This window comes from Protopterus annectens, chromosome 1.part0, assembly GCF_019279795.1.
Source record: "Protopterus annectens isolate FY-2018-M chromosome 1.part0, PAN1.0, whole genome shotgun sequence".
In the NCBI taxonomy this organism is placed as follows: Eukaryota; Metazoa; Chordata; order Ceratodontiformes; family Protopteridae; genus Protopterus; species Protopterus annectens.
This window is the reverse complement of record NC_056725.1, coordinates 387,794,350-387,866,438: the sequence shown is the minus strand read 5'-3', so window position 1 is coordinate 387,866,438 and position 72,089 is coordinate 387,794,350.

Here is a 72,089-nt window from a genome sequence, read left to right as displayed (position 1 = left end):
TAGGAGCATTTCTAACTACAGCTCTAGTCTGTCCTGCTGCAGTGCTGACACCTATGACACTTAATGAAAATAGAGACACACACAGCATGCAGAGTATAGGAATGGGATGTGCTTGGCACTGATAAGCTGTATTCACATAGTGGCCCATATGCTGTATGTACAGAAATATGCATACCACTCAGGGAAGCTGTTAAAGACCACCACATCTACAACTAGAAGAGGGGGCTGGGGCCAAAACAAGGAAATCCCCTGATGGCTGCATGGATGATTGCCTGTTGCAGTCAGGTCTTGTCCCACAGAAGAATGAGTGGGCTGATTGTGGTAGGACTGATGGTTGCCAGGCATCAAAGGATAAATCATACCTTGAGAAAAGTTATATTATTTATTCTTAGACTTAGGGCAGGATTCACGATGACTTGCACGGAGTCTAAGAGTAGTGTAAGACTCCATGCAGCCATCATGTCCGACGAGCAATCCATGAACAGCCTGTAGGGGCGTGTAAGATAGCTCCTAAACGGCTCTTACATGGACAGGGCTTGGATATGCAAATTACCTCACTTGCAGCCAAAAGGCATGCAAATGACGTAATTTTGTGATCCAGGAAGCACAAACCTGTACATGTAAGAGCCGTGTTATCTGCAGAAATGTACTCAGTTGACAACTGAGTACCGTTCTGCAAATAGCACAAGGGAGCCTTGTCAGCTGCAAATAAAGGTGGCATATGTTCCAGGAAGCATGCCAATGGCCAAATATGTGGCCACTGGCAATGTACCACCATGCAAAATTAAAATAATTTTTTTTTTCGGCGATCGGCGATGTTTAAACGTAGTGCAGCGTTGCACAAATGGGCTGCGCTGTGAAAAACAGTAAAATAAAATTTAAAACCCACAAACGTAGGTTTTATGCAAACCATGAATTTACAATGCAAGGGAATAGCAGGCTGAAAACAACATGGCCACCGACTAGAGGTTGCTAAGTGGGGAAGCTCAGTGTAAGACATGTAACTAAGCATTAGTAGGCAATCCTATGTCAATGAGTGTTAGGATAGTGAATCGCACTTTTACATAGCAAATGAGCACAATCCCTGGAGTGTAGGAGTAGGATAAGGGGGAGTAACAGAGTAAGAGATAGGTGACATCACAGGGGGGTATGTATGAAAGAATTGCAGCTCAGTGGAGCAGAGTGGCATGTGAAAGCTGTCAGTCACACATCATGGAAAGAGGTGTGTCAAGAAGTAGACATGGGAAAACCAAGAAATGGAAGGTGTACACTGTGGATAACACCAAAGTTTCTTGCTGGATGTGCATGCATGCGTGTGCGCGCTCGGAGGCCCGAGTAAGATAGGGTGCACGTGTGTAAGTGCGAGTGCACGCATTTAAGCTGGAGTAAGCATGAAGAAGCTTGTTTAAAGACCTGTATGCTCGTTTGTGCTGGTGTACGTGCGTTTTAACCCGAATAAGCAAGTTTTAGTCCGTCTAAGCATGTGTGCGCGCGTGTTAGCTGCTGTGAGCATGTTTGCGCTTGTTTGCTCGTCGCCCCCCCCCCCCCCGAGGAAACAGAAAGGAAAAAGGAAGCAGAAGAAATTGTAGGAAGCTACCAGGGAATACTAGCAGAGGTAACAGGTGAAAACAATCAGAAGCAGGCAATTACACAGGCAGAACAGTAGCCCAGCCCAACACTTAAAACTCTGCAAATAACAGTGCAGTATGTTTCTCTCAAGAGACACTGCAACACTGGAGTAAGCTGTTAGAAGTGAAAACTGAAAAAGCTTCACTCAGACAAAAAATGCTAGGGGCTGCCATAGCTGTTATAAGGCGACATATGCAACATGTTGAGGGTGGCGACAATGCAAATGCTGCCAGACAACCGTAGGTGAGGAGATGGAGAAGAGTGTACAGGCCCAGGGTCACCTACCAGGGTTTACATGAGCTGGAGATAGTGGAGCGCTATAGAGTGGACAGAGACCTCCTACAGCAAATTGTTGAGCTGTGCAGGCCATGCCTCACACACAGAACCAACAGAGGGGAGCCCATCCCAGTGGAAACCAAGGTATGTGTTGGCCTAAGAATACTAGCAACAGGTACCTTCCGGAGACCAACTGGTGATATAATGGGGATATCACAGGCATCAGCATCCAGGGTACTGCACCAGTTCCTGGATGCCATGTCAACACATGTCGGTGATCATGTATATTTCCCCAATTCCCATGAGGTATTGGCCAGCAATATGCGTCTCTTCCAGCAAATAGCAGAATACCCTGAGGTAGTGGGTGCAATAGACTTCACGCATATACGCATCAAAGCACCAGCCAGTGAGCGGGGTAGGGCCTACATTACCCGCAAGGGCTTCCCCTCCATCAACTGCCAGGTCGTGTGTGATGCCCAGGGCATAATAATGAATGTGTGTGCTGGCTGCCCTGGAAGCTACCATGATTCCCATATCTGGCATCTGACGCAGCTGTACCAGACATTTGCCAATGGGGACATCCCACATGGTCACCTACTGGGGGATGCTGGCTATGCACTGGAGCCATGGCTGATGACACCCATCAGAAACGTACACACACCTGAACAGAAATGCCATAATGAGGCACATGCACAAACACGCAATGTAATAGAGCGTGTGTTTGGGCTGCTCATGTCATGGTTCCGGTGCCTGGACACATCTAGTGGAGCCTTGCAGTTCTCACCAACTAAATGTACCTAAATTGTCATGGTATGTGCTATGCTACATAATATGATTCTGCGAAAACAGCTGCAGCAGGTCCAGCATAGGCCAGGCCCAAACAGCCCTCACCATTTCCAAGGCCATCACAGGCAGAGTGTGACTCGGAGGAGGAACAACCTGAGCCTGCCCCAGTAGGCAGAAGGAGGCATGCCCAGTATGCCTTGGCCTTGGCAAAGAGGCAATGCATAGCACATACACTGGCTCAGTAAGAATCCTGGAAATGATACCTCTCTCTGGCTTACACATATAGTAAAAGGGATGCCTAAGTTGACACAACCTGCTTTCAAACATGTACAGGGAGTGTAGTATGTGCATCCAACATAGGCAGCCCTGCAGCACCACCTGAGACATGATTGCCATGTGTTAAGCAATGTAACACCATGTAGTATATGCAAACTTGATGACCCTGACTAACATCCTACCCTCACCAAGCATGATGCCACAATATGAAGACAAGATGATCAATTACAACAATTGGCTTAAGTATTGCTGTTAGTCAAAGGGGATCCAATGCCTGTCAGCCTGGGATGACATGCTGAGCAAGACACGATGCTCCACCCACAAGGGATGGCTTGCACCTATCACCCCTGGCCTTTTGAATACTGGCAAAGGCTGTTGTCACCCCCATAGTGCCTTGAATAGGTAAGGCTCAAAACACAAACCCACCTCCATAGGTATCACAAGGGATAAGAAACTAGAAGTAATGCTACCCAATGCCAGAAGTCTAAACTGCAAGATGCATGCAGTCTAAACTCTCCTCAGCATGGAGAATGTTGATATCTGTGCAGTAACAGAAACCTGGTTCAAGGCTCACAAGAGCACCCTAACACTACCAGGTTACACCTCATACCATGCTTTACAGCCCCAAAACATGGAACAATCTACAAAAGGAGGGTGACTATCAATAATTGTCAAGGATAACCACACCCCCAGGTTGGTGCTACAGCAAGAAGCAGCACAGACTATCAACGGGCAAATAACAGTGGCTAAAACTGCCTCCAGTTTGTAGCCTGCTACAGATCACTCTCCTAAATCCAGGAACCGCACTTGGCCTACTTGAGAACACATGAAAATATGAAGGTCTCTCCAAACAACATTATATTGGGTGACTGCAACTACCCAAACATAGACTGGGAGCATTATTCTAGCTCCAACACCCTAGGCCAAAGGTTCCTAGAATTCATAAACCAAAATGCTATGGAACAACTTACCACTCCCACAAGAGGGGTAAGCATACTGGGTGTGATAATCACCAACATGGGGACTCTGTGCCCAAGATGAGGAGTGTATCCCTCACTGGTAAGATCAGACCATAGAGTAATCTCACTGGATATTCACATCCTGACCCTAGTCCCTGGCCAGAAAACCACAGTGAAAAACATGTGTAAGGCAAATTTTGCACTCCTCCAAACTGAGGTGGAATCCATTAAAGCCCTTGTGCCTGTGGAAAATATGGCCCAGACCTCAGAACCCTTTATAAATGCATTCTATGAACACCTTCAGGAATGCATGGATTATGCAATCCAAAATAAAACCAAGACCCAATCCTCCAAATGCAGGCATCCAGCCTGGTGGACCCTAGCCATTACCAAACCATGCAAGAGAAGGAGGAAGCTACTACATGACAGAGCAAAACCCAAAAAGGGAAGTCATCTCTGATCAGTATTATGACAAAAAACTATGGCCACACATAAAATCCTCTATGGCCAGCTACAAGATAAAAATTGCACAGGACACTAAGGATAATCACAAGGCTTTCTTAATTGATGGTAGGAACCTGGGTGGGAATTCACAGATATGCTCAAAATTAGTCCAAGATGACAAACAATACACCAAAGCCACACACATTGCCAACATCTGACCTGACAGGTTCAGTGCAAAATTCTCCCTCCCCCCCCACCACCAAAAGGCCAAATGTCTATCCCAGCAGAGTGCTGGCCCCCTGACATCACAGATGCTCAGGTAACAGCCAGCGTCTCCAAAGCAAAACACACAGCATCAATGGGACCAGATGGTGTCCTGGGCTGTGTCCAACATGAACTCCAAGAAGAATTGAACACCAAATAAAACTACTTTTCAGTCTCAGCCTTACCACAGGATATGTGCCCAAAGAGCAGTGTACAGCAACAGTGGTCCCTCTCCACAAAGGTGGTGACTGAATGGATACTGCAAGCTATCACCCCAGAATCCTGACTAGCTTGGTCTGCAAAGCTATGGAAAGGATCATCATGGACCTCAGAAATAAAGATATTGGGGACCTACAGACACTGGACCCTACCCAGTGTGGCTTTCTTAAGGGCAGATCCTGCCCCTTAAACCTGGTTGAGTCATTTGAAACAGTCACCAAGTTGATGAGGGGAAGGTGGTCCACACAGCCTATCTGGACCTTGCAAAAGCCTTCCATACAATACCCCACTTGTTCATTATAGATAAGCTCACCAGCCTAAATATAAACCCCTATGTCAGTAGATGGGTTGCAAACCAGCTCAAGGACAGAACTGACATGGTCAGAAATGCTGCAGCCATGTCAGACTCCAAACCAGCTACAACTGACATCCCACAAGGCTCGGTCCTGGGACCTCCCTTGTTTGGTATATATTTCTCAGAGGTACAGGCCAACATGGAAGGACTGTGTCTGAACAAGTTTGCAGATGACTACAAACTGGGCGCCATATCTGACCCTCCATCTGACACAAGTATCCTACAAAAGGGCCTCATAGAAACAGACAACTGGTGCCAGAGCCATGTCATCAAGCTAAATGCAGAAAAGTGTATAGTCATCCCCTTTGAAAAAACAGTAAGTGCCCACCAATTACCACATAGGTGTTAACCCATTAAGTACTTTAGGAGTAATAAGAGACCTGGGGACACAAGTTGATAGAAATCTTGCATTTGACAACCATGTGGCCGTAGTGGTAATCATGAAGGGATTCACATCTAGATCAGGGGAGGTCATCGTGCCTCTTCAGTCATCCTTCATCAGGCTCACAATTGAGTACAATGGCCCTTGTGGGATGTACCTTAGCAGACACCTCCAGCAACTGGAAAGACCCCAAAAGTACCTCACCATGAGGATCAAAGGGCTCTAACAGATGCCATGTGTTGCCTGATTAAACAAACTGCAGCTCCACACAGTGGCATACTGCCTGCCCAGAGGCAATCTGTGCCTGATGTATAAAGCCATGTCCAAGCTGGAATCAATGCACATGCTGCACCTTGTAAAATCTGAATGTCATTGAGCTATGCACATGAGAGACCTGAACCTCATCACTGACATAAATAGGACATGCTGTAGTGATTGATCCATAACCCAGAACCTCCCTCTACTCTTGAGTAAACTCCCAGTCCAGGTTAGCCAGAGAGTCCCTCATTGACTCTCTTCAAGAAGAATCTTGATGAGTGGATGGGAGATTGTAGGTTTACCCTGGGTATCACTTTTATGTCATGGTTAGACAGAGGCACAGTATACTAACCTTGAAAAATGTCATGGCAAACTCCAGTTAAAATGTGTGTTAAAGGACAAACACACTCGCTGACTAGGATTAGAAATGGCCTAGGGCATATAGCCTAGTGTTTGTCAATGTCCACCCATGTTGCGGAATACACTACTAATGTTGGACAAGCCTGGTTTAAGTAGGCCATAGCTGAACAAAATGCAACATGGTCATATTTGCACAACTGGCCCTTAACCAGTCTGGTGTGCTCAGTATGAATATTTAAAGCAGTGATAGGACTGAAACCCAGGAAACTGTCCACCACAGTGAAAGGACTGAGCCAGTACACTATACAATATTATAGTGTTTGGTCAGTATGAAAGAATGTTGACAAGTATATGCAAACTATCCCATGGAAACCCTGCAGGCACAGCATAATCCCTGTTGGGTTCAGACACAAAGCAGTTGGGCAGTAAGAACACATCATGACTTCCAACACACAACTATAAATGTCAAATATTGTTCAAGTTCACACACAACCACAAATGTGGTGGACCACAGATCTCAACATATGGAAAGGTCACACTGGGCATGCTCACACACTTTGATAAATGAGACATATGTCAGGCAACAAACCATGGAAAGCCTGAACTGGGCATGCTCACACACTTAGGCCATGTCTCGGTATAGCAGTTGGCCACACATATCTGGCATTTGTATGCGTTAAGCCAGGAACCTCCCACAATACAGCAATCTGCCCAGTGCACACAGTTAAATGACAACAGAGACATAAGTAATATAGTGGAACCCTCTCATATTCAAACTTCTTCCACAGATACACAAGTTGTTCATTGCAACAGGGAAAGCTATGGCAATAAAGACCTGCAAACAGTTTATCAGCAACAAATATTGTGCATCTGAAACATAAACATATGGGTGTAGAGGTCAATACTAGGCTGTTTCCCCTAGGGAATACATAAGCCTAGCCAGAGTGTATTTGGCATCTGCCTCCCCAGTACAGTAGCCTACTGTGCCTCTGTAATGTAGGTCACAGAAGGCACCATTTAAGGCTAGTGTGTTGTGCCTCCATCAAGCAGGGACACAGTGGAGATCCCAGGGGTTGAATTTGCAATGTCACATCCATGTGGCTGGAGTTTGCTGGAAGAGGGTCGGCGAGGGGCTATGTCTAGCATTAATTCGGATTCAATTCCAGACTGAGGGGAGCCTTATCTGCAGTGTCTGGACAATTTCACTGTCAAAACTTGGAAGTGATGATTTTGAGGGATTGAAGTGTCTTGCCAATACTGTTCAGAGATGTCCTCCCTCTGTGGGCTATTGCTCTGTAATGTATTAGGTCCCTCCTGCTGTTGTACAGCTTATATATGGCTGGTGTAAACCAGACAGGTCTCCTGTTGTGGAGGAGTCTTGGTTTTATTTGGGATAGCATGATCAATGCAAACCTTCTGGATGCTCATAGAATGCATTTGCAAAGGTTTCTGCAGATTGGGCTGTATAATCCTCCAGCATGGGGCCTTTGAAGTATTCCACCCCAGTCTTCACAAGTGCAATGTCTGCTTTTGAGAAATACTTTGTTTGCAGTGATTTCCTTGCCTGGGGGTGGGGATGGGATATGGACATCCAGGGAAAGTTGGTTATGGTCAGATATTAACAATGGTGGTCTACTTCTGGTCTGGAACATAGAGTCCACATGTTGCTGATGGTCATGTCCAATATGTATTCCCCCTTGTGGCTGTGGTGACTGGTTCTGCCATACCACATGGATTCACAAATTGTAGTGGCTGCAGGGTGATGTTGTTGAGGCCTGAGTAGTTCCCCCACTCAATATTCCTGTACCTGAAGTTAACCACTGTAATGGTGTATGTGAACACCTTCATATCCTACACTGTTACCAGGGCAGCCAAGTGTGGTTCCTGGAAATGGGAGGGGTGGTCCGAACTACACACCAAACCAAAAGTCAGTTTTGCACAATGCTAGTTGTATATGTATGGCCTGTCATGCTTAGTGCAGTGGTAACAACCACGAGGTGTGTGTATCTGTGATTTATATGGATACACCCCCTGGTTGTCTTGTGTGTTACAAGTCCTGTGGTCACGAAGCATGGTATAAAACATAACCTGGTAGTGCTGATGTGCATATGTGACCCTGAAGTAGGCGTCTGTTAATGCATATATATTCTATCCCCCATACTGAGGGATAGTAATAGATGTACATACCTCTTTCTAAATAATGATGTCAGCACCCTATAAATACTGCAGGAGAAAAAAAAGCCATCCAGTAATTTGAATAGCGTGCTCTGCTAATGCATCTCTCTTAAGTGTCATAACATAGTTAGGTAGGGGTTTGAATCCTGCAAATGCTCAGTGTGTTTGGGGGTGGCAGGGTGTATGCAAGTCTCTTTGAAAGAAATGGCCCTTTTGGCAACTGGAATAACACACTAAATGATGTACATTCCTCTTTGTAAAGACTGATGATGTCAGCACCCTATAAGTATAGCAGGAGAAGGGAAACCGCACAGTAACGCAAATAGCGTGCTCCACTAATGCGTCTCTCTCAAGTGTCATAACATAGTTAGGTAGTGGTTTGAATCCTACAAATGCCATGTGTGTTTTTGTCACACAGTTTGTCAATGTGTGGTGGGTGTTGCTTTTATTATTGTATGACATATAATTATAACAGTAATTTCAATGCACACATCAGGTATGTGTGTGCCACATAGAGATATGTACCTGTGATCTTAAATAGTTCCTATGTATGAAGCCTGCCTCATGTGAATGCAGTTGTTACCTGTGCCAGCATGTCCTGCAGATTCCCAGACTGTACGCCATACATGTATGTTGTTGACAATGCAGGCTACTGCAGTGATCTGTGTCCTAGGCCAACTGGATGACACACACTCATGAAAGCTGTGATATATTAATGTGGGTGAGGGTTCATGTCTGGAGTATATGTCACACATGTTATAACACAGCAAAGTCTGTGAGTAATGGACATCCAGTGTAGGTGTATGGCAACTGTTGCTGATATGCATAAAGACACCTTCTTGCTTAGGCGATACAACAAGGGACTGCACAATACCTTTGGAAATGTGAATATCACAGGATAGACAAGAAAACACTTGTCCATATATACACACCATTACCCGTTCTACATGATGGGTGCTGCCACCTACATGGTACTACTGGAATACTATGTTAAGTACATGCTAATGACAAAGTTACAGTTGCGTTACAGTAAGAGAGCATGGCTTGGACAACAGGTATCCATCTGTATGATACCCATGTGGTGGTCATGTGTGTGTCATGTGCAGAATGCATTGTAGGCCACTGTATACATTTCCAGTCATGGATTAACATATTGCTAGTGTGTTGGCATGTACGTGAGACTGCTATATGCCAAACAGCATTCTTCACAGGGATGTGTGTGGCTCAGTAAGAATGGCTACTGGTATAGTGTAGTACTGCAGGGATATCACTGACACTGGGTTTCCTACATCTGTGTGTCAGTTGAGGATACATCATGTAATAGATTCATAGGTTTATACTAGGCTGTCAGCCCTAGGGCAGTTATAAGCCTAGCCGGACTGTGTTTGTCTTTTGCCACCCATGTTAAATGAATTTTGATATGAACTTTTTCCAGGTTAGTATACTCAGCCTCTGTGTAACAGTGACACAGAAGTGATACCCGGGGTAAACCTACAATCTCCCATCCACTCAGCAACATTCCTCTTGCAGAGAGTCATTAAGGGACTCTGCCTAACCTGGACTGTGATTTTATTCCAGAGTGAAGGGAGGCTCTGGGTTATGAATCTGTCCCTCCAGCATGTCCTATTTATGTAAGTGCTGAGGTGCAATTGTCACGAGCACATAGCTCCATGGGATTTGGATTTTCTGAGGTGCAGCATGTCCATTAATTCCAGGTTGGACATGGTTCTATATGTCAGGCATCTGTTTGAGCCCTTTGATCTCCTTGGTGAGGTACTTTTGTGGACTTTCCAGTTGCTGCAAGTCAGGTGTCTGGTAAGGTACACCACAAAAGGGGCATTGTACTCAATTATGGGCCTGATGAGGGATGACTAAAGAGGCACAATGACACCTCCTGTGATCTAGCTGTGAATCCCTTCATGATTAGGTGGCCTATATAAACTGTCTGTGTAACCACTACAACCATGTGGTTGTCAAATGACAGTTTGCTATCAACTCGGTCCCCAGGTCCCTAATCATGTCTACAGTACCTAATGGCTTACCACCTATGTGTTAATTTGTGGGCACTTAGTTTTTGCCAAAGAGGATGACTATACAGGTTTTGGCGTTTAGCTTGAGGCCATGGCTCTGGCACCAGCTGTCTGTTTCTATGAGGCCCTTTTGTGGGATGCTTCTATTGGCTGGTGAGTTAATTATGGCGCACAGTTTGGAGTCATCTGCGAACCTGCTCAGCCACAGTCCTTCTGTGTTGGCCTGTACCTCTGAGAAATATATACCAAACAAGAGAGGTCCCAGGACTGAACTCTGTGGGATGCCACTTGTAACCGGTATGGAGTGTGACATGGCTCCAGCAATTCTGACCATGTGTGTTCTGTCCATGAGCCAGTTTGCAATCCATCTAGTGACATAGGGGTTTATAGTTATGCTGGTGAGCGTCTCTAAAATGCCTGAGTGGGGTATTGTATCGAAGACTTTTGCGAGGTCCAGGTAGGCTGTGTTGAACACCTTCCCTTCGTCACTGGCCTTGGTGACTGTTTCAAAGACATCAACCAGGTTTAAGAGGCAGGATGTGCCCTCAACAAAGCCTAACCGGGTAGGGTCCAGTGTCTGTAGGTCCCCAATAACTTTATTTATGAGGTCTATAATGATCCTTACCATAGCTTTGCAGACCAAGCTAGTCAGGTGTACAGGGCAATAGTTTCCAGGATCTGTTGAGGCACCACCTTTGTGGAGAGGGATCACTTTTGCTGTACACCACTCCTTGGCTACATATCCTGTAGTAAGGCTGGGATTGAACAGTAGTTTTATGTTTGTGTTTAGTTCTTCTTGGAGTTCATGTAGGATGCAGCCTGGGACACTGTCTGCTCCCATTGATGCTGTGTTTCTGCTTTGGAGAGGGTGACTGAGCATCTCAAGATGTCAGGGCGGCATCACTCTGCTGGGATATATATTTGCTCTTGTGGTGGGGAGGGGGGTGAGATGTTTGTGCTGAACCTGTCATCAATTATGTTGGCAATGTATGTGGCTTAGGTGTATTCTTTGTCATTTAGGACAACTTCTGAGCATATCGGGTGGGAATTCCCACCCAGATTCCTAACATAAGTAAAGAAAGCCTTGTGATTATCCTTAGTGTCTTATGCAACATTTCTTTTGAATCTGGCCTTAGACGATTTTATGAGTGCCCATAATGTTTGTCCAAATACTGATCAGAGATGCCTTCCCTTTGTGGGATATTGGTCGATCATGTAGTAGCTTCTCCTTCCATTGTTTTCTGTTATGTGGCTGGGGTCCACCAGAAAGGATGCCTGTCTTTGAAGGATTGGGTCTTGGTTATATTTGGAATTGAATGATCTGTGCATTCCTGGAGGTGTTCATAGAATGCGTTTATAAAGGATTCAGCAGTGTGGGCCATATTTTCCACAGGCCCAGGGGCTTTGAAGGATTCCACCTCTGTCTCAGTTTTGAGCTGTGTGGAATTTGCTTTACACAACTTTTTCACTGTGGTTTTCTGTGCAGGGGCTGTGGTTGGTATGTGAATATACAGTGAGATTACTCTATGGTGTCATCTTACCAGTGAGGGATACACTTCTGGTCTGGAGCATAGAGTCCCCATGTTGGTGATGATCAGGTGCAGTATGTTTTCCCCTCCACTGGGAGTGGTAACAAGTTGTTCCATAGCATTTGAGTTTATGAATTCTAGGAACCTTTGGCCTAGGGTGTTGGAGCTACAGTAATGCTCCCAGTCTATGAGTGGGTAGATGAAGTTGCCCAATATAATGTTTTTTGGAGACACCTTCATATATTCATATGTTCTTAAGTAGGCGAAGTGGGTTTCCTGGGTTTAGGAGGGTGGTCTGTAGCAGGCTATGAACTGGAAGGCAGTTTTATCCACTGTTAGTTGCACGTGGATAGTCTGTGATGCTTCATGCTGTGGCACCAACCTGGGGGTGTGGGTATCCTTGACATTTATTGATACTCACCCTCGTTTCATAGTTAGGTCCATGTTTTGGGGCTGTAAAGCATGGTATGAGGTGTAACCTGGTAGTGCTAGGGTGCTCTTGGGAGCCTTGAACCAGGTTTCTGTCACTGCACAGATATCAGCATTCTCCATGCTGAGTAGAGTTTGGACTGCATGCATCTTGCGGTTTACATGTCTGGCATTGAGTATCATTACTTCCATTTTCGTATCCTCTGTTCTACCTATGTAGGTGGGTTTGTGTTTTCAGCCTTACCACCAGAATGCAAAGATGTGCAGACATTACACTTTTGGAATTAACATTGGTGTATAAAAACTACAATGACAATCATACTGTTAATGCATCAGGCATGCTGGGATATACCCACAATGATATAATTACACTGTACTGTTAACAACATGATAATATTACTACAGTTCTATGTAGTCACCCTGTGCATCAGCACCATGCTATCCTGTTCCTGCATCAATGTTATAGATTGCAGGAGGTGGCACAGTTTCATCATATGCACAGGGTGTGTACTTGGTATGCCAGAGTCTGCCATTGACACATCCAATTGACATGTATGTGTGTGTGTGTGTGTTAGTGAGGGACAACAGTACAACATGGGGCAATGTTGATGTGTTTTGTGTGTGTGTATGTGTTAGCCCTAGGTTTTAGCATTATGCATGTGTGTATGCATGCACACAGTTCCACCTCATGGCTGCCATATATGGGTGCTTGTGGACAGCCACAGACTGTACCTGCCAGGTCATACAGATCACTGTCTCTGGCCACGGACACGGTACCTGTGCCTGGCAGGGGTGCTACGGACAGTATCAGGTACTAAGCCAGACTGGGTACTGTCATCAGAAGCAGTTGGTTGATGACTGGACACATGTCCCTGCTGGGACTGTCCAGAGCCACGTGCATGTGGTCTTCTAGGGTGGTCTGATGACAGCACAGACCCAGCATTGCTGGGGCTGGTACTGGCACTATGGGAGCGGCTTCGGGTTTGTTGTCGTCCGCGACGACTGCCAGCTGCTGATGTTGCTGGCATACATCCACGTCGACGCCTCAACCATCCTGCATTACCCTGGCTCATGGACATGTAGTTGTGAAACAGATCTAATGTGTCCCCCCAACGTCTGTCAATGACCTCGCTGACAGTACGGATGGCAGCTGCAACGTCACGCATAGTGTCATTCATAGCAGTGCAATGTGCTCTAAGCTCCCTCAGACCCTGTCTGGTGTACCATTCCATACATGCCTGTGCCTGCATTACAGCCTGGAACATAGCTGAGGTTGAAAGACCTCTGTGGGCATGTCTGCCAGGGGCAGTACGACCACGGATGCTCCCACGAGAACCCCTGAACATCTGCCTGTGTGGTACAATGTCAGGACTCTGGCCATGTCTGCTGTGAGGGGATGCATGTGCCACTGATACCACATTACCCTGGTCAATGCCCACTGTATGCTGTCCCTCAGCTAAGGACACTGGTGACAATGGATGTATCGGCAGGATGACTGTGCGCATTGATGGGGTTGACTGCTGTGTACTGTCGATTGGCTGACCAACAACAGACCCTGTCACACCTCCCTGTGCCATTACACATGTATCATCATTATCACTATCCCCAGCAGTGGCTTCAGGTTCCCTGCTGCACGCCAACAGAGCAACATCAGAACCTGTGAGAGGAAGAAAGGAAACACAGTTTACGATGTGTACACAATGTTACCACAGATGCACACGGGCACATGCACACATGCTCACGGGCACATGCACACATGCACACATGCACACATGCACACACATGCACATGGGCACATGCACACATGCACACATGCTCACGGGCACATGCACACATGCACACACATGCACACATGCACGCATGCACGCATGCACACACATGCACACATGCACACATGCACATGGGCACATGCTCACATGCACACATGCACATATGCACACATGCACACATGTGCACACATGCACATGGGCACATGCACACATGCACATGGGCACATGCACACGGGCACATGCACACATGCACACATGCACATGGGCAGATGCACACATGCACACATGCACACTCCTCAGTACATGAGATACAAACATACACACACCTGCCATCCAACACATACACAATACTGTTTGAGGGTATTATTACTATTATTATCATTAGTATTAATAGTATTGTTATTACACACTCACTAGCATGGATTGGCTGCCTTGCTGTTACTCCAGAGGGACCTGCACAAATAAGACAGTTATTGTCAGTGGGCACAACTGTGCCATTGATACTGTGAATATGATACAGTACAGTAGTACAACAGTTGGCTTTCACAGGTGTACTGATGATATTCAGAATATCAATCTTTCACAAGAATTTCTAGGATAACAGCTACACACACAGTACACATCTCACACATGCATAAACTACCAGTGCAGACAACACTCAACTACAGATATGACATGTTACTTGCACACTCCATGCCCACATGCTGGGTGGCTCTAGCCTCCATCATGACATTTCTGTGGATGTTGTTGTTGTTGGCCTGGAGCCACAACACTTAGGACGAGCTCCTCCAGTCTGGTGAGGGGGGTGGATAGGTACCCCAGCACCTGTGGCAAGCTGTTGTCTGTGGATATCAGATGCATGCTGACGGTCATTTCTAATTAAATCACTGCAGTGATGGCGTACCTGCTCATATGTCCAGTTATGCATGCCTATGTCATTTACCCAACGGACAAGGTCTTGCCACAGTGCAGCCCTCTCCTGCTGGTTCTGGCTGGTCCGGGAAAACAGTGTGGAAAAATCCAGCACCAGGCTCTGGTGTATCTCCTCATCCTCTGCAGCTGAATAACAGGGGTTGCGCTGATGCATCATCACCCTGGAAGGAAAAGAAAAATATGTGAGCAAGTAATATGGCACACATAATACTCTACTGTACTGATATCACTGAACTGCCATATATAGCATCTGTCTGTCTATCAGGGGATACACATGTAAATTAACACATATCAGTGCTCAGCCAACAACTGTGTGACAGTGCCTGCCACACTCCATACAACAAACTAGTATACACCAGCACTCTGCACACTGTTTGAGGTCCAATGCACAACCTCACACTGGGAGTATGTATCAAGCTAATGGATGGGGAATATTGTCATCCCATGCAATGCATGCAATGCACAGTTACAGTATCAATGGTAATCCACCCTAGTCTTTGCTGCCATACCCCTACCTACACCGCAGTCATATACAGGGAACCACAGCACAACATATGGCAATGTAGTATGTTTGTATCCCAATAACTGACACATCTTTCTCTGGCCTCACACCGAGGACACACACTGCCATGACAGACACAAAGTCATGCTGAGCAATCACACCATTACAGACCTTGCACACAGACAGTGGCACACTCATTCCACCTCACATAGTTGGTATTGCAATGACTACATGTGTGTGTGCATTGTGTCATAGGTAGGTACTATGCTATTGGCCCTGGGCCTACGGCAGCATACCTGCCCCTTGGGACACATGTAATGTTATTGTACTTGCTCCTGTCAAACAGTTACACAGAGGTGACTCATACGGCATATTACCTATCCGCATAACATTCATCACGGGTATATCTGACATCTACTAATAAGGAGCCTTGCTTGTTAATGCTGGGTGGTTTAGTCCAGGTTATGGCTTATTTGTGGATAGGAACCTGTACCTCCAGCATGTGCTCTTTACTGCGGTGACAAGGATGAGGGCCATAGGTCATTTAGGCTGGACAGATTGTGAGGTGTTACCATGGCGGTTGGACAGCTGGTATGGGTGAGACATAACTCTGTATATCCAGCAGTGGTAACCTCTGTGTAGGTAGTATGAAAGGCACTCTATCTGTGGTTTTGTCAGTCACTCTGCATAGGGAATGTGTTTGAAGGCATTATCACTTTTTGTTAGGTATGTCTGTGTCCTTTTCCCTTGCTGTAGTTGTCATGGGAGGTACATACCGTGTAGGACATTGTGAGGTGTAGACAGGTACAGTGACCTAAATTTCCCTAGCTGACACACCATTTGTGATGACACGTACCATGTACAGGGATTACAAGACTAGTGTGCCTCTGTGAATATCAAAGGGGAGGCTATTGTACACTTGTTTCCCATGTTCCCTTCTGACACATCCAGTAGTAGGCAGGCAACCACCTATGTGGTGGTTAGTTGTTAAAGTGTTTTGGAATGGGGTATGGTACTCCAGTATATATATATATATATATATATATATATATATATATATATATATATATATATATATATATATAGAGAGAGAGAGAGAGAGAGATATTCATATACATACATATCTATAGACATTCATATCTGTCTGTATATGTGTATGTATCTATATATATCTATATATGTATGTGTCTATTACATATATATGTATATACATATTCTATCTATCTATCTATATATGTCTATCTATTTATACATACCTCTCTATCTATGTATATATATATATATATATATATATATATATATATATATATATATATATATATATATATATATATATATATACACATATATATATATATATATATATATATATATATATATATATATATATATATATATATATATATATACACACATACACACACTAACATACTTCTAAACATCCATTGCTGTACAACCTACATTGTACATTGTACGTTGTACTACAACCTACATTGATATGTGCACATAGCAACCTTCAACTACATATGTATGTCCAGCCTTCACTAACAGTTGCAGTATGTCCCTTGCCCTATGCACATCTTCATATACATATAGATACAAACTGCTAACACATATGGAGGGTTCACAGTATGTCGATTATTAGATTATGTAGTTTACATTACCTTTGTTTCTGACAGCTTTTTTGGATGGCTTGCTGCTGGGTGGCTTGCTGCTGGCTGGCTGGCTTGGTGCTGGCTGGCTGGCTTGGTGCTGGCTGGCTTGGTGCTGGCTGGCTGCTGGCTGGCCGGATTGCTGCTGGCTGGCTGGCTTGCTGCTGGCTGGCTGGCTTGCTGCTGGCTGGCTGCTGGCTGGCTTGCTGCTGGATGGCTGCTGGCTGGCTTGCTGCTGGATGGCTTGCTGCTGGATGGCTGCTGGCTGGCTTGCTGCTGGCTGGCTGGCTTGCTGCTGGCTGGCTTGCTGCTGTCTTGATGGCTTTTTTTTTGTCTCTCTCTCTCTCTCTCTCTCTCTCTCTCTCTCTCTCTCTCTCCCTCCAGTTGCTGCAATGATATTATTGCATGTGTGGACTGGGAGTACAGGCTGCTTTTGTAGGTATCTGCACATGTGCATGTGATGTCCTCTGCACCAGTTGTTGGCCAGCATTTACTAATTGCATGCAGCCTGCTGTGTGGTAATTGCAGTTCTCACTGTGATTTCAGGACACTGCTATAAAATGTTAGGTTAGGTAGGTGTAGGCCTTTCAGTTTTTCAAGGTGGGGACCATTCTGGTTTGCTATGGATACTGTTGTGTGAGTCAAAAGGTTGGTATGTCTCTCATATCTAAGGCTGTGTTGTAGCCACTGAAATGCATGTTGCACTGAAACCTGACTGTTGCTTCTTCTAGTTCATTCTTCTCAGTGTGTATGTTAACTCACACCTAATAATGCTAATACTGTTTACATGGGATGTATGTACTTTCCTGTGGGACTTGTGGATTACCTGGTATACAACAGTAGCTCTTGCAATTTATTGCTATGGCTTCACTATTTAGCCTTTACATTCACTCCTTGAAGGCCTGCTATTTGTCTTTACTGGATTGTGTTGCTATGGCTTTCCTATTTTCCATTTACATTCACTCCTTGTAATGCATGATATATTTCTTTCAGCAGCAATTTCTTATATGTTTGGTGTGGATTGGTGGCACTGCATGCAGTCTGGTGAGGCCAAGGTGTGGGGTTTGACACTTACAAGGGTATCTTATTTTTCTGCTGAGCAGTAGTGGGACCTTGTACTTTGTACTAACAGTTATGAATATCAGGCACATGCAGTGCTTGTAAACTGCTATACTGTCCTTAGTTTATTAGATGGCTACATCCTTTGATATTTCTGGGTTGTACTCCTACATGAGGGTGTGCTTGTGGAAGCAATTCTACAGCTATTCGCAGAGTGTGTAACAGCAGACAGGCGATATGCCTGTGTGTTTCTGACACTTGCAGGACTCATATACTCTCATGTATATATTTGAGCAGCCTCAGGGAATGGTACATATCAGTGGGATACACCAGTGATATATTTCAGATATTCTGCAGTTGTGACTGTGGGGTATTTTTTGCATATGTATTACTACACCATTGCTGACATGCAAGTAGTGTCTACTTTAACTTATTGACAATTACCATTATGTGGGATTCCCCACCTTTCTGCCTACTGTTAGTACATTTCACAGGGAGTCAGTGGGGCACAGTTAACATTTGTTTGCAAATCAGGGACATCCCTGTAAATCAGTCACAGTTGGGAGGTCTGGCCTCTTACCTATTCAAATATGGCGGTGTTTATCCTGCTCTGACACTGTGTGGGGTTTGCAAGTGCTACTGTAACATTATTACCTACTAGCATGGCTGTTTCTCTTATCACACTAATGTAATGCAATTCCACAAGAATTGCCAGTAAAGATACAAGAAACAAGCTTTGTGTAATAGCCTTCCTATATTCCCTTTACATTCAGTCCTTCTATTTCATGATATATTGCTTTCAGCACAAAGTTCTTGTATATCAGTCATGGCTTAGTGGTAAGTCATGCAAACTAGTGTTTCCAAGGTCCTGGGTTTAAGACTGACAGCGGAATTTTATTTTGCTGCTGAGCAGACTACAGGCCTTGTTATTCTGTGTGACTAAGGCACTTTTAAGCAGTTGTAAGCGGGTTTGCACAGGTTTGCGTGGTGCTCACGCATGCGCAGTGCCGCTTAGCTTCACGCACACACGCTTAGCTAAGCACACACAAGCGCACACCCGCTGACTACTGCTTAAAAGTGCTTACTCTCGCACGCACCCGCGCTAATTTCTTTTAAAGAAAAGAAAATGGGGAGATAGGAAAGTGGTGAAAAAGGGGGCACAAAGAGGGTAGGACAGTAGGAAAACAAGCTCAGGATTTGCAGGAAGGATGTAGGAAAGACCCATAGCTGCCCATTTCTTTATCAGCAACAGCTGTGCATATGTGTGTAATTTGGTGTGAAATTTGAAACCTTCCACCCCTGAGAGAGGGGTGAGTACAACAAAATATGTTGTACAGCCAATTGCAATTACCAGTTGACATGTCCAGCAGACATGTCTGCAAAATGGGCAGCTATGTATGGGGCATAATTTTTTTGTGGGAACAGAGTGCCCTTTTTTTATTTTTTTTTCAGGTGAGAGTGGAATGTGAGGTACAGGAAGTAGGTATATTTGGGGAGGTAGGTTGGGGAGGTTCACATACAAGACAAACAAGACACATACAGGGGCGGAGTATGACACATGTGGGGGGTAAACACAATTGGCGGGGACTGATGTTTGGATATCGCGAGCCCATGAGCCCACAGATGGCAATAGTGGAACTGAGATCCCCACCCATGGGCAGTTACTACTGCACCTTTATGGCCCAGGACGGGGCTGTGCTGGGGGCTGTATAGGACGGGCAGGCACACCCGTGAGTTGCGCCACCCTTGCCTCGAGCTGACATAGGGGATCAAGCACAGAGCGCCTGATCTCGCTACGCACCACAGACCGGACACTTTGGAGGGTGAGTGGACGTTCTTCTCCGGCCACGCTTGCAGAGGGGGGACGAGCCCCATCCCCTGCAGAGCTTCCACCCGAAGGTGGCACAGGGCCACCAGAGGAGGTTCTGGCCTGGGCACTAATGCCAGGTGCACTCGCCAGCTGAGGTGGGAGAGGTGGGTCTGCTGGAACCCGCCTTCCCTGTTGTCCTATGTTTAGCAGTATTTTATGACATTTTGGGTTAGTAACAAACACCATTCAAAATTAGTTGTAACAGCATGCATCAGTATTCCCATTAACCAAACACCCATGAATTCCAAACATTGAACAGCAAGCATAACACATGCATATTTAGAACAACAGTACACAATCCAACAGCATGCAGGGTTGATTGATGGCAACAGGCCATCAGGTTTGGATATGTGAACAGGGCACATGCATCAACGTACATGCAGATATGTATGAACCAACAGGACAAATGTCCATGGAATTAATTGTGAATACACATACCCAGTTTGGTGTGGAATGGCATTATTTGTGAAATAGGGTAGGGTGAAGAAATATTACATTAACAACTTAAACTACCTATACATATGCTGTACATTTCTAGTAGCTGCAGATATATATATACCCTACATGTCTTAGTACAGTTTCCTATATGTAACCTTAGGAATGTTGGTGATGGGAATGTTACTGCTACATTAATATACATTCCATTTTTATTCATACATGTTCATATCTGGCTGTGTTCAGGTACAGCATCCTGCTACATTTGATTTATATGGCTCTAGACAACTGTGGATGTTCAGTATTTCATACAACCATACTATCTCCATATTGCAAGGGTACATCAACATATCCAAATTGTGGGACAGACACATTCCAGGTTCAGTACTTTATTAAACCCATTTCACTCTTTGGTTGTGGCTGTCTCATTCATTTCATAATGTACTGACTGCAGTATAACTTTATTCCAGACTTTTTACAGCTTTCTTGGTCGATTCATACCTCTTTCTCACACTCTCGCTTGTTTTATTTTTACAATTCATGATGGCACTGAATTCTAGGCATTATTAACATTTCTTACTTGTTGCAACAATCCTTTCCAACAGACTCACTTATTTCATATGGCAGATTTTAAAAGGGGATGTATTTGACACATGTCTATCCTCTGTAGATTGTTTACCAGTCATTTTCAGGCTGAAGCAGTTATCTGATATTACAATACAGGTGGAAAATCTCTCTATTTCACACTTGTTTAATGTTTATTTCTGGATTACAGGCTGCATCACTTATCTAATCATACAGTACTAGCAGAATCTTTCTTCTAGGCTTATTTGAACTTTATTAATATGTAACAACACTGAACTCTTTTACAAGCTGTCTCACTTATATTCTATAAGAATTCCAGCAAAATAATTACTAACCTGCCTGGTGTCGCAACTGCACCAGCCTATCAGCATAGGCTTGCCGATTCATAGAACGGACACCTGCAGTTGTAATATAAATGAAGTAATATTGGAACATACATCTCCATAATATAGGCTAAGTTAATTTCTTACATACTTAATTACATGGATACTTACTCAGTAGTGGGGCATTGGGCATTTGCCGGGCCTCCTGGATCCAACGGTTCAGTTGGTCCTGCTTACGTCTCTTCAGGCCCGCATGGTAGTGACGGACCTGTTCACCAGTCCTTGGTATGCCTGTGGCACTGGTGAGATCATGTGCCAACCGGTTCCACGCCTCTGCCTTGTATGCGCCCCAGTGAACCTGGCCCTGCATGAGTTGAGCCTCATGATCATGGACTAGGAGCCAAACCATATATCTGGACTCCTCAACACCCCACCTCTGTGCTCGGAAGTGACTGCCCTCTCCTACACCTGCCATCCTGACTGCAAATGGGTTCCACAATCAGTTATGCTGTGTATTCCCGCCTATGGGGCTTATATATGCCGGTTTTCCCGCACTTATCTGTGATTGGCCATTTTGGAAATGTATCAGCTTAAAAAACCTGCTTTGTCATGCTTCTATTTCCATTCATTCCTATATATATGCTAATACTGCATTGCTCAGTACACCTGTCATGGCTTAGTGGTTTAGTGCTTTGACTATGGTGCACAGTATCCTGGGTTCAAGCCTGGCCATTGCTTTTTTTTATTTTACTACTGTCTAGACAGGCTAGGAAGTGTGTCTGTGTAAAGGCGGTTTTGATACAGCTTGCTTAACGTTGCCCGTCGGTAATCCGGTTGGCGCGCTGTGCAGCTCCGCGCAAACAGCTTACACTGGGTAACGCGTTATTTGGCTATGAGCACACATATTACGCTGTGTGAAGTTTTGCTCAGCTATGGGCATCCATTTTAAGCGTGCTAAAGTGCTGCTCAACTCCGGGCACTCATATTACACCTGTTAAACTGCTGCTCACCTGCGGGCAGTCATACTCAGCTTGTTAGAGAGCTGCTCAGCTATGGGCACTTATAAAATTTTTTTTTATTTTATTGTGTCGGATTTCTTCAAAAATACATGGCCCATTTCATTACATTTTACTTAAAATATAGTTTTATATATATATATATATATATATATATATATATATATATATATATATATATATATACACATATATGTCAGGGGATTGTTTCATGCTTATTTAACTAAAAATAGAAAATGATTTTGTGGGGGCTCGAACCATGACTACCTCCTCTTTGGCCAACGTCTCTACCGCTACGCTATTGTTGCTACTTGGCTTAATTTGCATATTTAGATCTTACATGCTTTTCAATGGCTGCTAACTGTGGCTGAGCAGAGAGCATACCCGCGCAAACGAGCGCAACTACGGGCAAACATTTTTGAAATGATAAAAAAAAAAATTAAACTGTTATTTTTACGTTTTACATTACAGTTGGGTTTATAGTCTGTGGGGGCATGTGTGGTGTTGTGTTTCTTGACATATCCGCGGACTCGCTCGTGGGAGTTTACTTTCAGGACTCTGACTCTTCTGGGGGCGTGTCCCTTTGCAGAACTCGCCATTCGGACATGCCCCCTACTTTCCTACATGGACCGTGTTAGCCTAGGGTGTGATTCAGCATGCCCTCATGAATATGCATGGCAAGCTGACATCATACCATTTAACTGCAGCCTCCATGTAAGACATGTTAACTCTTACACAGAGGTTTCATGAATCCTGCCCTTAGTCTTAACCAACTGACCACTAACACTGCCACACTCTGTAGTTTTGTCACCACCTATGATAAGTTGCCATCATCCAACAATTTACATGGTAATCACAAAGAGACTTAAAGTTCTCATGTCTGTTTGATAGCAGGTCCTTCATTCAAAACTGAGTAATTCTTTATGCCTGAATTATTACTTAGCTGCCACTCCCCTGTCAGGAACCAAGTGAATGCTATAGAAAACTTAAACACCCTTCAGCCACTCCCAAGAAAATACTTTTCATCATACTCCAGACACGTCAAAGCAGAACTATTTCTCTGACTTATTCAGAAGTTAAAATGTGTATGAAACCTTATGAAATGCTGAGAAAATGTCTGTTCCTTATATAAATGTACATAAAAATATTCTGAGTTTACTAACATTGTCAAATTCTGGAATGAATAACAACATAAAGATAAGCAAAGCTAACCCCACTTCTCAGGAACTCAGAACAGTTTTGGAAGCTTACAAGCATTTATTTGACAAAGGAAGCAAAACAGGAGAGAAATTGTACTATTTCAGGAACTTAATCAGTGCCAATATCCTGACTGATGCATTTTTTAGCACTTTGAATTTCAGAATCATCACTGCCCATGACTGTCCCCTGATCCAGCCAGTGTAATGCTTTCTTTAGGCTAGTACCTGAAGTCATCTTCCTCATAATCAGCTTCCACTGGACTGTTGCCTGTCCAGAGTAGAATATTACCATACCGGTAAGGCCAGGTTCCAAATAGAGTGATTAGTCTGGTATGAAATATTAGCACCCGCACTGAAATCTTCTTCAAGAATTGCCATTTACTTTCCCCTCAATCAACCGTGACTCATAAAAACGGAGCAGTTAGTGAGTGGGGACAGAAGAAAAGGAAACTAAACCAAAAAAAAAATAACTTAAATAAGTAACTGCAACAGCAATTACAATGACTTGCTTTTTTCTTTTTTGCCTCACTAGTTGGGGGTCTTAGAAAGGCATGGTTAACAAGCAGGGAAAATACTAACTTAAGTAACTGCAATAGCAGTAACAAGGATGTAACACGTCTGTGTGTGTGTGTGTGTGTGTGTGGGGGGGGGGGGGTTGGATAGTTTTAATGCTTTGCACTGTATGTAGCTGACAACAGTGACCTGAAATAAAGTACTATTGTGATTCTTTGTGTATTTTTTATTTGATCAGAATAAGAATAAGACATCTGAGCTGTGGAGAGTTAATAAAATGCACGATACATTTACTATGCTTGTGCACATATGCACGTGTATTTGTGTGTATGACAGATATTTTTCAGCTGTTGAGTATTTGGTGGAAAATACTGATTTTTCTCGGTCAAATAACAGGTGGCCATGAAGCACCAAGTGGCACTTTTAAATTACAATTTTACAACATTTGTATGTGATAGCTACTGCTTCAAGGCAATTTTTTTTGTTCTTTGACTTGCAGCTAACTGGCAGATTATGCTGCAACAAACAATATGTTAGCATGGGATAGAGCAGCAGGTAGCTATGAGAAACAGGAGCACTGTAGAAAGAAAGTGCACAATGACAGGGCTAGATTCCAAAAGAAAGTTGCTTACAGCACAGTGCAACAAAGGAAGACTTCGGTGATGTAATGGCTGCCATGATTCCAAAAAGTACTAAATGTGAAGTGCAAACATTAATTTATTCAGTGCTTGATAATTTCAGACATGGCATATATATACATGCTGGATTGCAAAACACAATGGTTGTTCCCAATGACAATAATATGTGACAGTGTAATGTGTCAACACTTTTATGAAAGCACTCAGTAGAGACTATAGTTGCAATCATAATTAATGACCAGTTTCTGATGAAATATAGCACATCCATGCAGATTCCACAGAAAATGCATAAAAATAGTGCAAGCTGCAGTAAATGCACTTCAGCAGTATTGGGTTTTACATGCTGCATTGTAGGATGATCTGCAAATGCATCCTAGAAGAAAGCCAGCACAGCATTAAACCAGGCTCCAGTTAAGGCAGGTCTCAGACCAAGAAATAATTGATAGATATAGGATGGATAGAGAGCTGGTACAGACTGTATGCTGCATGTTTGCACCCTACATGTTCTCATACAGTCTGTGGGGTAACATAGTCCTGGCTGGTGTGACTGGGTTTGTGTATACTGGCCTCTTGGACATTCCAGTGGCATATGGTTGATGCCATGGGGATGTCCCAGACACCTGCAACTGGGGCAGTTCTTGGCAGTTATATGCCACAAAGTGGATACATTCATCCACATCCCAGAAGCATCAATTGTGCATCAGACTGTCAAAAAATGGTTCCATGCCATTGGGAACCTTCTCCTTAGTGCAATAACCTGCATTCAAATACCAATAATAACCCCATTATGAATTTGATGGCAGCACAACCCAGTAGTGTGCATGATGTGAATTATCTGAGGTCTACTTTTCAAGAGGGTGATATTCATGAGGAGGTCCTCCTTGGTAAGTATGTGTACATGGCTGTAATGTAGTCTGAAACAAGACATGCTAAAAAAAGCAATGTGAATAATTGCATGTATGCATTTTTGAACAGGTGACTGCAGTTATCCACTGAAACCCTGGCTTATGACACCATTCAGTGTCCTATCTAAATCTGCAGAGGATGCATTTAACATGAATACCAAGACACAAAACACCATTGAGCAAGTGTCTGGTGGGCTGAAATTGTGTTTCTGATGTCTGGACACATCCAAGGGTGCACTGCAACATACACCAGAGATGGCTTCATTGATGGTCACTGTGTTGCCCAATATGATAACATCTAAACATGTTGCCCTATACATGGTGGTCTGCCTGTCCTTATTGTGAGAGACCTACCTAAGAAGCCCAGATGTCTGACATGGAGTTATCAGAGTATTTGCAGGATAATTTGGAGGACACAAGGATGAGAACATCTAGGTATTGCTGGTAGAGGCTGTGGCCATATTTGGGAGCTCAGGCAACATGGCAGCATCTGACACAGAACTTTGAGACATGACAAGCCATCCATACACACATAGACACACATACAGAGATAAACAAATAATGTTTACTCAGTTGTCTCCTATGACAGCATCACATTCGACAGCAACAGTGTCATGGTAGCTTTCCATAAGGAACATCAGACATATTATAAGAAGATGCGATATGAAACTGATTATTATGTGATCACAAAAGAAATGAACAGATGTGGATGGATATAAATTGCAGGCAAGGTACGCCGCCAATGATGATCATGCCTATATGTGTATGTGTATGTGTATGGCATGCATGTTTTGCATTCCACAAAAAGTGTCAATGGCCAGGCGTGCCATCTGCATAGCTGTAATGAGAATGCATAATGTAGCACCATAATTTGTGTATGAGTATGCCTGTCTGAGTATGCATCAATGTAGCATAAGTGATGGAAGTATACATGGGTGGATGATAACATCAATATGCATTACAAACATATCTCAGAAATTTGTTATGGTGTTGGACAGGAGGCTAAAAAGCATACAGCAGTGTTGATATTAACACTAAGGTAAAGTGTGCCAACAAAACTACATGTCTAACAAGAGACATGCAAGTCTTACAGACCAGGGCTGTCCAGACCTGTAACAGTGTATTATGCAACAGTTTAATGCATACATTGTTGCAACAGCATAAATTACGCAGGTACAGATGTACTGCAATACAATAATACACTGATGACAAGTATGAAGCACCAGCCATGGGGCACTAAGTATATCAGTAAGTTCTCAATATATATGGAAGTGTTTGTGTAAGCAGGTATGCATGTAAAGGTATAAATAGTTTTATAATAAATAACACATAATGAAGGTGCAGATGGAAACTGCAAGTACAGGGTTTCTCAAAACAGATGCAGTGGCACTGCTACAATAATTTGCCAGAAATTAACACCAGTAGACCACCTAAAGTATAGCAAGGCATGCAATAAAAGCAGATAAAACTAGAATATTCTAAGAAGAAAATATATGATGTAGCCAGTAGTACATACAGTGAGCTTATGAACACATGGGTGGTGTATATCAAATAAGAATGGCTAAATGAAATAGAGCCAACTGTAAAAAAAAGGTGCATCCATTAAAATGTCAACATAGAACAATACAGTGAACCTGTAGGCAGATGTACACCATGACACAAGTTAGTCTGTCATGTCAATCATACAACAGGAGACAGCCTGTGGCATCAGACATGTCGGATTCACTTCAGAAGCTCGAAATACTGAAATCTTGAACTTCAGTATCTCGAGCCCCAAGAAGTCGAATCCACAGAACAGCGAACATACCGAAGAGAGAAATTCAAAACCTTGAATACTGGAGGTTTTTAATTTCGCGCTTCTGAACGTTCATTGTGGTTATGTATTCAGGTAAGTGTGTGTGTGTGTGTGTGTGTGTGTGTGTGTGTGTGTGTGTGTGTGTGTGTGTGTGTGTATGTGTGTGTGTGTGTGTGTGTGTGTTAAGGGTTTTGGGTAGGGGCTGTGGTGTGTTTCAGTGTGTTTTGTTGCTGTGATGTGTCTGTGCGAGGAGAATGTAGCTTGTGCAGTGGTGTTTTGCATGTGTTTGAATGTAGTGCGACTTTGGAGTGAGAATATTTAAGTAGGGGGGTGTGGGGGTCACAGCCCCCCACATTGGGGGTGCAGGGGTTCATGTAGTAGAGAGATTGTGTGTGTTTTGGAGGAAATTGTGTGTGTGTATGTGTGTGTGTGTGTGTGTGTGTGTGTGTGTGTGTGTGTGTGTGTGTGTGTGTGTGTGTGTCTGTGTGTTTGTGTGTGTGTGTGTGTGTGTGTGTGTGTGTGTGTGTGTGTGTGTGTGTGTGTGTGTGTGTGCAGTAGTACCGCGAAATTCAAAACATCCGGTATTTGAGGTTTTGAATTTTGCGGTTTTCAGTTTACGCAGTTTTGTGGATTTGATTTCTTGGGGCTAGAGATACTGAAATTCGAGAGTTTAGTATTTTGAGCTTCTGAAGTGAATCTGGCATGTCATACACCACTAACCTGTAGAGTATGTAGTGGCAAGTACAGATGTCATCATTGCCACAGTGTCAGGGTGGCACAGCAATACACATTCTGAGGTAGCTGTTAGTGTTACATTAATGCAGATGATAGACCTCACACTTACAGCTCACCACATGGTCCTGGCTATCCTTTCCATGTGAGGAAACACTATGTCCCCAGTACTGTGCCATTTAGCTGGATGTGGTAACGTGTCTATTTTGGGACACTTTGTGGACGTGTGCAGTGTTGTAGCTAGTATGTTGGGAAGTGACTGCTGTAGTCTGGTTATGATGACTTACAGCAGCTGTGCAGGCATGCTGCAGCACATACATTGATGGATGAGGGCATTGTGTGGTCTGTGCAAGAGGTGGTCTCCTTCTTCTCACTGGTGGAATTCTGCTCATGTCTGTCAGGGTACTTTGCACCTGAGTTGTGCTTCCTCACTGCTCAAGCATTGCTGTTACTGGATGAATTCTGTTCATCTCTGTCAGGGTACATTACACCTGAGTTGTGCTTCATCACTGCTCAAGCATTGCTGTTACAAGGCTTTTAAGAGAGCATGCAACAGATATCACAATATTATGCTGTACAGCCTGAACTGCCATGACCTCTCCATGCCTATAGTCATGAACCTCATGTAGCACATGGCACTGATGTGCTACATGTTTGATAGCATGAGCAAGTGCACACAGGTCATTGGCATGACATTGGTGGGAATGTTCATGTGCTTGTAAGGCAGGCGTACACCATCAGATAGACATCTGTACATACCGTCTGCCTACATGGATATTACTAGTCTATTATGGAGCTGAGTCACTACCACTCCCAGACTCACCAGGAGCTACCACTCATTGTCAGCTCAGCACTAGTTGCTCAGCACAATGCACCAGAGGTTATCCAAATGCAACTAACTTTGGGCAAAACTGCAATCCAAATTGTAGCTTGCTACAGATCCCCCACCATGCCCCAGGATTCCCACTCCTCTTTTCTTGATGTACTGGAAAATATTAGGGTTCAACCAAACACCCTAATAATGGGTGACTTCAAGTACCCCACCATTAACTGGGAAAACTACTCATGTACCAACTCCTTAGCTCAACGCTTTCTGGAATTCATAAACTCCACTGCCCTAGATCAACTTATCCACACCCCCACCAGGGGCAACAATATCCTAGACCTAGTCATTACCAGCTTGAGTGACTGGTGTTCCACACCTGAAGTCAACTCCTCGTTGGTCCGATCTGACCATAAGCTAATCACCCTTGATATCCACATCCCGCCCCCACCCTCCATTAAGGAAACCACAGTAAAAAATTTCTCCAAAGCCAACTTCATGCTTCTTAAGACAGAAGTGGTGAACTTCATGACACCCATGCAGATGGACAATACAGTAACAACTGCTGAATCCTACAGAAATGCATTCTATAAGCACTTACACGAGTGCATGGATCGTGCTATCCCAAAGAGAACCAAGATGCTATCCTCCAAAAAAAGGAAGCCAATCTGGTGGTCCCCTGCCATAAACAAACTGTACAACAGAAGGAAGAAATTGTTGCAAAAGAGAGTAAAATCCCATGAGTGGAGGAGCTCACTGGTCAGCCTCAGTAAAAATTTGAGATCCCTTATAAGATCCTCCAAAGCTAGCTACAAAAACAAAATTGCCACTAATTCCAAGGATAACCACAAAGCATTCTACAGTTATTTCAAGATTCTCGATGGCAACACACAGATCTGCTCTGAGTTACAGCACAAAGGCATGAAAATTACAGAACCAACTGATATTGCCAACATCCTGGCAGATAGGTTCAGTGCTAACTTTACCCCTCTCTCACCCCTAAAGGGCCCATATCTATATAGGAAGACTGCAGAGTCCCTGTAATCACAACTACGCAGGTAAAAGCTGCACTCTCTAAAGCCAAAAACACAGCATCCATGGCACCGGACAACATCCCAGGCTGCATTTTACACGAACTTCAGAACAAACTGGCTCCCACTTAAGCACCATATTCAACAATAGCCTCACATCAGTCTTTGTGCCCACTGAATGGTGCACAGCAACAGTTATCCCACTCCACAAAGGGGGAGCCACCACTGAACCTGGGAACTATCAACTTATTAGCCTGATGAGCCTGGTCTGCAAGGCCATGGAACGTATCATCATGGAACTCATAAACAAAGACATTGGTAACCTCCAAACTCTGGATCCCACCCAGTTCAGGTTTGTGAAAGGCAGATCATGCCTCCTGAACCTGATCAACTTCTTTGAGGCAGTCAACAAAGCCGTAGATGAGGGTAAGGTGGTTCACACAGCCTATCTTGACCTCGCCAAGGCTTTTGACACCATCCCCCACTCTGGAATTATAACTAAACTCATTAAACTAGGTATAAATCCCTACGTCACAAGATGGGTTGCCAACTAGCTCACTGACAGAACCTACACTGTAAAAGTTGCAGACTCCAAATCCTGACCTCAATTCAGTGACAAGTGGAGTTCCACGCGGTTCCGTCCTGGGACCTCTTCTGTTTGGTATCTACTTCTCTGAAGTGTAGGCTAACACAGAAGGCCTCTGGCTAATGAAGTTCACAGATGACTGCAAACTAGGAGCCATAGTCAAGTCCCCAAATGATGGGCCTCACTGAGACAGATGCCTGGTATCAGAGCCATGGCCTCAAGCTCAATGCCAAAAAGTGCAGTGTCATCCCCTTTGGTAAAAACTCTGTACCCATGAACTACCACATAGGCAGCAATCTACTTAACACCGAATGTGTGATAAGAGACCTTGGGACCCAGATGGACAGTAGTCTCTCCTTTGATAGTCACATTGCCACGGTAGTCAGAAAGTCCTTCTACGTGGCACACCTCATCATAAAAGGGTTCTCATCCAGGAAAAAAGAGGTCATTGTTCCCCTCTACTCGACACTCATTAGACCCATTATAAAGTACAATGCCCCTTTTGGAATGTACCTCACAAGACATCTGCAGCAGCTGGAAAGGCCACAGAAGTACCTCACAAAGAGGATTACTGGCCTCAAACAAATGCCCTACACTGACTGCCTCAATAAACTCCAGCTTTATGCCATAGCATATCGCCTACTCCGAGGTGATCTCTGCCTAACATATAAAGCTATGTCAAACTCAGAGCTGTTGGACATGCTACACCTAAAGAAATCCCAATCCCTCTGAGATACACGCTCTAGGGACCTAAACCTTGTCACCACAATACACAGGACATGCTGGAGGGAAAGATTCCTGTCCCAGAGACTTCCCATACTCTGGAACAGGCTATCCATCTATGTCAAGCAAAGTTCTTCATTAGCACTCTTCAAGAAAAATCTTGATGAGTGGATGGGAAATAGGAAATACACCCCAGGGATCACTTATGTGTCTCTGCTCAACAGTGGCATGGGAAAATAACTTTCTTGAGTGGCGTAAGCCAGGGAACCTTGTTGGCTAGGCTTACATAGGCCCTTGGGCTGATAGTCTAGTACCTACCTATGAACCTATGAATGATGAATATTTGATGCCTCACCATCCTCTGACATGTTGATCAAACTATCCCCCTATCTGAATTTCTACCCCAAGCCACAGGACTGAACTCCCAAGGACTTGACAACACTGACCCTAATGCAGTGTCCTATGTGGAAGGGCAGGTGGAGGAGGTGGGAAGTGGAATCACTACAAACACAGAAATGTGACATAGTTAAATGCAGCATAGGTGAATGAGGAAAGAGATATGTGAAAATAGTCTGGCAATTTCCATCTTGTAAACAAATGGATTGGAAATATCCACTTATGTGGTTGGTGTGGCCTTAGGTGGTACAATGATCTAAAGCACAGAGAAAGTCATCATTCGGCATCATCATCACTGCAAATGTTATTGACTTAGTAACTGTGTTCATACAATCACTCATACCAGACAAGTCCTTCTCTGACTCCAATCCATATGGTGAATGTCAGGATGCTACTGTGCATTACAAAGAAACAGACACCACAAGTAAGTGTAAAGCAGTCTGACACACAACACCCTGCATCATGTTTAGCTTTATAGTTATAACTTTATACTTAAACAAACACATACCTGATGGCCTGGGATATTTGGTAGTATGTGAAGGATCTGAGAATGTGAATGCATCATCATCATCAGACAAGCTTCTCACAATGACACCTAACTACATCTTAATACACCCTATATAGAGACACCCTTACCGGGTATCTTATCATCAGAGGATGCCTCCCTCACTTGGTATCAAGACACTGTTATGAACTACAAAGAAACAAATACAAAAAGTAAATACGAAGCGCTCTCATAGACATCATCTTGCATCATGTTTAATAGTACAGTCAGCCCTATCTAAGTAGACAAACATATACTCAATGGTTGTACATATGTGGTGTTATGTGAAGGCCCTATGAAAGAGAACACATTATGTTCAGACAGGCTGCTCACAATGGCACCTAACTGCATGTTAATATACCCTATTTTACAGACACTCTTTCCAGAAATGCCCTCTGCCAAGGTGTCTAGCCTTACTGGTTATTGAGACACTGCTGTGAATTACAAGTAAGTGTGAAGCACTCTGACATACATCACCTTGTTTCAGGTATTACAATACAGTCAACCCTAAAAGACAAACATGTACGTAATTGTCATGGATGTCTGGTGCTATGTGAAGGCTCCGTGATGAAGAGCACATCAACATTAGACAGCCTACTCACAATAGCACCTAACTTTATGATAGTATATCCCATATGTAGATAGACTTAACAGGTCTGTCCTCTGCTTAGATGTCCCATCATACTGGTTGTCAGTATGCTATTGTGAAATACATATGAATAGATTACTTATGTTAGAATTTTAAGTCCACACAAGTAGCATGTACTATGCTGTGCTGTACTGGAACAGTATACACACCATGGAATCTTGGCACACTAGCATCTATCCTTTCCCAGAATATGACGGCCCAAACTGCCCAGAACTGTGATGATGAATAATGTTGTCTTGTCAGAAGGAGATATAGGTGGTCCTTAACCTGTGGCTTTCCTATCCTTGTCATAACAAAGGAGTCTGTTAGTCACATGGCAGATCATGTATAAGCAGTGCCAGTGACATACTGCTGTGACCATCACAGGATTTGCCATGTTGGCGATGTATCACATCTGTGTCCTTCATGATATATTGTTCGACCATTCAAGCAGTTGCTTGCCATGCTGCTGCAGCGTTTCCAGTATAACCTCATTATTCCTAATGGAGAAGTCATGTTGTCTGCTTCTATGATTCATCTCCAAAAAGCATACATGTGCATATCATACCTCTCAACTGTCCCTGATTTTCAGGGACGTCCCTGATTTTTACTCAAATTTTAACTCTGTCCCTCTTAATCCCTCCTAAAACTAGTGACTTTTGGAGGAATGGTGGTGAATTACACTTAATGAATAATGACAATAATTAAGAGTTATAAACTTCTTTTACTTCAGAAAATGTGTATTAATTAATATGCTCTGATTCTGTCAATGTTTCAAGTTAATAGCACTAATATTTTAAAAGTGTGCCTGATTGTCCCTGATTTTTTTCTTGACTTGTCCCTGATTCTGTTGAAATTTGTCCCCAATTGGTTGAGAGGACTGGTGCATATCAGGGTATAGACTGCACTTATGAACAGCTTCCCACAGTATATCCCAGGCCACTGCAGAAGAACACATGCAAATATAATAAATGTATTGCATCCTATCATGTTAATTTGTAATAATCACACATGACAACCAATCTACGCTACATATGTACTTATGCACCACATACATAGTTTATAAGACATACACATGGCATCACACATCCACATGCTGACTGTGTATGTATGACATCCACCTTTGAACCTGGGTCTGTGGGAATGTTCCTAATATGGTACAGTCAACATTACATCTACAACACCACTTCAGTTATGCTATACCTACAAAGTGTGCAATACATAATCTTTCACCTGCACAGATTAATATCTCTCCCTGATGGCCTAACAATTGACACATACTGAGCAGACATAAAATAATAAGGTCAGCTCATAGTAATAACCTGTGTAATGTGCCTAGCTGATATTTATTTATTTATTTGACATTTGTTTACCAGGAAAGCCCGACTAGGCTAGAAAGTGCCTATTTTCAGTGGAGACCCAGGGAGAAATGCTTCACAATCACAAGCTTTCAAAAAATCAAGTACAGACATTTTAAATCACAATGTATCATGTTACACTACAAAACATCGAGTACAGATATTTTAAAATCACAAAGTATACTGTTACACTACAAATCATAAGCGTGAAAAAATGTAATGAGAATAAAACATTGAACATGTATTTCATAGTAAAGTGCAATGAAAAATAAAAACACGAGTTGGAGAAAATATGCGAGGAAAAACTCAGTAGTCCTATTACTTGTTGCATAATGTAGTATTTGATAAATGACACCTGCGGAAAATCTGAAGAAGCTGAGAATCAAAACTGAAATATAATGAAAAACAGTGAAACAGGTTAACAGCTTCAAGTATCTGGGAGGGGTGGTTGAGGAGAAGGGAAGTCTGAATGAGGAGTTCAAAACTACAATTGTGGGAAGTACAGCCAAATGGCATAGGGTATTGGGTGTAGTGCTTGACAGAGGAATGTCAAAGAAGCACTGAAATATTAGGTGTACAAAACAGTGGTGCAACCAGTACTATTGTATAGTACAGAAACTTGGGCAGTAAAAGCAGAGCAGTTGAGGAAGCTAGAAGTGATGGGAATGAAGTGCCTGAGATGGATAGTAGGATGCACACTGTAGGATAGATGAACAGAAGCCAAAGTAGCTCCAAATGCAGAAAAGGTCAAAGGGAATAGATCATGGTGGTTCAAGCACATGGGCAATGAAGCAGAAGACAATTCTGGTAAAGAAGAGTTGGGATGTACTGGAAGAGTGCAAGATAAAATGAGAACCTCCAGCAAAGAGGTCGATGGACTGTATGAGAAAAGACCTGTGACAGTTAGGCGTGAGTGTCAGAAAGGTAGTAGAGTGCATTTAATACAGAAAAATGGAAACATTTGACATGACACCTTTACCCCATAAAAAGGCGGTTGATGCTGCTGCTGATGATGATGATAATGATAATACCCTCTATCAAAACTGGGGCACAGGTCCTAAATGTTCTCTTTAAGGCCAAGAACACTGCATTGATTGGCCCTGACAATATCCCGGGCTACCTTCTAAATAGAATGGAACATGAGCTATCTGACCCTCTGGAATCACTATTTAACCATAGCCTCCAAATGGCTATATGCCTCATTAATGGAGAACAGCAATCACCATAACTCTGCACAAAGGCAGGCCATCTACATACCCTGGAAACTACAGGGCCTTAAGTCTCAACAGTCTCATTTGCAAAGCTGTGGGAAGAATTATCATGGAAATGATCAGTAATGACATAGGTAAACTCCAGACACCAGACACAATCCAGTTTGCTTTTGTCAAGGTCAGGTCATGCCTACTCATCCTGGTGGACTACTTTGACAAGATCACCAAAGCATTGCATGAGAGCTAAATGGTTCACCCTGCCTACATTGATCTTGCCAAAGTATTTGACACAATAATGCCCCACTCTGGCATTATTGACAAACTCAAGAGTTTAGGTATAAATCCTTATGTCAGCTGGTGGATAGCCAGCTGGTCACAGACAGGACCCAGGAAGTTAGACTTGGAGGGTCCACCTTTTCAAAGAGGCCAGTTACCAGCAGAGTTCCTCAGCAATCAGTCCTGGAACAGCTCTTTTTCAGCATCTACTTCTCCAAAGTCAAGGCCAACATCAATGGCTTCTGGCTGACCAAATTTGCAGATGATTGTAAATTGGGATCAGCCACATAACCCTCCACTAACACTAATGATCTCCAAGAATGGCTTTCACAGACAAATAATTCACATCAGATCCATGGTCTAAAACTAAATGCCAAGATATGTATAATAGTATCCTTCATGAAGTCAGCCATCACTAGAATCTATCATACAGATAACACACTCCTAAGAGTCAACCCAGAAGTCAGGCTCTTGGGGACATACATAGAGAGTAATATAGCTTTGACCATATTGTGTTTATGATAGCGAGGAAATCATTCTATGTTGTGCAGTTTATAATCAAAGGTATGGCACCTAGGTCCAAGAAGGTCATCATTGCACTGGGTTTGTCATTCATGAGACCTGTCATTTAGTATGTACTTAATTAGGCACATCCAGCTATTGGAACATCCACAGGGGGTCCTCTATAAAAGACTACATGGTGTTAACAACATGTCCTGTGCAGCCCGCCTCAAAGTCCTATCCCTGTATTCTGTTTCCTACAAGATGTTGAGGGGAGATCTATGCCTGGCATACAAGAAATCACCAGACCACACTCTGATGGACCACCTGCATATCCACAAAATAAACAGCACCAGAATTACCCATTCTAAAGGTTTAAATCTTGCCTGAGATATAAATATGACCTGTTGGAGAGACAAATGTGTATCTCAGTTGTATCCTAGAGACTACCCCTTTTCTGGAACAGGCTTACTATCCATGTGAAGCAGAGTTCCTCCCTAATGCAATTGAACAATTAGTTGGGGAACATGAAACTCATCCCTGTTTTGGCACATCTCCAAATCCCCTGCTTACACTTGTTAAGGAAATCTTAACTTGTCAGAGATTTTAGATGCATGGCTAGGCCTAAAAAGTTTCTGTTTTTTTGTGATTGTATTACCTTTGTTATCCCAGTAATTGGAGTAAATTAATGAGTCTTCATATGTACTAGCCCAAACTAGCTTGTATCTGTTTGAGATTGCTTTATTTTTACTGACTAGACTCTCCATAATGTCTATTAACCGCTTTAAAATTTTCTCATTGACAGCCCGCTATTTAATTATTATTGAGAGGATTTCCTTAATTTGTCTTAGAATAATATTATATTTTTTATTTACCTTTAAAGCTTCACATAGTTCTTGTGGTGTTTTTTCTTTATGCCTATAGATGTTCCATACCGTATATTCTTTAATCAGTGTATATTCCAATAAATTTAACATCTTGTTGTTCATTTTGATGTTCAAATTTAGATGGATAGACTAGATAGGACCATGTCAAGTTTTAAAGTTCCCATCCATTCCTGAAAGTTTTTGATACTGTTCCTTAGCATGCCATTCAGTTTAAGGTTTCTAATATTTTCTGGTGTTATGTAAGGTAAGGATTTGGGGTTAACTTTGTTGCATAGCACTTGTTAATGCCAGGCCTTTACCCATATTGGAGACCAGTGGTCACTGTGTTTCGAAAACTTTGAGATTAGAATAGAGTTGAAAATCTGATAGCTTTAGTCCCCCTTTTTCTTTGGGATGCATTAATTTTGTATAGTTAATTTGGACTGATTTAGGATACCATATGAATTTGGCCAATTCCTTATTTATTTTGTGAAAAAAAAGATTTGGGGTCACTGCCATTGTAGTTTTAAAGTGATATAGTAATTTTAGTAAGACATACATTCTGATAATTGCTCCTTTTGAGATCATAGATAGTTTTAACAGTTTCCATCTATTTAGATCTTGAGTAATATTATTCCATGATTTGAGAGCATTATTTTGCAACATGGATTGGTGTTTATGTCCGTAAGTTATTCCGAGGTATTTGATAGAGTATACTGTTTTAAATGGGGAGTTTGGAAAGTATCCTTCCTTGTGGTTTAGGTGGTTGATGGGAAATATATGTGATTTTCTTTGATTAATCTGGTAATTTGATACTTCTGAATATTCATTTATGGATGACACAATTTTTTTAAGATCTGTATTAGGGCATTCAAATTAGATATTTAGGGCATCTGCAAATGCTGTTAGCATTATCTTGGAGTTTAAAATTCTGGGGATTGTATGGAAAGCTTTTTGTGAGATGTGTAAGAACAGAGGTTCTATATAGAGGTTAAATAAGAGTGACATGAGAGGGCATCCTTTCCTTGTTCTATTTTTTATTTTGATGGGGCTTGATATGGTTTTATTAATATATAGGTATGTGTGAGATTTATTATGTAAGGTTTCTATCAGGTTGATGAAGTCTTTTGGGATATCAATGTGGGATAGGGATGCAAACAGAAAGTTTCAGCTAACTCTATCAAATGCTTTGTAAGGATCTAAGACTATGGTATATCTATGATTTTTGTCCATCCTAATAAGCTGAATCATATAATCTAAGGTTAACGTGTTGTCCTATGTATGCTTATTGGCCATAAATCCAGATTGTTTGGGAGAGGTGATTGATGGCATTGTCTTCTTCAGTCTTTCTGCAAGGAGGGACGCTAGAATTTTAATATCCATATTCATCAGGGCAGTCAGTCTATAATTCTTGGGATTAGCTCTGTCAATGTTATTTTTTGGGATCAGTATTGTTTTTGGAGCTGTTCATATGTATATCTGATATCCCATTAGTTCTAATGTAGTTAAAAACCTTTAGACGTATAGAAGAGAGTCTCAATTTAAATGTCTTCTAAATTCTGATGTGTATCCATCTGGATCTGGTGCCTTGCCTGGTTTTAGGTTCTTAATTACCTCAATTATTTCTTGTTGTTTGAGTAGGGCTGATAGAAGATTTGCTTGGTTAGTGCTGATTTTAGGGAAGTCAAAATTTTAAAAAAATATTTCAGTTTCATCTCTACTGATTTGTTGAACATTCATACTATAAATGTCTGCATATAATTCCTGGAATATTTCAATAATTTGCCTATCGGTTTTGAATATCTTATCCTGGTATTGTAGAAGGGTTATCCTAGAGGCTTCTTGTTTGTTGTCTATTATTCGCGTAAGCATTTTGGATGGGACTTGTGTCTCTTTTGAATATCACGCTATATACTTTAGCTCTTGTAATGAGTAGTTTTGATGGGGTAATTCAAAAAGTTCTTTTTGAGTTTTGCTTAGTTGCTTCTCTAATTCAGAGCAATGAGCTACCTGTAGTTTCCTTTTTAAGTCTTAAGTTCATTAATTAGTTGATTCTCTTTTGGTTCCTTGAATTATTTCAGTGTTTTTGACTAAGCAAGTTCTGCTGGAAGGGTGTTCTATTATCCCAAAATCCTAAAAAAACACATACAGATTTTTGTACAAGACAACAATATATTACTTATTATTTATTGGATAAACTGCTGGTCTTACTTATCTATAAGCTTATTCTTCCATAGTCTGAGTAAGAAAGGGCCTATTTTATTGCTCAAAGATGCAGTAAATTAGGCCTTCTGCCCTTGCTGTACTGTTTTCCAAATACGTGCTGAGAGACTGCAAAAGATAAGTTCTTATTTTCAAATGTTTTCTGCACTTTCTGATTAACTAAAACAATATTTGCTGCATATCTATTTGGTTAAAATATGCAACTGTATTTTACTGCATATTTTAGACTGCTAATTGAATTCCTCTTACAACTGTAATTACTGTTTGTCTGCTTGTTTTGTTCATTTTACTTGTTTGCTGCACTTGAAAAACACTAGCATAGACTAGGCTCATGTTTTTGCAGAATCTAGAATTGTTTGTGACCTTTGGAGCTTGTACAACAGTTAAACTTTTGTCTGGAGAGGCCCCCTCCCCCATGGCCTCGTGGCAGGAAAGTACAGTTTGGACTGATCTAGCTAGACTTATTGTTGCAGAGCTCTGTTTAGAGCATTTTGATTGGATAATTTGTAATTTGGCTGTTTTCTGTTTTTGTCCTTTAAAAAGCCTGTGTTTGAACTGGTCTGTGCTTGTTTGCGTCTTGTTGCGCATCACACACTACTGCGCAGAGGGATTACCAGTTACAGATGCCTGCTGTCTAGCCTTGGAAATATTATCTAAACCAGAGCTCTTCACACACAAACCTACTAATATCCTCCCCTGCAGTATTCCCTTTTCAACAGTTCCAGTCATACCAAGATTATTCCTGGGACTATGAACTATCAGTTTCCCTCCTTTTTTCCTACCAGCCTGGTTGACATGAGTCTACTGAGGCAGTGTAGTGACTGTCTCATATACATTGACACTCCTATACTTCTAAATAATTTCTGCACCATTTGTGAGAGATGCAACTACATTATGAATCTAGAATTAGAGTCCTCAACTAAGGACAACTATAAAGCATTCTTTAGATACAGCCATTGCTTAAAGACAATGCCCATATTTGTGCTGAACTGGTAGTTAATGATACCACATACACTGAGCCTGTGGAAATAGCAAGCCTGTTAGCTGGCAGGTTCTGTGAACACTTCACTCCCCTGTCTTCACCACACATACCCCATGACATTCCTTTCACCTGTCCCCCACTTTGAATCTCTAGAATGTAGGTCATAAATGCCCTCTCTAAAGCCAAAACACAGCATCTATGGGAACCTAATAACATCCCAGGCTGCATCCTATATGGGCTCTAACAAGAATTAGCAATACCATCGGGTTCTCTTTTCAGTCATAGTCTAAGCAACAGCTTCATCCCACCTGAATGGAAAATGTCCAACATTATCCCCGTGCACAAAGATGGTGTTTCCACTAACCCTGGGAACTATAGACCTATTAGCCTGACTAGCCTTGTATGCAATGCCATGGAGCAAATCATCATGGACCTTATCAACAAAGATATAGGTAATCACCAAGCACTTGACCCTGCTCAGTTTGGATTTGTTAAAGGCAGATCATGCCTGTTAAACCTGGTGGACTTCTAGATAGATCAGCAGAGCCCTGGATGAGGGGAAACGTGTGCATACAGCCTACCTGGAACTGGCCAAGGCTTTTGATACTGTTCCCCACTCAGGCATTATTGACAAACTTAGTCAACTAGGTATCGATCCTTAAATCATTAGGTGGGCTGCTAACTGGCTCACTGATAGAACCCATACAGTCAAAATAGGGGAATCCACCCTGAACAGCAGACCCATAACCATAACCAGTAGTGTTCTCCAGGGATCAGTCCTGGGACCTCTACTGTTCGGAATCTATTTCTCTAAAGGACAAGCAAAAACTAAAGGTCTGTAGCTGACAAAGCTAGCTTATGACTGCACACTGGGAGAGGACATCGAATCCCCATAATTTGACCTAAAAGAAGGTCTTACGCAAACAATTGATTGGTGCCAAAGTCACAGTCTTAACTTCAACGCAAAGAAAGTATTATTATCCCTTTTGATAAGAGCAACATTCCAGCTAACTACTACATCAATAGAAGCACCCTAAGCATGTACTCAGTGGTGAAAGACCTGGGAACACAGGTTGACAGTAACCCTACCTTTGATCTCCATAAGGGCATTGCCTCCAGAAAAAAAAGAAGTTATAACCTTCCTGTGCTCTTACCTCATCAGGCCAATAATTCAGTATAATGTCCCCTTTTGGTATGTACCTTTCTAGGCACCTGCAGCAATTGGAGACACCACAAAAGTTCCTCACAAGGAGAATTCATGGTCTTCAGCATGTGTCCTATATGAATTGGCTGACATCACTGTCACTTGACTCAGTTGCATACAGACTACTGAGATGTGATCTCTGAACTGAGTATAAGGCAATCTCTGACTCTGCCTTATTATAAATGCTGCATATCCATAAGTCCAATGGCTCATGGGTTACTCACATTACAGACTTTAACCTGGTATGTGACATTAATAGAACTTGCTGGAGGGACAGATTTGTTTTCCAGAGGTTACTGCACCAGTGTAACAGACTCCCAATTCCTGTCAATCAAATCACCTCTTTGGCCTCCTTCAAGTGCAATCTGGATGATTGGATGGGTAACCATAAATTCACCCCGGGGGTTCCAACTTGTTTCTCTTGGACAGGGGCAATAGGTGCTGATCAAGGAAACAAGGGAAGAACTTGGGCAGGCTTGTAAGGGCCCTAAGGCTATCAACCTAGTAATTTCCTATGATTTTTTATTTCATATATGTTTACTGGGAAAGTCTGACTGGGTATGAGCCCATTTTCAGTGGAGGGCCGAGGAGAAAAGCTCCACAGTACACATTAAACAGAATTTTAAAAAAATCATACAATGGTTACAAATATTAAGACAATAACAAAGTAATGGAATTTGTGAATACAATAAATGAAAAATAAGCAAAATATAAGGCAAGCGATAAAGTTGATCATACACTATATGCAAGATAGAAGAGTTCCTAATATGCATGTTACATAATCATGTAATCATGATCATGATTTATGCCTTTTCTATATATTCTTTAACTCTGTCATTCTAGCTAACCCTACTACTACATCATGAATGTTATTCTAGTCAACCACTACTCTTTTAGTGAAATAACTCTTCATCATATTTGTCCTGAGCTAACAAATTTTTTTATATTTATTTGTTAAGTGGGTAAGTGGACTAGTCAACTGATCCTTTTTAGTGACAACCCAAGATATATGTAGAGAGTGACACAAAGAAGTACAGTTACAATGGTTATAAAATGATGCAGTATGAGCGCATTAGAGTTATATAAAACAGAATGGCAAAAAAACAATTATTATAAGGCAATGCACTTAGGAGATAATTGAATACAATATGTATAGTGGAGAAGAAGGATAATTTTTGTAAAATATATATTTACTGTAGTGGTGGATTGCTATGAGTTTACACATGCACAGAGATGGGAAAATGCAAGCTCCTGATTTTGATGTAATGCAGTTATTGTGCATTGTAGACACAAGGCTGGCTAAGATAGTCTAACTGTTGTCTATGAGCCATTCACATTTGTTCGCTTTATTAAGAAATTACTTTATGTTTGTATGTTCAGACTTTGTCCCCTTGATCTCGTATTTCTTTCAAAGAAACATGGTTCCTCATGGACTGCATGGATTCCCTTGAAGAAACAGTCAGCCATGCCACTCCTGCATTCTTTCTTCATTATTATACAAAGTAATTGTCTGCATCACATTTTATGGCAGATTATATATTATTCCGTTGCCCTCCACCAACCTTTTATTATTTATTAAGTTATGCTGATGAGGTCGCTGGAGGTGTATATTATATTACATACTTGCTTTTATCAAATGTCTATAATGAAGGATAACAACTACTGATTATGTTTTTCTTTCCCTGCATATCCTGCTATTTCACTTATCTTGGAAGTTGTTTACTCTGCTTACTTACTTGCAGGTAATCTGATATGGATGCCCTTCAGTCCTTTTCCCTTTTTGTTCCTACTGCTTCTCCCACACTTACAACTTTGTTCTACTTTCCTGTATTTCTGTTGCCCAAATGCATTATTTTCCATTATTGCACTGAATTATATCTCTGTGTTTTCCAGCAGTAATGGAGAATTTCCTCCTAGGTTTGGACAGGGTCACTTATGTAGGAAAAAGGATCATCTTTTTGCAGGTGCCCAGTGCTACCACACTGATTACTATCCTGCCATATGAATGTTTTCCTTTAACATCCTTTAACTTTATTTCTCTTTGTCTTGATATCTGACCAATGTTTAACCCACCTTACAACCTTCTGACCCACTACAAGCCTCTTTAATTTGTTCACTAGCTTTTCTTATGGTCAGTACAATACTGAGTTATGCCTAATGCTACATGATATACTTAAAGAGACATGTGTTCAATTATAGACTGACAAGATTGTCAACTTCCAAAATATCAAACATGGAACACTGAACAGTCATAGCACAGAAAAAAAACAAAAAAGTGTAAAGGTTTTTTTTGTACTCCATACACTCCTGATAATTATACATACCAGCTCTGCGATCGCATTGCAGCTGGAGAAGGGCAAACCCAACTCTCTTCCATACTGTGATCTTGTACATTCACTGTTTTAGGTTCACTGTTTTGAGAGTTGACGATCATGCCAGTCAATAATTTAAGGTAGACTCTCTTAAAGCTGACCTGCTTTAACAACATCAAGAACCTTGGAAAATCGATTGCTATTTTTTTGCTGGTTCTTTCTATTTCAGTTAAGACGGTCTGTTTACAGTGGGTCTTACTAATGAATTATTAATCATATTATGGAATGGACTGGTAATGGCCTTTTGACAAATAAATTATAGTCCTAAATCTTTGAGTACTACAGAACCTGCCCCCAACACACACACACAAAGACCCAAACATCAAAAAGGCATAAAGTATAGCATATCTTTTGTTTGTCCATTTTTTCACTAATGACTGCATATGTAATGTTTTGTAATGGGAAGTTTATACACAAACAAATTAAGCTGGATTCAAGGTTATTGAAAACACAGAACATATAATCACCAATAATTGTAACATATAGATGCAAAACAAGAAACAAAGTATAATAAAGTTGTTAAAATGTAGTAAGAATTTCATTTAGAATGAGCAGTATGAAAAATATATGTTGTGGAGTGGAAGGAAAGAGGATAAAGTGCTTGGCAAGAAAGAATTACATTAACATTATGGCCTTAGAGTGTTATTCAGGATTCAAGGTACTAACACGGGAACCATCCATTCATTTTAAACCATTCAAGAATTTCTCCTGATCCCTGCAGCAGTTCTAAGAGGCTGAATAAGATAATAATAATTAGATTTATATATGGAATTTCTTAAAGGGACAGTCCCAGAGATTTTTTATTTTGATTATTTTCTCTATTTACATTTTCAGTCTGGCTTTCTGATCACGTCCCACATTTGGCTGAAGGGGTTGGGGTGGGGTGCTTACAGGAAATTTCAATGGTCCTAGTCAAATTCTATCTCAAGTGACAGTTGTACTCAAAACAGTTTTCACTGAGTCATTCATTAGTTTCACCTGTGCTTTTTATCTTCAGAGAAAAGTAGCCTTTCAGGAATTTTATGGCCTCACTTGCTGCTACCTTGCAGGAAAGCATCTGAGCAATACAAAGCTAAAATGTCAGTAAATAGAGTTTTCTGTTCATTTCATTTCATATTTTATTTTGCGTGGATTTCTGAATGCTACCTAAGTGCTATGAGGTTATGCATGACTGGCACTTGCTGTATAGAAAACATCAAAATGATGAAAGATTCAAACAATAGAAGGAGCAGTCTTCTTTTTTTCATGTTTTGCTTTTTGATCTCTGAATACTAGCCAAGAGTAATGTATTTCTGACCTGCTGTAAAAAAAAAAAAAAAAAAAAACGTGTGACACAAGCAATAGAATGAGGGCTGTAGAGTAGGACAATCTGTGATAGTTATACATACTAATTCTGAGATTGCTTTACCACAAAGTAAGGGGAATATGGTAATATAATCCTAAGATTTGTATGAATTCACTAAACTGTACTCTTTTGACTATACTGCTCACAGTTACGCTATGCAGAATAAAGGAAATAGACACACAACTAAGATAAGCTTTTTGACAAATTCATAAAAAGTAAACACTGAGAGTCTTCCATAACCACCCTCACCACACACACAAGCATGTAATAACCTCATTGTTTCCCAATGATTGGGGACTAAAAGCTTTGGCAGGAACTGAATACTGTTAATTGTGTTCACCAGAGGGAATGAAAACAGGGCTACATAAAGTTAATTGAAACCAGGAGTAGAGTTGATGATGATGTTGTGAGTGGGTGGTGACAACTGGGAGGTACCAGGACAAGTTTCTTTTGGTCAGAATTTTAGTCTCTGGGTTTGTCTCTTTAAGGTGCCTATTGTTAATTACCCTTATTGATAAGAATGGAAAGACTCTGTGGAGGTCTGGTGGATATTTTCATAAAGTTAAAAATTAATAATTGAAGATACCACAGTCCCTTGTTGTAATCTAAAGGATTATAATCTGGAGAGTGATATCCACATACTCCATTTTGAGTAGGGAATATTGAAAACTGTTAGCACATAATGTTATAGAAGCTCAACATTGACAATAATTAATTGCTGAACCCTAGCTGAAATATAACCTTGTTACTGAATATGGTATACAGGAGTATTGCAAATGGTAGAAGAGAGTTCTGAAGTATACATTAATAAGATTCACTTATTAGTAAAGAGAAACTATACCATGATTTGGCATTTTAACACATACAGGATATACTGTTTCATTGTCAGATGTTTTAGTAATCATGGCTTTGTCTTCCTTTGTCTTTGTTCTCTTTCATAAATAGAGGCAGGAAAGATGCTCAGTCTGACAATATTCTGAACATTTTGGGCTGTTTTGCAAATATAAAGAATGAATATCCTCAAATTCTTTTCTAAAACGTGGATCAATGGTGATGTTTGTATTCAGCAAAAATTGATCCAGAATCATCGCAATCAAAAAAAGTGCTATGCTCAGTAAGTACATTTCAAGGAAAGCTACCATTCAATACACATAAAATACAGAAAATGTTAACATTAGCTCAATTTTCTTTCAAATTAATGTTTTCATATACATTTATTTTAAGTATAATGAACAGAAAAGAGATACCAAACAGCTGAATGTTTTGTGCACAAAACAATGATGTTTTACAAACTTCAATAAAAGTTTAGGTAAACCTTGTTAGACAGAAAGCAACCAGAAATTCATCTCACCAAAACAGAATGCTTCCATTTGCTAAAAAATAAGTTCAGGCTGCATTTGACTACTAACATGCCTGTAGTGGTGCATGCAATATGCACCCCTATTACTCAAGTTAAATTCTGAAGGGCCAACATTAATCCCATCTCAGGGATATTGAGTGGACCTTCTTTTAATTATGTTTTGACATTTGTTAACTGGGATAGTCCAACTGGGTCACATAACCTGTTTTCAGTGGAGGTCCGGAGAGAAAAGTTCCACATTTTCCATTCAGGTACTTACATAGATAGATTGTAATTTTTACAACAGTGATGTTAATTAAGACTTGAACAACAATGGATTTAAGTACATACACAGATAGAATACAATTTGTAAAACAAAAATGTTAGTTAAAACTTTACACAATGCATTATAAGCAGATTAGAGTTGAAAAATGGCCAGTGGCTTAGAGTTTTGCTCAAAATTTGACTTAACTTCCAAAATATTACTATGTTGATATACTTAGCATCATGCTAACCTGAGGATAGGTTTACACTAGATTATTTAAGTAGTTTTTCTAATAGAAGGGGAGAAATAGCATAGACATTTGGCAAAGTTATACATTTAAAGGGGTTTAGAGAGAGACAGAAAAGAAGAACACAGACTAAGGTTAAGGGGAGGGGTGGAGAATTCTTGGTGAGTTTCAATGGTCAAAATGGAGGTAAGAGAGACTGCAGAGAAAGCTGAGATAAAGGGAGATTAACTTGGAGTTAAACATGTACAGTGCCATAATTTATTTAGGTGTGCTTTTAGAGAGGCTTTAAAGAGTGGCAGGCTGGTGGTTGATCTGGTGGTTGAAGTGAGAGAATTCCATAGTTTAGAAATGGAGTATGAGTAAAGATATGGACCTGGCTATTTAAAAGGTGTGGAGATATCTAGCAGGTCTTTGCTTTCTTATCTGAGTGATTTGCTTGGTATGTAGTGTTTGATGAGCTTATCCAGGGCAGGACAAGCAGTGGGCTTGTAAGTTAAGTTAAGTTATGCATAGTAGATAGATGGATAAATGTTAGTTGCATGGAGAATTCAAGCCAGTTTAGTTCCCGTAGTATATTGTATTTGTAGTTAGTGGTGTACTTTGCGACTTTGTTATAGCATTGTTCTATTTTTGTCTTGGTGGACGTTGGTGAGTATACAAGAACCATAAAATAGGGATGGGAGAAGGAAGGGTTTTGCTAGGGTAGTCTTGGTTGCTATGGTAAGGAATTGCCTATTTCTGTAGAGAAGTCCTAGGTTTTTTTGTGGGTTTTCTTTATGTTTTGCTAGCTATGAAGGTCAAAGGTGAGCTTGTTATCAATAATTGCACCAACTAATTTTGTTTCTTGAACTCTTTCAATGATAGGGTTGTCAGCTCAGTGGATGTTAAACTGGTCAGAGTGGAGGGTGGTATTTTGGGGTGAAAGAGTGTAAGTTTGTTTTTTTGGGGATTCAGAAAAAGTTGAGCATCTTTGAGCCAGGAGTCAATAGCAGTGAAAGATTTTTTGAGATTGTTGAGTAGTTCTGGGAGAGTGCAAAATGTGCAGATTATGGTGGAATTGTCTACACACTGAATTAGTGTTCCAGTGGAAGAGGAGGTATGTAGATTATTGGTGAGTATTTTAAACAGTAGGGGTCCTAAGATGGAGCCTTGGGGGACTCCTATAGAGTTACATAGATAGGGGGTGAGTTGGTTAGAACATTTAATGGCTTGCTTCAGGTTTTGTAGATAGTTCTGAAACCACTGTACTGTGGTAGGGGAACAACTTTCAGGGTATCAAGGCTAAGGGGTGCAAGACTGTGTCAAAGGCTTTAGAGTGGTACAAAAACACTGAGGATACAAGGTATCCTTCATCTCTGGTCTTATTTATGGTGTCTATAAAGGATAGTAAATCTGTAGATGTGCTGTGTCCAGGCTGGAAGCAGTGCTCAATTTGAAAAAAAAAAAGTTGTACTGTAGTAGGTATTTCATTAACTATTGGTGGATACACCTTTCAGGAATTTTGGTTATACGAAATAATATGGATATGGGGTGAAAGTTTGATATTTTGGTGGAGTTTCCTTCTTTATGTATTGGGGTTATATGTAATTTGACTGACACTTCATTTGACTGACTCTCATTTCACCGACATTTAAGAAATAGACTTGTTGTGGGTTTTCATTAACCTGTAACTTGCTTGAGATAAAAATAATTACTGTAACTTACAGTGCTGACTGTTAGAATTCTGATAGTCATGTAGAAAGCAGCGTTTTAGTGTTTCTAAATATGGGTCTGTCCTTTACATTTTTATGGGAGGTATCTAAAGTAATTTGGCAAACGTTTTGTGCATTCCCAACATTAGTGGCAGCGTGTAGAGTACTGTAAGGCAAGTTAAAGGTATATGCCCTTTCCCCACTGTAGTTCGATCCTGGAGTTAGTATATATAATTGGGGGGTGTGGTGGGTGCAGCCCCACCACCTAGTTTGCTTGTACATTGCCCTGTTTCTGTTAAGAGGGTAAGTAAGTAACAATTGTGATTGTTCTTAACACATACTTGTCTTGCTTTGGCTCATTAGCAGCAGTACAAAGAACTGCCTGCTCACACCCTTGTTCTCCCCTCCCCTTCCCTGTTTCTTACCTTAAGACAATCCCAGAGTTAATAAATATTACCTGTGGCAGGCACCATTTGTAAAACTACAATCCACTCTGCTACAGGCCCCATGAAGGCTCAGTGTCTATCCAGTAAGTGTTTTACAACTGTAAATGCCTATTTATGTTGAATTGTAATAGACATTTTACAACTGTATATGTTTATGTTGAATTGTGTTAGACATCTAATATGTTTTATGCTTTATTTTTGATGTTACTATGGCATGCACCAAGTTGTTACTAGTATAATAGTAAGTATGGTCTATTTGCATAGCTGCACCTTGTTCACTAATGTTATTCATGTAATAGTGTTGTGTGTAGAAAGCTCATACTAGTGTCTAAATTATTTCTATAAGTTTGTGCTGTTACTGGTGGATAGAATCACATTAGAGAACCACGACAGATTGCTGCTCGCTATATTTTTATTTGTGGCTGCATAACTGTCTGTCTGGTTTTTGTTTTCTAATGTTCTTCCAATTGGCTCAGTATCTGCATATACTACGTAGTGGTTCAGGACATTGCATGTGGTAGCTATTTGCTCAGTGTGTTTTTTATAATCTTTATAATATATATTTACCATCTCAAAAGTGCTTACTCCTCTCTGTACTCTTCTTTTCTAGACCTAACACCACTCTTAAGTATTTAACTGCGGTACCACCTTTAACATTCCTATAAGAAAAGTGCAGTCCGGGTCTGAACTGTCTGCAAACAGCTACAGTTAACTTTGAGTATGTGTCTAACTGTTTGAGCCAATCTTCATTTTCCCCTGGAGAGCACTGTGCTTTGGCTGTAAGCAGCCCCCCCACCACACACATCTTCCACTTTCTCTTATTCCCTTCTGTTAGCAAATAGTACCCATAACTGATCAATACTGTGTGTTTGTTTATTTAAACTATACCATAGTAGCCTACTGATACAAGGTTATCCTGGTTTTCCACCTGAGAAATTAAGACAAGACTTACAGTTTCAGAGCAGTCCTTGGTCAATTGTGATTGTTCTTAACACATACTTGTCTTGCTTTGTGATTGTTTCCAGCCCCTCATACAAGAACCTAACAGGGTATCTACCTGCTTCGCTCCCTGCCCTGCCCCCTATTCCCTCCCACCCCAGTGGTCCCACCTTTATTGCACTCAAACCCCTCCCATCTTTCCAATAGCCAACCACAGCGCTAACCCAACACTACCTCCTCCATATTCCCTCTACTATCACACCTCCTCAACTGACATGTACAAGCATACCTTTCCTTTGCTCACTGCATGCACTCTCCTTGCATATCTTACATCCTACCAAAGCTCCATCATTCCCCCACTCAACCACTACCACTGTACTACTACTCACACCACCACCCATGTCTCACCCATACTCAGCTCCCTCCCACCAGCTCAAGAACCATCCCTATGCACCCCCACATATTCTACCAACTATATTACCCAAGCGTAAAGCATCCCTACAACTTAATATAGTAACCCTGCCACCAAACCTATTACCCATAGAGTACAATCATAAAATTTCCCTTATAAACAAACACATTCAGAAACTGAGAAAACTAATAATCTCATGCATATCAAAACTAGCCCTAAGTGGAGACATCCACCCCAACCCTGGCCCTACCATCCCCAACCCCAATCCTCATAATCAGACTAGAAATCACAACTTCTCCCATATTACAGCCAATAGAAAGCCAAGTGACTTCCTTCTACTAAGCCTAAATATTAGAAGTATATCCAACAAAGTCCATGAACTCCATGCCACCATAGACTTATACTCCCCAGATATAGTCGTCCTGACAGAAACCTGGCTAAATCCTCACATTACCAGTGAGCAAATACTCCCTACAGGTTACGGCATACTAAGAGTAGACCGGCTAAACAAAAAAGGAGGTGGTGTAGCTATAATATTTAAACAACATCTAAACATCCAGATCTTAAAATCATCAGCTCCACAAATAGGCAATGAAGAAATAATATATACCAACCTCAAAATTAACCGAAACAAAACCATCAACATAATTGGATGCTACTTCCAACCTGGCCAAAACATTCCTCCACTAGAAAACCTCCTCAGCTGGTCTACCCACCATCTCCCCCAAGAAACTATCATCTTAGGTGATTTCAATATTGACTGGCAATCCTGTTCTGGCAACAATCCAACCCATCATGTACACCTTCATGGCTTCACCCAACTAGTCCAGTCACCAACAAGGATAAATAAAAACTCCAGCAAGCACTCTACCCTGGATTGGATACTAGTCAGTAAGAACCCCCAGTCATATATAACAGGCTGCTTATCAGATAGTCTCAGTGATCACTCTCCAACATTCCTACTCAAAAAATACCTGTACCAAGCTAAACCTGTCGTCTATCGTCAAATACGCAAAAAAATAAACTTTAACCCACTCACATTCATCTCATCCCTCAAAGAATGTAACTGGCATGCTCTAAAGTACCTCAGTCTAGATGATGCAGTTGAATCTTTTAATACTACCTTCCTGAACATCCTTAATTACCATGCCCCCATAAGATTTTCCAGAACCAAAGCACAACCCTCCCCATGGCTACAGAAAACTACTAAGTCAGAAATGAAAAACAGGGATAAAGCCTGGGAGCACTGGTGCAAAACCAAAACCCCTGCAGCTAGACAGAAATTCCTAGAACTACGCAATAGAGTCAACAAGCTAATAAAACGGGACAAATTCCAATACTACCAGTCTGCCCTAGACTCCTCACAACACAGCCCCAAACAATTCTGGTCCTCCATAAACTCCATCCTCTACCCAGGTAAAGTCAGTACCCCTCCTCCTAACATCCCTCACTCCTCAGAAAATATTGCTACCTCATTCAACACACACTTCACCCAAACAATACTATCACTAGCTAAACAACACAACCCCCCTCCAACCCACACCTTCAACTAGTAATCTCCCCACTGCCTTCTCTTTTTCTCCTGCACCTACCTCCAACATAAAAAAACTCTTAACTAAACTTAAACCCACCAAATTAGCAGCAGACAACCTCCCAAGTGAATACCTACAAATCGCAGCTGATGCTCTGGCCTACCCAGTATCCATCTTGATTAACCGATCTCTGTCAGAGAGTTACGTTCCCACATTGTGGAAAGTCTCACATATAATTCCCCTCCACAAAGGCGGACCCTCTGCAGAACTAACCAATTACTGCCCCATAGCTATTCTCTCTCCACTCTCCAAAATACTAGAGAGATGCATACACTCTCATGTCTCACACTACCTCCTTATTAACAACCTCCTTTCCAGTACTCAGCATGGTTTCCGACCAAACCATAGCACCACCACTGCCTTACTCTCCTTTACTAACACTATCCTTCAGCATAAAAACAATGGCTATCTCTCCTCTGCTACTTTCCTAGACCTAACTAAAGCATTTGACATGGTCCCACACAAACAACTTATCTCTGTCCTCAATAACCTATCCTTCTCACAATCAGTCACCAACTGGCTTCAGAGTTACCTGTCTGACCGCCAATAATCCGTTGTATGGCAGAATGACATATCTCCCCAACTACCTGTCTCCATAGGGGTTCCCCAAGGATCCATCCTTGGACCCCTACTTTTCTCTGTTTACACCAATAATCTAGCCTCTGCCACCAAACATGGCACACTCATCCAATACGCAGATGACTCTACCATCATCTGCTCAGCCCAGTCCCTACCCAAACTGTAAAAAGTCACACAGGAAGCCTTTTCCTCTGTTGAAACATGGTTATCCGATGCCCAATTAATACTCAACCCAAACAAAACTAAACTACTCATCTTCCAATCCACCAAACATACTCAAAACAACTCTCACTTTAACATCACAGCAAAAGACAACACCACTATATACCCAACTGAACACACCAAATTGCTAGGAGTGGAAATAGACAATAAACTAAAATTTGACATTCACATATCCATGACCATAAAAAAAGTCCACAAAAAACTAGGAGCATTATACAGAAATAAACAATTTCTCACCAAAGCAGCAACGATTTCAATAGCAAATTCCCACCTTATCTCCACCCTACTTTATGCCTCTCCAGTATATACCAACCTAAGGCAATGTGATCTAAACAAGCTAGAGACCTGCTACAACAAAATCGCAAAATTTGCCACAGGGGCATCCTACCGTAGTCACCACTGTCTCTCACTTGCTGAACTGGGCTGGCTTGAACTCCCTCACCTCCTTCAGTGGTATTAACTCTCACTCACCCACAAACTAGTAAACCATCCACTAAATGTCCCATCCCTCCAGAATCTACTCCAACCCTATCGCACCACCAGACCACTAAGATCCAGCAACAAAAATCACTTGCAGATCACTAAAGCCAATAACTCTGCTGGTGAAGCACTATTCTCTTGCGCCATAGCCAAATTATGGAACTCACTCCCACCCACAATTACCTCTGTACCATCATGCACCAACTTCAAAACTTTATTAAAAGTGCACCTAAAAACATGCTGGCTATGCCCTTGCAACTCCCACTCTAATATCATCCACCCCATCCAACTACTACCTTTCTTTCACCTCCACTAACTACCTTGATGATAGCAAGCTCAGATGCTCATAAGCCTAGTACTTATTATACAGCAGGAACTTCTCATTGTTACATTTGTTAATGCCTGTTATGTACTTCACAGATAAAGATTCTAGTTGTCTACTGATGTACTATATTCTTCATCTGTAAATATGTTGTAAGTAATTTCTGTGTTAAATTGTTAAACACTATGTAATCCAATGTAACTACTATCTGTTTATTTTACTGTGGAGCTTTTCTCCCCGGGCCTCCGCTGAAAATGGACCCACGTCCAGTCGGACACTCCCGGTCAACAAATTTAAATAAATAAATAAATAATAAATAAATAAAGTAGTTTTTAAGTTCTGGAAAGGGTTAGTTATTGGTGTTCTAAGTGTGCTTGTCTATGGTTTAAGATTTAGTATGTTGAAATTCAGCATTATAAGGAATCAGTGAAATGGGAGTCAGTCAAATGAAATTTAGGTCATTTTGGTGTAGGTCAAATGGGTGTCAGTCAAATGAGTTTTAGGTCAAGTGAAGTAGACCTAGATATATATACATATATATATATATATATATATATAACACAAGCACACCAAAAAAATTACAAGCCCACACTAAACCTTACCCCCCCTACCCTAAGGTCCGGCCACACTTACCCTACCTAACCTAACCTAACTAACTAACCCTCACTAAACCCCTAACCCTTCTCTAACCGCCTCCTCTAACTCTAACTCCTATAACCTCCCCCCTAACCTAACCCACCACCTAACTCACCCTAACTCTCTAACCTACCTAACTAACCTAAACTAACCCCCTTAACCCACCTATCTATCCCCACTTTAACCCTCCCTTTACCCCCACCCCTACACCCTAGCCGTCACTACCTGCACTTACCCCTCGCGCAGCCTTTTTTGGTGTTGTCATCTGTTGTTGTCTCAGGTCGATCTAATTGTCGTTCTCTCATCAGTCGTCGGTCTCTGCAACTTTCTTCTTTCGGTTCCTCTTTCCTCCTCGTTCTTCTTCGGCTTCCTCTCGTGTCGGGTGGTCTTCTCTCCCGGATTCTGAGTCGAACCATAGCATATATATATATATATATATATATATATATGGATTCACTTTATATCCTCGAAATTCTGAAATATCAAAATTCAGTATTTCGAGGATATAAAGTCTAAACCTTAAAACAACGAAAACTCAGAAAAGAGAAATTCAAAATCTCACATACCAGAGATTTTTAATTTCACACTTCTACTCCACACACACACACACACACACACACACACACACACACACACACACACACACACACACACACACACACACCTTCCTTCCCACACACAAACACAAGCTCTCTACTACATAAAAGCAGAGGGGCAAGCCCCCCTGCACCCCCCCACTTAAATATTCTACCTCTGAGGTTGCACTACATACAAACACACACAAAACACTGCCACAGAAGCTACATTCTCCTTGCACACACACATCACAGCAACAAAACAAACTAACACAAACCACAGCCCCTACCCAAAACCCTTAACACATACACACTTACCTGAATCCATAACCACAATGAAACCTCTGAAGCACAAAATTCAAAACCTCTGGTATTCGAGGTTTTGAATCTAGCACTTCTGAGGTTCCGCTCTTTTTAGGATTCCACTTTATGGGCTCAAAATACTGAATTTCGGTATTTCAGTATTTTGAGCTTCTAAAGTGAATCCATATATATATATATATATATATATATATATATATATATATATATATATATATATATATATGTGTGTGCGTATCTCAAAGTACAATGAGCAGCTATAGTGGGAATAAGGAAAGTAGCAACATAAGACTTTGGTGGATGGATCCAAATTTATGGCTACATGTCATTATTGTACAATTTAATCAAGTGCCTGGTAGGGTTCATCAAAGTGGTTGAGAAGGATGTGTCTCCACAGCACCTTGGATTGTATTTTTTATTTATTTATTTATTTTTTGTGATTCCCATGGTGCTGCTCCTTAAGGAAGTTATGCAGATTTAATATGTGAAAGTAAATGCTGGATTTCAATTCACTATTATTTATTTAAAGACTACAATTATGTTTCTGGTTTATGAGGCATAGTGTCAAATAGTGTTTTTGTTTAATTAGTGTCACTCTGTTAGTTCATAAATCTTTTAACGTCTACTTATGTACACTAACAAATATATTGAATAAAAGGGCATGTCATATTTTTAGTTTTTCATTGAATTTCTGTTTTTTTTTTTCTTTTTAACTCTTTCTATGTCCTGCTTTGATATTTCCCCAATACATTTCCAAACTTTATTTAAGGACATAATTGTTTTATTTCTTTGTATTGAATAGGTAATAATGTGCTTATGATGACACAAATTTAATTTACTGATGCACTTCTGAGCATTTACATTGCAGGAGATGGGACTGGAAATAACTGAAGAAATGTGAAGAAACTCACCCTGGATGCATTGCCACATAACTGCTGTACTCATGAAAAAGATTGTTCTGACACATTTTTGGAATGACGTGTTATATTATTTCATGTTTAATCTGATGTCCTCTAAAAATATGAGTGGCGTTCTCAAGTGTAGTTGAACTAGAGACTGCTTGTATTAGGTAGCTATGTGTATATCTCAAGCAACAGAGCAATGTCCACTACGTCCTACTTTTACCGACATCAAAATGTTGTGGTTTTCATGCTTATTTAATGTGTACTTCTGAAGGTATTGGTATCATCCCCTTTTATTACATTCAGAACAATGATTCTACCATCATCTACTCTTTAACCTTTGTTCCCAGTGCCTCTGTTGAGTAAAGCCACTGGAGTCATTCCTGGGTTGAATTTTCTATTTCCCATCCACTCATGAAGATTTCTCTTGAAGAGGGCCAGTGAGGTGCTCTGCTTGACATGTATGGGAAGTCTATTCCATAGCATGGGCAGTCTCTGGGTTATGAAACTTTCCCACCAGCATGTTCTGTTGATTGTGGTAATGAGGTTGAGGTCTCTGGAGCATGTGGTGCATGTGGGATTTCTTTAGATGTAGCATTTCTAACAGAGCTGGGCCAGAAATGGCTTTGTAAGTCAAGCAGAGATCGCCTCTAAGTAGGTAATATGAGAGAGAATAGTTGGAATTTTTTGAGTCTGTCCATATAGGACAAGTGTTTAAGGCCTCAGATCCTCTTTGTGAGTTACTTTTGTGGCCTCTTCAGTTGTTGCAGGTGACTAGTGAGGTACATGCCAAATGGGGCATTGTACTCGATGACTGGCCTAATGAGGGAAGCATAGAGGGAGACAATAACCTCTTTCTTCCTGGATGCAAACCCCTTAATAATGAGGTATGCCACATAGAAGGACTTTCTGACCACAGTGGCAATGTGGTGGTCAAAAGAGAGGTTGCTGTCAGCCTGTGTTCCCAGATCTCTTATGACGCCTTCTGTGATCAGTGGACTACCATCAATGTGGTAATTCATGGGAACTGGGTTTTTCCCAAAGGGGATGATGACACATTATTTGGCATTGAGCTTAAGGCCATGGTTCTGACACCAGTCGTTGGTCTCAGTGAGGCCTTTCTGTGGGATGTCAACATCACTTCGGGAGTTAATTATAGCTCACAACTTGCAATCATCTGTGAACTTTGTCAGCCAGAGTCCTTTCATGTTGGCCTGGACTTCAGTGAAGTATATATAAAACATGAAAGGACCCAGGACTGAACCCTGTTGAACTCCGCTTGTGACTGTTCAGCAGTCTGACTTGGTGTCAGCTACTTTCACACTGCAGGTTCTATCTGTGAGTCAGTTTGCAACCCACTTAGTGAAATAGGGGTTGATGCCTAGCTTAGTGAGTTTTTCTATGATTCCTGAGTGGGGAATGGTATCAAAGGCCTTGGCCAGATCAAGGTTCCTGTATGAGCCACCTTGCCTTCATCCACAGCTCTGCAGACTGACTCAAAGAAGTTGAGCAGGCATGGTCTACCCTTCACAAAACCAAACTGTGTGGGATCCAGAGTATGGAGATTCCATATATCCTTGTTGTTAGGTCCATGATGATGCATTCATTAGCTTTGCATAACAGACCCATCAGGCTAATGGGACGATAGTTCCCAGGGTCTGTAGTCACTCCTCCTTTGTGGAAAGGGATGACTGTAGCAGTGCGCCATTCAGTAGGGACAAAGCCTAAGATGAGCCTGTGATTGAACAGTGTACACAGGTGACATGCCAGTTCACTCTGTAGTTCATGTAGAACACAGCCAGGAATATTGTCAGGTCCCATAGAAGCTGTGTTCTTGGCCTTGGACACTGCTGTTTTAACCTGTGAAGCAGTAATATTGGGTGCCTGGCAATCTACTGATATTGTGATTGGTTCTTTGGTGGGGAAGAGAAAGGTAAAGTTGGCACTGAATCTGTTGGCCAGTATATTGGCAATATCTGTTGGCTCAGTATAGCAGGTGCCATTGTGCAATAGCTCCAAGCATGTCTGGGTATTGCAGTGGAGATTCTTTTCAAAACTATAGAAGGCCTTGTGGTTGCCTTTACTATCTGCTGCAATTCTGTTTTCATAGCTAGTTTTGAGGATTTGATGAGGGATCTCAGCTTTTTGTTGAAGCTGATAATTAAGTTTTTCCAGTCTTGGGACTTCACCTTATTTTGCATCAGTTTCCTCCTTTTGTTGTAGAGTTTATTTATGGCAGAGGACCACCAGATTGGCTTCATTTTTTTGGAGGAGATCATCTTGGTTCTATTGGCTATGTTGAGATCCATGCATTTGTGTATGTGTTCATACAGGGCATTAGTGTATGATTCGGTGGTCATGCAGCTGTTCTCCAATTGCATGGGTGCCATGAAGTTAGCCGGCTGTATTTATAGGAGCCCAAAGTTAGCTTTGGAGAAGTTTTTCATGGCGGTTACTTTTGTGGGGGGTGTGGGGAGGTGATTTGGATTTCCAAGGTGATTAGTTTGTGGTCAGAGCTAACCAGGGAGGATGACCAGGGAGGACTTCTGATGAAGTTCCTGTAATTTTAACTTTGGGACAAAAGTGCTTATTCTGTGGAGAATAAATTGTTTTGTGGAGTTCTAATTCTGGTCTGCCCTGTGTTTGCCTTTCTTGGTTTTATTTTGGAATTAGTTGCTTTGTTTTGGTTACAGTGTGCAGATGAAAGCAGCACAATCCAATGCTTTGCACAGCAATAGTTTACAATCAAACTCAACAGTGCAGTGTTCCCCCAACAACAAATGAATCTCTGGGAAAACTAACTATACTTATCATGCAACTAAATCAACAGCTTGACATATTTGAACAGATGCCTTTATCGCAGCTCACAACACACCCTGTTTATAGCACAAAGACTCAGAATATGTGTTCGGAATTGCATGATTTAGTTAACAATACAGATGAGAATCTGGCTACAAAACTTGCTTCGAGGCCGGTGCTAAGAGTGAATGAGGTCAGTACAAATAATATTCATGAACCACTAAATGTTGCTGTTAACCCAAATGTCGCCCCTTGTCTATCTGAATGGCTCAACAGTGGGAATAAGTTGAATTCCCAAACTGAAGGGGCAACTAATGGTTATTCATGCCTTAGTGACAAACTGGGTGAATTTGATCATATTCTGTTGAAAATTAAAAAAAAACTACAGATGGAGAATTCTTACTTTAAAGAATGTTTGAGGCTACAAGTGGTTCCAAAAGAACTTCGCTTATGGTGTTACCCGATGGGTTTGTTTCCTGATTCAATGTTTCATAAGGAACTATTGCACTTGCTTGATAAATCTGGGTTCAAATATAGGGACACTTATCAAACACAATGAACAATTAATTGAGAGTCTCAGTAAAGATGTGAGTGCTTTGGATAAAACTATTGTGCAGGATCCTTTATTTAACAACCATAAGTTTGACTACTGTCACATTTTTTGCTCAATTGATGAACGAATTAATGAAATTAGAAACAGAAAACTAAAGAAAGTGTTGAGGGATGAAAAAGAATATAGTACCAACATAGCCTAGCCCCCCACCATCATGAGAATGGCATCAGAATAAACTTGTTAATAATGCAAGGTTGGGAAACAATTCCAATCCGACTGTTATTCCTAATGAGGAGAGAGATGAGGATTTTTTAGACGATAAGAACTACCCCCCATTGAGATGGTCAGAATGGCTTATGAACCATCAAGGTCCAAACAAAATTCAGAGGCGTCCCCAGTATACCAACTACCAATGGGGAACAACAGGGGTTCGTGGAGGGGGAGGGGATAGACTATAACTATATGGTTGGTACGGATATTGAACAAATGACCTCTTATAGACAAGTCTGTTTGTTGCTACCTGTTATTCTTGAATTTAATTCTGCTAGAGACGTCAAAGTATACCATTTTTCTGAAATACATTTGAATGTAACTGCTTCTGATTTGTTAGCTAACGGCTTCACCTTTATTCCTAGTAAGTCAGCAGATTTGATTTAAAACAATATACTAGGAAGTTAAATTTTTATGTTATGTTTCATAATGTGGAATGTGTACGTGACCCCTTTAGATGTACCTCAATGGACTATATGAAAAGAGACATGACTGCACTCTCAGATAATGTGTCCCAGCCAGGTATGTCCCTAGCCTTAAGCAGCATTTTGTCATCACTCAGGATGATGCCTATATAAAAAAAAAAAAAATGATTGACTTCAACAATTGGCTTAACTTCTGGTGTCAGTCCAGGGGGATCCAGTATCTGTCAGCCTGGGAAGATATGGTCAACAGGCCAAACTGTTTTGCCAGAGATGATCTTCACCTGTTGCCTCTTGGCTTTTGGTTACTGGCAAAGGTAATTGCATTGCCATAGTGCCTTTTTTGGGAATGTTATAACAACTAAATTCCTGATGTAAAAAATCCACTAGAGAAAAGCTCAGAGTTATGCTGCTTAATACTAGGACGGTAAATCAGAAACTGCACTCAATGGAAGCACTCCCTACCTTGGAAGATGCCGATGTCTGTGCAGTCACAGAGACATGGTTCAAGGCCACAGAGACCCCTCCCCCGGCAATGCAAGGCTACAATGTCTTCCACACATTCAGACCTCAAAATGAGCAAAAAAAAACAAAAGTGGAGGTGTATACATCTGCAATAAAGACAAAAACACCTCAAGACTGGTCAGACAGTACTACTCCCTAGAGCTACTCCAAGTACAACTAACACTAGGTAAACCCCCCTTCCACATCATTGTTAGCTATAGATCCCTCACTATGAACCATGAGAGCTACCTAGACCTACTTGAGTCACTCACTATACACCCAAACACCTTGGTCATGGGTGACTTCAACTATCCTTTCATAGATGGGAGTCATATATAAGCATAAACACAATTGCCTTAGGGTTTTTGGACTTTGTTATTAAAAATGCTGTGGAACAGATAGTCTTTATCCCCGCAAGCGGCTCAGATGTCCTAGACTTAGTACTCACCAACATAGGGGGTCTCTGCACTACTCCTGTGTGTTGCCCTCCCTGGTAAGGTCTGATCATAAACCAGTCTTGTTTGAAGTAATGATCATAGCTAACCCCCCTATAGATAAATGAGTGAGCATATACCTTTAAGAAGCTATCCAAGGGCTTGCACTAAAGTATAAATACTGAGCACATGCAAGTCTGACTGCCATTTTGTAGTTAGTTGTTGAGATGTAAGCCTGTATGTATGCTGTGTTTGTTAACTAGTTTGTTCATATTTAAGGATGCTGCTATCCATCCTGATGTGTTTGCATGTATTAAAGCATATGTAGAAAAACTGCAAGGAACCACCACGTTGGAGAGAAGAAGCAGTTTTATTTTAACAGAAGAAACAAGCGCTTTCACGCACCACCATGGCGCGCTTCATCAGGTTACAGCATCTATTAAAGCATTAAAGCATCTAAGCAAAACTCCAAACGTTCTTGTATTATGTGTTAGAGATGAATGAGTGACATGGTGCCAGAAGTGGCATGTCTAAAAGGACATGGTATCAGAAGCAGCATATCTAAAAGGGCCTGAAGTCATGAAAACTAGAAATGGCTTGGCATGAAACTGGAAATGGCTTGGCGAAAATGATTTAAGGCACTTACCCTGATGCTGGTGGGATATAGATGAGTAGATCAATCTAAAAGTATCCATACTTCACAAAACAGGTCAGAAATTAATTTCAGGTTTTAAAACTTGCTCAGCTCCATTTCTTTTGCATAATATGAAATGAGACATACAGATTGTTCTAAAGAATTTTTGCGTCAACAAATATGTATGATATTGATAAAAATATTCAAATTACTACAGAAAATGTTTGAAACAAAGTCAGAATTGCATAAAACAAATAAAACAAAGGGAAATTACCACATTTTTGCAAATCATATATGTTTTTGTATTAAGCAAAGGCATCCAAGTTATCAGAAGTGTTTTAAGTATTTGCATGTTTGTGCAGTGTTATAGTAAAGCTATTTCACAAGGTACAGCCATTGCCAGGCATATTTCACAAAGCACAGCCATTACAAGGGATATTTTGCAGAGTACAGCCATTACAGAGCATATTTTGCAAAGGAAAGTATTTCAAAAAGTTTATTGTGCATTTGAATGTTGTTACAAGCTCACAGAACAGTTTGTACATAATTACAAGGGCTATATTTTCAGTGTGTTTGTGTATACTTTGTGAGTATGGCAGATGGATTTTGAAAGCCCAGTGCACTTGTGTTTGACAGTAATACCGCTGAGAACTGGAAAGTGTTTGAGCAAGAGTATAACATTTTCATACAGACTGTATTTTCTGATACAGATGACCATACAAAGGCATTTAGTCTGCTTAATTTAGCTTCGTCAGAAGCTATAGAAAGGGAAAGTTCATTTGTATATACACCTGGTTTCCATGCTGGAGAGGGGGGAACCATCATGTTGTTGCACCAGCTGAGTCAAAGGAGGACCCAGCGTGCTTAAAACATAAATGTAGAAAAATGTGTAACCACCAGACAAATGTTACAATGGAAAGGTGCTTATTTTACATAAAGGATCAAAAGCCTGGTAAAACTTTTGCAGCATATATAACTGACCTGAGAAATAAAGCTAAAATGTGCAGATTTGGTGATTTAAGGGATGAGTTGATAAAAGACAGACTTGTGTGTGGCATAAAAGATGATGCTGTGAGAAAGATTTTGCTTCATGACAGTGATTTAACTTTGAATAAGGCCATTGAGATTTGTTAGATATACAAGCTCACAGAAAAGCACACAAATATGCTTACAAATGAGAATAGCTCTAGAAGGCACAATTATAAAGCTCATGTTGATCGTATGCAGCCACATGGCTAAAAGAAGCAGGCTCAAGCACATGGCAAGTGTAACCCCTGCAGCACTCCCTGGTAAAACCCAGAACTTTCAAGAAAATTCCAGAAACCACACAGTCTCAGTGAGGCACACCAGTGAGTCAGTAAATTCAAGGCATGGGCCACAACCTAGTTTTATTGCTGTTTCAACTGTTGTAATTCTGGAGGAAATCATGAATCTAAGGGGGAAGGGTGTTTAGATTTGGTCAGCAGTGCCACATATGTAATAAATGGAGTCACCTAATAGATTTTGTAAATTAAAATGCCCGCATTCTTTTATGAAAAGGGAACATTTTAAGAAATGAGTTGATCAATTAGAAAACTATGGAGTAGGGTCTCAGGCCAAGCTTTATGCTGATGATGTGTCAGTGCTTCATGAAATGGTCAATGCAGTAGATTTAAGGGCAAAGAATGAAATATTTTGTGCTGTTCAGATAAATTTCAAACCCATAGAGCTCATAGTCAATGCAGGTTGCAAGTGCAATGTTATGTCTGCAGAAACATTTGCTAGAGTATGTAAAGATAAAAGGCTTGATATGGCAAGGTTTGTGAAACTTGCTGCTTATGGAGGTGCAGAAATTCAAATTGAAGGCTCAGTAGTGCTTTCATGTTCTTCTGCATGAAGAAGCTATGGGTCTATATTACCAAGTCGACAGGGTAGAACAGAGAATGCCCTTACATCAACACATATTAAATGAAATGTCGATATCTTGAATGGCAAGAACAGTGAATTTTTTTTCCCAGGGAAAAAAATTGCTGGGCCAAAAAAAAAAAAAAAAAAAAAAAAGATAGACAAAATAAAGTGGGAGGCTTTGCCCCCCCCCCCCCCGATGTGGGAGGGCTGTGCCCCCCCAAACTCCCCTACTTAAATATAAACTTACACTACAGTGGAGGAAATGGCAAGTTCCCAACAATGGCCCAGCAATTTTTCCTCTGGGAAAAAAATCACTGTTCTGGCTGTTCGAGATTTATGCATTTCGTTTAATATATGTCAACATAAGGGCGTTCGCTGTTCTGCCCTGCCAACATGCTAATATAGACCTGAAGCTATGACTTATTATTTTATATGATCAGGAGGCACACACAGTCATTATTATGGCTCAGAGACAGTTGGAAAATGGGACTGCTTTCATTTAATAAGGAAGTCCATCATGTTAGCTTAAAGGCCTGCTACTCTAATTTTGCCGAGCACATTTTTTTCTACCTATGCTGATCTTTTTTGAAGAAAAATTAGGCAAACGTCCAGGTGTGTACTCCATGAAGTTAGACCCAGAGGTCAGTCTAGGTATCAGGTCAGCATGTAAAGTTCTAATAGCTATGCAGAGTCAAGAATAAGTTAGATAAAATGGTGCGACAAGGTGTGATTTGTCCAGTTGAAAGTCCAGCTGCATGGGTATCTTCTATGGCGAACCACGAACCACAAATCCAAAGAAGCCAACCAAAAAGAAGCAGAGGAATCTCCGCAATAGTGGAGTGAAAGCACGCTAAACTTGATTATGTTTTTCACTAATGCTTGTGCCTTTCGACTTTTAATTTGGAATAAACATTTTGGAATAAACATTTTACACCTTGATCCTGCTTCTGCTTGGCATCGTTCTTTTTGGTTATCTTCTATGGTGGTAGCTCATATGAAAAGCTCAGATGACATCAGAATATGTACTGACTGATGAGGTTTGAACAAAGTGCTAAAAAGATCTCATCATCCAATGCACCAAGTCAAAGAAGTCACAGCCTTGATGCCAAATGCCATTATTTTTTCTGTCTTAGATGCAAAGAGTTCATTTTGGCAAATTCAACTTGACACAAAATCCTCATTGCTCACTACTTTCAGTACTCTGTTTGGCAGGTACAGATTTTTAATATTACCATTTGGGATAAATTCTGTAAGTGACATCTTTCAGCCTACAATGGAGCAAATTTTTTCTGGGCATCCTTGTGCTATCATAGTAGACAACATACTGGTAGGAGGGTGTGATGAAGCAGAGCATGACAGAAACCTCAGAAAAATTCTGAAAGGGCACATAAATCCACACAAATGCAAATTTAGGCTATGAGAAGTTGCTTATGTTGATCACTTATTTATGAGTACAGGCTTACAACCAGACCCATCAAAGCAAACAGTCATTCTTGAGATGCCAGCTGCAGACAATGTTCAAGTCCTGCAATGTTTTCTTGCCGTAGTAAACTACCTAGACAAGTTCATTCCAGACCTAAGCAAACTTTCAGCACCACTCAGAGAGCTGACAAGTAAAGATGTATCCTGGTCTTGGTTAGCCCAACAGCAAAGAGCATTTGCTACAACAAAATTGCCAAATTCGCCACAGGGGCATCCTACCGCAGTCACCACTGTCTCTCACTTGCTGAACTGGGCTGGCTTGAACTCCCTCACCTCCTTCAGTGGTATCAACTCTCACTCGCCCACAAACTAGTAAACCATCCACTAAATGTCCCATCCCTCCAGAATCTACTCCAACCCTATCGCACCACCAGACCACTAAGATCCAGCAGCAAAAATCACTTGCAGATCACTAAGGCCAATAACTCTGCTGGTGAAGCACTATTCTCTTGCACCATAGCCAAATTATGGAACTCACTCCCACCCACAATTACCTCCATAACATCATGCACCCACTTCAAAACTTTACTAAAAGCGCAACTAAAAACATGCTGGCTATGCCCTTGCAACTCCCACTCTAATATCATCCACCCCATCCAACCACTACCTTTCTTTCCACTCCACTAACTACCTTGATTATAGCAAGCTCAGATGCTCATAAGCCTAGTACTTATTATATGGCAGGAACTTCTTATTGTAACATTTGTTAATGTCTGGTATGCACTTCACAGATAAAGATTCTAGTTGTCTACTGATGTACTATGTTCTTCATCTGGAAATATGTTGTAAGTAATTGCTATGTAAATTGTTATTCACTATGTAATCCAGTGTAACTACTGTCTGTTTATTTTAACTGTGGAGCTTTTCTCCCCGGGCCTCCGCTGAAAATGGACCTACGTCCAGTCAGATACTCCCGGTCAACAAATTTAAATAAATAAATAAATACATAATAAATAAATAAATAAATGTCCTGAAACTGAGAATTGCTAGTCCACCAACTCTCAGATACTATGATGTTCACAAACCAGTTGCACTTTCCTGTGATGCTTCGACATTTGGACTTGGTACAGTTATTCTGTAAGAGGATCAACATGTTGCCTATGCATCAAGAACTCTTACCCAAACTGAGATGCAGTACGCCCAAATCAAGAAAGAACTTTTTGCAATTGTGTTTGCAAGTTTGAAGTTCCGTGATTATGTTTTATGATAGACCTATCCAGACTGAAGCAGACCACCAACCTCTAGTCACTATCCTGAGAAAGGCAATGCATTCAGCTCCAGCCAGACTGCAATGTATGATGCTGAGATTGCAAAAGTACAATTTCAATCTTGTCTACAAGAAAGCCAAAATCTTTATCTTGATGATACATTACCCTGATCACCGAGAAATACCACCGAACAGACTGAAAATCAAGATTCTCATTCAAAAGATGATTTTGAAGCCATGGAAGTGAGAACTTTTTCTTCTACAAATCTTGATGAGCTATGGAACAACTGGTCACCACTCCCACAAGAGGGGAAAACATATTGGATCTGGTCATCACCAACATGGGGTCTCTATGTTCCACACCAGAGGTGTACCCCTCATTGGTAAGATCAGACCATAAACAAATCTCACTGGACATCCATATCCCATCTCCACCCCTAGCCAAGGAAATCACGGTGAAGAACTTCTCCAAAGCAAACTTCACACTTCTAAAAACTGAGGTGGAATCCTTCATAGCCCCCGGGCCAGTGGAAAATACGGCCCAAAATGCAGAATCCTTTACAAAAGCATTCTATGGACACCTACAGGAATGCATGGATCATGCTATCCCAAATAAAACCAAGACTCACTCCTCCAAAGGCAGGAGATCTGTCTGGTGGACCCCGGCCATAAATAAGCTATACAACAGAAGGAGAAAGCTACTACATGACAGAGCAAAATCCCAAAAAGGGAAGGCATCACTGATCAGTACTAGCAAGAAACTATGATCCCTCATAAAATCATCTAAGGCCAGCTTCGAAAGAAAAATTGCACAAGACACTAAAGATAATCACAAGGCCTTCTTTAGTTATGTCAGAAACCTGGGAGGCATCTCCCAGATATGCTCTGAGTTAGTGCAAAATGACAAAAAATACACTGAACCCACAGACATTGCCAACATCCTGGCAGAAAGGTTCAGTGCAAACTTCTCTCCCCCTCCCCCCCCAAAAGAGCAAATGTCTATCCCAACAGAGTGTAGCCTTCCTGAGATCACAGATGCACAGGTGAGAGCTGCCCTCTCCAAAGCAAAAAACACAGCATCACTGGGACCAGACAGTGCCCCGGGCTGCATCTTACACAAGCTCCAAGAAGAACTAAACCCTCATATAAAGTCACTGTTCAATCTCAGCCTTACTACAGGATATGTACCCAAGGAATGGCATACAGAAACAGTGGTCCCACTCCACAAAGGTGGTGCCACAACAGACCCCGGAAACTATCACCCTATAAGCCTGACTAGTCTGGTCTGCAAAGCTATGGAGCGTATAATCATGGAAATCATAAACAAAGACATTGGGAACCTCCAGACACTGGATCCTACCCAATTCGGCTTTGTTAAGGGCAGATCTTGCCTCTTGAACCTGGTCGACTTCTTTGAAACAGTTACCAAGGCCATAAATGAAGGGAAGATAGTCCACACAGCCTACCTGGACCTCACAAAAGCCTTTGACACAATACCACACTTGGGCATCATAAATAAGCTCATCAGCTTAAATATCAACCCCTATGACACAAGATGGGTTGCAATCTGGCTCAGGGATAGAACCCACATGGTCAGAATAGCAGGTGCCATGTCAGACTCTAAACCAGTTGCAAGTGGTGTCCCACAAGGCTCAGTCCTGGGACCTCTCTTGTTCGGTATATATTTCTCCGAGGTACAGGCTAACATGGGTGGACTATGGCTGACCAAGTTCGCAGATGACTGCAAACTAGGTGCTGTAATCAACTCTCCGGCTGACACAATCATCCTCCAAAAGAGTCTGACAGAGACAGATAACTGGTGCCAGAGCCATGGCCTAAAACTAAATGCCAAAAAGTGCATAGTCATCCCCTTTGGGAAAAACAAAGTGCCCACAAATTACCACATAGGTGGTAATCCATTAAGTACGGAAGAAGTAATTAGGGACTTGGGGACCCAAGTAGATAGCAACCTCTCCTTTGACAATCACGTTGCCAAAGTGGTTAGAAAGACCTTCTATATAGCCCACCTTATCATGAAAGGGTTCACATTTAGATCTAGAGAGGTCATTGTGCCCCTCTACTCATCACTTATCAGGCCCATAATTGAGTACAATGCCCCATTTGGGATGTACCTTACCCGACACCTTCAGCAACTGGAAAGACCCCAAAAGAATCTCACCAAGAGGATCAAGAGGCTCAAACAGATGTCCTATGCAGTTCAGCTAAAGAAACTCCAGCTCTACTCAGTTGCGTACCGCCTACTCAGAGGCGATCTGTGTCTGATGTATAAAGCCATGTCCAACCCAGAATTAATGGACATGCTTCACCTCAGGAAATCTAAATCCCTTAGAGCTACATGCTCCAGGGACTTGAACCTCAGCACAGAAATAAATAGGACATGCTGGAGGGACAGATTCATATCCCAGAGGCTCCCCTCACTCTGGAACAAAATCCCAATCCATGTTAGGCAGAGTCCCTCACTGACCCTCTTCAAGAGAAATCTTGACAAGTGGATGTGAGATCGTAAGTTTACCCCTGGGATCTCTTCTGTGTCCCTGCTTGACAGAGGTGCAGTAAACTAACCTTAAAAGGGCTACCTTCTGTGACCTACTATACAGAAGCACAGTCAACTAATCTAAAAGGGTGGCAAAAGCCAAACACACTCTGGCTAGGCTTATAAATGCATAGATCCACAAAGCGAGGTCCTTGTCGGCAGACAAAACCAAACACAAAATGAAAAACCTTAACGCGTTTTATTTTAAAACCAAGACGTTTTCGCCACGGCAATCCGTAGCCTCTTCAGAGGTAAAGTAAACAATTCAAACACACACACCATTAAAAACAAGACAAAAAGGAAATGACATCTTCAAATTTCCTCAGAGCAGCAATCACCTTTTAAAAAGACAGTAGTCACACGCAATATAAAGCTACAATTCTCAATATTAGTTAATACAATAGCTAGTGTACAAGCCTTATATAAAACATGTGTAAGATAAACTTTAAAAGATACTGATAAATAAAAATTAACATAGAAAATAATAAATTAATAAGTCTCACATTTAACAGGACCAACTATACTACCAGGAATACCTGCAATGTGTAAATGTATAAATACCTTTGCAGGAGGGTTAAATTACCTGTTATACAACATAATAATGTCGTCAAAAAGGAACAATATTGAACCTATTTTTAACAGGTCACTTCTATAGTGACCTACTATACAGAGGCACAGTCAACTAATCTAAAAGGGTGGCAAAAGCCAAACACACTCTGGCTAGGCTTATAAATGCCCTAGGGCAGATAGCCTAATATCAGCCTATGAACCTATGAACCTATAAAAGATCATACAGCCATGGATCCAGTTTTACAAAAGCTTAACCACTTTATCAGTCAAGGATGGCCATCAAAGCAGTCTAATTTACCTCAAGAAATGAATCCTTATTTTCCTTACAGAGATGAGATTTTGTCTGACAAAGGCATCATAACAAAAGGTCCAAAAGTAATTGTTCATAAGTCTTTGCAACCAGAGTACATTACAATCTTGCATCGTGGTTACCTGAGAACCGAATCTACCAAAAGAAGGGTGAGAGGATTAGTATTTTGGCCTTCTATTTCACAAGACATTGAGAGAGCACTATTATCTTGTTCTGTGGGTAATAGTACAAAGCCACATCAACAGAAAGAACCACTTCAGCTTAATCAGATTCCAAAACTATCTTGGTCGACAGTAGCCACTGATATCTCTGAGTGGAATGATCAACATTATTTAGTGCTAGTAGACTTTTACTCCATTTGGTTTTTGATTGACCTTTTTCCCAACCTAGCATCCAGTAATGTCATTACTAAGATGAAGCATCATTTTGCTTTTCATGGTAGTCTGCACAATGTTATTTCTGACAATGGTACACAGTTTACAAGTCAACAGTTCAAAAGATTTGCTGAAGAATGGGACGTTACTCATGTCACAAGTAGTCCAGAGTACCTGCAGTCAAATGGTTTGACAGAAAGTGCAGTTCAAAGTGCAAAACAGTTACTAGAGCAGTCAAAATGAGACAGTACTGATGTTTTCCTGACTCTCTTGAATCTCAGAAATATCCATGATAAACATCTTGATTCACCTGCTCAGAGTCTTCTTTCAAGACAAACCAGAACCACATTACCGATCAGTAGTCAATTGTTGGTTCCATGTGTCAAGAACAACAGATCAGTGAAAGCCAATCTGTTAAAGAAATGCCATTCCCAGAAGTTGTACTACAATAAGATCAACAGGCCACTCAATCCATTATGAGAGGGAGAAGTGGTAAGGCTGCAAACATCCAAAGGTTGTGATCGGATTGGTGTCATGAAGAATACTGGTCCATCACTGAGATCATACATTGTGGAATCAGAAGGAGAAACTTTTAGGTGGAATCAGAAACATTTGACACCAGTGTCAAACTCTATACCACAGCAAATAGTCTGTGAGAAAGACTCTTTATCTCAGAGTGAGTTGTCTAGTGTTCCAATTCCAGAGGAATTTCCAGAGGACATTCCTGTTCCTATGAGGAATCGAGACATTCTTGATATGAGTTGTGCACTGCAGACTATCCCTGTTGCTAAATTTGCTCCCAACTATTATGTTATGAGATATGGTTGAATCTTTAAACCTTGCAATAGATATGAAGCAACTTGGACATGAAAAGTTTCTGATGTACATGGTAATGCATGCCTATCTTTGTGATTGTTTTGCATAAAGGACAATCTTTTTAAGAGAGAGGATGTAGATCAATAACTGTGTATGTACCTTTAAGAAGCTATCCAAGAGCTTGCACCAGAATATAAATACTGAGCACATGCATGTCTGACTGCCATTTTGTAGTTAGCTGTTGAGATGTAAGCATGTATGTATATAAGCTCTGTTTGTTAACTAGTTTGTTTGTATTTAATGATGCTGCTATCCATCCTGATGTGTTCACATGTATTAAAGCATCTATACAAAACCCCAAGCCTTCTTGTATTATGTGTCAGAGACAAATGAGTGACACCCCCCCCCCCCAAGAGCACAAAAGGATGAAACATTTCTCCAAAGCAAACTATAACCTCTTAAGGAATGGCATACATAGTTTCAAACCTCTTGCTACTGCTTTCTACAATGACTGCTGTACAGAGGTGTACACAAATGTCCTGTATAAATATTTATACAGATATATAGATTTGGCTGTACCTGAATGGATAAAAACAAGGTCCTTGCAAAAAAAATAAGCCACCCTGGTAGCCATCAAGCATAAATTATTTTTACAACAAGAGGAAGAAACTACTGTCTAAGAACAAGAGGCAACTGACCTAGCTGAGGAAGGATACCCTCCACAGTTTGAACAAGCAAATTAGGTATCTTGTAAAGCCCTGTAAACCCAATTACAGAGCTAAGCTAGCATATCTATCTAACAATAGCCACAAGGGATTCTTTAGCTACATCAGAAATCTGAAAGGGAAGGCCCAGCTTTGTGCCAAACTGGTACTGGACAGTATCACTCATACTGACACTGAGGACATTGCCAACCTGCTAACAGATAGATATGATGCA